Below are 72089 nucleotides of genomic sequence, written 5' to 3' on the forward strand. Positions count from 1 at the left end.
TCTGACCTCTGTGATTGCCAACAAGGGTTTTGCCACCAAGTACTAAGTCATGTTTTGCAGAGGGGTCAAATACTTATTTCCCTCATTAAAATGCAAATAAATGTATAACATTTTTGACATGCGTTTTTCTGGATTTTTTTGTTGTTATTCTGTCTCTCACTGTTCAAATAAAACGACCATTAAAATTATAGACTGATCATGTCTTTGTCAGTGGGCAAACGTACAAAATCAGCAGGGGATCAAATACTTTTTTCCCTCACTGTATCTGCTCTGTGTAGCTGTGTTGGTCCTGGATCGACGGGTTAAGTGCATAAGTGCTGAATATCTCTGTTGTGGTTCCGTCTGTTGAGGTGAAATAGTTGTTCTCTCTATCCTTAACATGAATCCATGCACTCCTACCAACAAACACAAATATGGTGCCAGTGTATGGTGTGTGTGTGGGGCCAAACAGAAGACTCTCTACATTAGATATTTTACATAAAGACACTTTATTATCTTATACATACACTACCGGTCAAAAGTTTTAGAACACCTACTCATTCAAGGGTTTTTCTTTATTTTTTACTATTTTCTACATTGTAGATTAATAGTGAAGACATCAAAACAATGAAATAACACATATGGAATCATGTAGTAACCAAAAAAGTGTTAAACAAATCAAAATATATTTTATACTTGAGATTCTTCAAATAGCCACCCTTTGCCTTAATGACAGCTTTGCACACTCTTGGCATTCTCTCAACCAGCTTCACCTGGAATGATTTCCATCAGTCTTGAAGCAGTTCCCACATATGCTGAGCACTTGTTGGCTGCTTTTCCTTCACTCGGCAGTCCGACTCATCCCAAACCATCAACATTTGGTTGAGGTCGGCGGATTGTGGAGGCCAGGTCATCTGATGCAGCACTCCATCACGCTCCTTCTTGGTAAAATAGCCCTTACACAGCCTGGAGGTGTGTTGGATCATTGTCCTGTTGAAAAACAAATGATAGTCCCACTAAGCCCAAAACAGATGGGATGGCGTATCGCTGCAGAATGCTGTGGTAGCCATGCTGGTTAAGTGTGCCTTGAATTCTAAATAAATCACAGACAGTGTCACCAGCAAAGCACCCCCACACCATAACACCTCCACCTCTATGCTTTACGATGGGAAATACACATGCAGAGATCAACCGTTCACCCACACCGCGTCTCACAAAGACACAGCGGTTGGAACCAAAAAAATCTCAAATTTGGACTCCAGACCAAAGGACACATTTCCACCGGTCTAATGTCCATTGCTCGTGTTTCTTGGCCCAAGCAAGTCTCTTCATCTTATTGGTGAACTAGTAGTGGTTTCTTTGCAGTAATTCGACCATAAAGGCCTGATTGACACATTTTTCTCTGACCAGATGATGTTGAGATGTTTCTGTTACTGTCAATACTTCCTCCGAAGCTGCCTCCTCTCCTTGTTCGGGCAGGCTTCGGCGTTCGTCGTCACCGGCCTTCTAGCCACTGCCGCTCCTCATCTCATCATTCCATTTGTTTTGTCTTGTTTATTACACACACCTGGTTCATATCCCCTCATCAGTACCTGTATAAGTGTTCCCTCTGCCCCCTTGTCTTTGTGTGTGATTGTTTATTGTGAGGTTAGAGAAGCTCGGTTGAGCTCCTAGTATTTTGTATCGCCGGGATATTTCCCTGTGTGCCGTGTTAGTTCCAGTGCGCCTGTTTCGCGCACTGGAGTGTTATTACGCATTACTGCGTAACTCTGTGTTCCGGAATAAATCCTGTTATTCTGTGATTTACCCTCCTGCGCCTGACTCCTTTGAAATGACTCATCACAGTTACTTGAACTCTGTGAAGCATTTATTTGGGCTGCAATATTTGAGGCTGGTAACTCTAATGAATTTATCCTCTGCAGCAGATGTAACTCTGGGTCTTCCATTCCTGTGGCGGTCCTCATGAGAGCCAGTTTCATCATAGCGCTTGATGGTTTTTGCGACTGCACTTGAAGAAACTTTCAAAGTTCTTGAAATTTTCCGTATTGACTGCCCTTCATGTCTTAAAGTAATGATGGACTGTCGTTTCTCTTTGCTTATTTGTGCTGTTCTTGCCATAATATAGACTTGGTCTTTTACCAAATTGGTATACCCCTCCTACCTTGTCACAACACAACTGATTGGCTCAAATGCATTAAGAAGGAAAGAAATTCCACAAATTAACTTTTAAGAAGGCACACCTGTTCATTGAAATGCATTCCAGGTGACTACCTCATGAAGCTGGTTGAGAGAGCGCCAAGAGTGTGCAAAGCTGTCATCAAGGCAAAGGGTGGCTGTTTGAAGAATCTCAAATATAAAATATATTTTGATTTGTTTAACACTTTTTTGGTTACTACATGATTCCATATGTGTTATTTCATAGTTTTGATATCTTCACTATTATTCTACAATGTAGAAAATAGTAAAAATAAAGAAAAACCCTTGAATGAGTAGGTGTTCTAAAACTTTTGACCGGTAGGGTACATCTCTTGATATGATATTTATAGATATAATAATACCAGTACATCAAAAATAATAACTGTCATTGTTATATATAGAAAAATTAGGAGATATACACTACTCTTTACTTATTTATCTTAGTTCTGTCACCAAAAATGTATCAAGTCACAGGGAGGCGAGGTTATCAAGCACAGTCTGTTAGTAAAGATGAAATGTGTGTGTTCGCGCGTGTGTGTGTGTGGCCCCGCACAAATCACATGAATTGAGGATATGATTTTTATATGTTTTCTCCACAGCCATTGTCATATGAGCAGGTGTTTCAACGTTTGTGAATTTCTAAATGTATAATATGGGGCCAATATGATGTAATCTTCTCAGTTCAACTTTGACACAAGGTTTATGTACTGTACTGTAACACTGGTTGGAACTTCACACAAAGCTGAAAGGGGAACAGAGTACTGCACTGTATGATGGGGAGCATGTGTTGGTCTGTAAAGGACCCATGGCCTACAAGTCTTGTTCTTTCATAGGGTTTCTTTATCAAAGGAGGTAGGACTATTCTGTTGGCAACAGAAAGATGATCATATCTCACTGACAGCAATATTCATTTGGCAATCATGGGCTGTTTGGCTTTGCCTCTAAAGCAATCATGTTTCCTCTTTTTGAAGTCAAGAAAGATCATGATGAGGCTGAAGTAGGAGATTCACCCTCATCAAGACTCTCTCTCTCTCTCTCTCTCTCTCTCTCTCTCTCTCTCTCTCTCTCTCTCTCTCTCTCTCTCTCTCTCTCTCTCTCTCTCTCTCTCTCTCTCTCTCTCTCTCTCTCTCTCTCTCTCTCTCTCTCTCCTCTCCTCTCCTCTCCTCTCCTCTCCTCTCCTCTCTCTTTAGGGGCTCTGGTCACAGCAGCATGTATGACTGAGGCTTGTGGTGGTCAGGAGGCATCAAAGCTGAAAGACAAGAGGGGAAAATGGGTATTACCGTTACTGTGTATGCATGTGTGTGTGCCTTTGTGTGTGTGCGTGTGAGCCTGTGCTCAGCAGAATGAGGAGGGCAAACCTCTCTAGGTAACCTGAGGGCTGATATATTCGGCCATTAAAAGTGCTTCATCATTACATATTAACCCAGCCCATCACTCACCCTACAGACAGCACATTAAGACTGAGATCAGAGCAGAGTGATCCCAAATACACACACGTACACACACACACACACACACACACACACACACACACACACACACACACACACACACACACACACACACACATGCAGAGACACACGCAAGCATACAGTATACCACTACACATACACACTCAAGATACATGAATGAGTCCATTGTCATCGATCTCTTTCTGAAAATATTTGTGGTGTATGTTCCCTGTCTGGTGATAAAAGTGATGAAAGTTACTTCTAGCCTACTTTAGGTGAACGTGCCTATGCCTGTGAGCGAGCGTGTGTGCTTGTGTGTGTGCATACCTGTGTATGTATGTCTTACCTGTCCCAAAGCTTCACACTCCTACAGGTGTTGGTGCAGCAGCCAGCAGATATGAGAGCTGCAAACAACATCAATAAATATGATCAATTATTTATATGACCAAGGACAAGCACAACATCCTGACAATAATACCAGCAAATAATAGAATAGAATAGAAAATATTGAAAAGAGTATTGTTGTAATAGTGTGTCAGTTAAATGAGTAAATTGTTACGGTACAAGACAATGGGGAGTCTTGATTCTCACAGTATATCCAGAGCACAGTGTGTGTGTGTGTGTGTGTGTGTGTGTGTGTGTGTGTGTGTGTGTGTGTGTGGCCATAGCAGTGAGTCCTTGTAGTAATGACAGTCATTAGGTGGAAAACAACCCCATAATTCAAGTGTGTTGTAATATAGCAGCATCACTTACACTGAGAGGGTCTGCTGGTTTAATTAGCTTATAATGCCCTCTTAATTATGTTTGATAGACTGAGTCAGAAGAACACACACACAGACACACACACACACATTGCCCTCTGATACACAAAGGTGTGAAGACCCACAGTGAAAGGCTCAGCTGTGTGGTTGGGGCATAAATGAAGTGGATGTATGAGTGATGTTACTCTCATCTCTCTCCCTGTCTGTTACACCATGGATGGCCTCTGAGCGCCACTTCCTGTTACCCATCATCCTCTGCTTTAGTGTTTGTCAACATAGCACTGTCTGACTGTGTATCTGCCTGGGAGTAAGAGAGAGACCTCTCTCTCTCTCTCTCTCTCTCTCTCTCTCTCTCTCTCTCTCTCTCTCTCTCTCTCTCTCTCTCTCTCTCTCTCTCTCTCTCTCTCTCTCTCTCTCTCTCTCTCTCTCTCTCTCTCTCTCTCTCTCTCTCTCTCTCTCTCTCTCTCTCTCTCTCTCTCTCTCTCTGACTGTGATATGTGGTTGTCCCACCTAGCTATTTTAAAATGAATGCACTAAGTCGCTCTGGATAAGACCATCTGCTAAATGACTAAAATGTAAATGTGATGTGTTGTCGATGTTAGGCAGTACATTTGTCCCATTCAGACCCCTCAGCCATCTTGGTTATTCATGCAGGACCAGATAAAACTTCAGTGAGCATGTGGCAGAACAGGTGTTCAGAAGGAAAGGCAGGAAGAAAGAAGAGCTGACTAGTGACCACGGTCATTCATCATCTGTCATACACATGGAGTGTGTGTGTGCGTGCATGAGTCTGCGTTTACTCAATATTTTAATTACAACACCTTACAAGTGTGTATTATACACGTGTGATTTGGAAATGTGTTTTTTTGCATATCCTAACTACCCCTGAGACACCCTCAGAGAGTGGGGTCACGGCCAGGGTCAACCATTAACAACGGCAACCCTGGAGCAATTAGGATTAAGTGCCTTGCTCAAGGGCACACTGGACGTTTTTTCACCTTGTCAGCTTAGAGATTCGAACCAGTGAATTTTTGGTTACTGGCCCAACACTCTAACCGCTAGGTTACTTGCCGCCCCACCTTGGTGCCACATTTGGCCCCACATTTCTCACCTTGACAGCTTTGGGATTCGAGATAGCGACTTTTAGGTTACTGGTCCAACGTTCTTACCGCTAGGCTACCTGCCTCCCAAAGCATCTCCCAACGTGGGGCATGTGTGTGTGCCCGCGTGCATGCGCACACAAATATTTGAGTGCATGCATCTGTTCATATAAGTGTGTATGGGTGGGTTAGCTTCACACGTAAGCAATTAATATGCAAAAAATCCCTCTGCAGAAAAAAATAAACAAATGCTTCAAAGTGGAAATGTAAATGAGAAGCCAGGGAAGCAGCTGTTGGCCTAGTTTAGGAGCTGTCCCCAGTAAAGGACCTATGATCACTATCACACACATACACACTGGATGAGGTGTTGTAGATACACTACATGACCAAAAGTATGTGGACACCTGATCGTCGAACATCTCATTCCATAATCATTGGCATTCATTTAGAGTTGGTCCCCCCTTTAGTGCTATAACAGCCTCTAGTCTTCTGGGAAGGCTTTCCACTAGATGTTGGAACTGCCTTACTTTTCCTGGACCCCAGCAGCTAATGGGGATCCATAATAAATACAAATACAAATGCTTACACACACACACACAAATGATTGCTGGCACTGGCCCTTGCCTCACAGTCCCATGGACCTCCCCTGATCCTCCTCCAACATCCCATAATCCAACATCACCCCAGGTTAACATTTAATTAGTATCCTACCAACTATATGTGGTGGGTTTACCACCTTATTGGTCTACTTCCTTCCTGCTAGCAACCAAAAGAGATAAAAAATACCCAACAGTGGCAGCACACACACATACACACTCTCACACTTCCAAACACACTTTCCAGTAGTTGTTTGTTGTTTCCTAGCGCTCGCAGCGGGCAGTCTAGAGACGGAGCCTAGAGACGGAGTAAATGTAAGTGATTGGAGCACATCAGGGAATCAGTGCTGTTAGGAGCTTAAACTACTATTTAAAAACCCTAAGATCAAACACACTCACACACTTATGCTGTGTGTGTGTTTTCTCTGGAGGCAAATTAGGCTAGTCCTACCCAGAGCATCCACCCACCACAGAGCAATGTTCTCCCTCTTCTCTTCTCTCAGCAGAAACACAGCAGGGGTATTGGGGAACACTCAATACAGTATATAAAGTCCTGGTCTAGCTCCCGTTTGCCTGCCCTGGTACTGAGACGTAGTATGGTAAAAAGCAGGTTTTGGTACTTTAGACTACCACAGAGAATTAATCAGAATTGGTACGAAATGGTACATAGTAGTATTGTTGCTCTACATACACCAGAAACACATTCACACATAAAAACAAATACATAACAGACATAGTCCAAGCATCAATTACAAAAACATCTTCCTTGTCACTATGCTGTTGGTTTGTGCAACCCTATATTGAATTCAGCCCCATTGCTATTCTGAAATGTCTACACAGCTTATCATTGATAGTGAATGCAGCCCAGTTAGCACACCTGTCATTACAACAGGAAGTGTGATTGACAGGGAAAACAGGATGTGGAGCATATGCTGACGTCATATCCTATTTCTCAGCATCTTTATTCACAGCTACAACAGGGCTCAAATCTCAGGCCTAAAAATAGCCCAAGCACCATACACTGTATGAGACCCTAGAGAATAAACAGCCACTGTTTTTCCTCTATTTGCCACTCCAATCTCTCTCTCACTTGAATGCACGCATGCACACACACTGCCATGAGGAGAGGTAGGTGTGGTTAACACCTTTATTGAAGGAGTGGAGAAGCCATGTCATCAGACCTAGTGACAGTCTGCCTCAGGAGCTTCTCTGCTGACTATAGGACTTCCCGTTAGAACTTCATGTTGGTCAGGTGTAGGGCTGTGGCGGTCATGACATTTTGGCAGATGGTGATTGTCAAGCAAATAACTGCAGGTCTCACGGTAATTGACTGTTAATTAATAACCCTTTAGAACCCAAAGCGGCCGTCGACGGCCTTTCTTTAAATTACTATAGCGGCCGTGAACGGCCTTGTTTTTCTAACAATAATTAAATAAAGCAAAATTAAGTAGCTAACAATCTGTTGTCGTATTCACGTGGCTGTTGTCATCAACCAGAAACCGGAAACAGGTTATGCTGTCATTTGACTTTTCATTGTTTATTTTCTTCATTACTGAAAATGACAGCGCCGAAGCGGACATGACTTTTTACTGTGAAATAGGCTGTATCTATGTTGGTTGGTGATACAGACTTGGACACGTCCTTGCACTTTGAAAAGTGATGATGTCGAGTGAAATAAGTAAACAGCAGATATATGTTTGGCGTTGTCGATGTTTGATGCTGTGAAAGTTGGGGAATAGCTCTCAGATTAGAAAGTAATGTCTTGATAACTTGGCTGGTACAGGCAAGCACATCAGCGGTGGTGTCATGCGTCAGTGTGTAGCGGTAGGACGGAGTCAGGCGCAAGACACAGAACTTAGTCAACAACGTACTTTACTTGTCACAAGTAAATAAACATGTCTTCCACAAAGGGAAGAAAATACCGACTCACATATCAATGACAACAAAACAACGAACGATCACGCACAACACCATGAGGGAACCAGAGGGTAAAATAGGGAAACAAATTATCGTAATTGGAACCAGGTGTGTGCAATATAGACAAAACAAGTAGAACACAGAAACATAGATCGGTGGCAACTAGTACTCCGGTGACGACGAACGCCGAAGCCTGCCCGAGCAAGGAGGAGGAGCAGCCTCGGCTGAATTCGTGACAGGTGGAGCTCATGGAAATAGTTGCAGTGTTTAGCTGTATATAGTCAGCTAACTAGTTGGTTGTTTTGTCTTGTTTCTACCGATGTAATTCACTTTCACTAGCTAGCCATACAGACAACCAGCTAACTAGCCACCGAAATGGTTAGAGTAATTCGTTTTTATCTGTTGGGCTTAGGTTATGGTTTGTCATGCTTGCTAGATGCAGATATTCAAAGGCTATACATTGCCTCGTTTTCCTATTATTTGACAGCTTAGCTGTCATGTTAGGGTAGTACATGCCCGCACAGTGAACCTCATATGATGAGCTGGATATTTGTTACATAGCCAGCTAACAAGTTGCTTGTTTTGTCCAGTTTCTACCGATGCAATTCATTTGGAAACTGTCCGAGCTTCGTAACTAATCTGCTAACATTGGCAAACTCTGTAGTTAGTCTGTCAGGCAAGAAAGCAAGAGTTGATTGAGAGAGACAGAGAGAGAGAGTGTGGAATGGGAGGTGTGTCAATTTATCACACAATTTATTATGGAAACCCCTTATTAGGAAGAGAGTATGTGTATGGTTGAGAAAATGAAAGAGGAAGGAAGAGGGAAATAGTGTGAGGGAGAGAGAGATGATGTTCCTGACCACAATTGTATCCAATTTGTTGCTCCTCTCCTCTCCATCTGTTTCTCTGCTCATTTAGGTCAGTGAAAGTGAGGGAAGTGGTATGGAGAGTCAGGGCTCAGCAGCAAAAGGCAGGGAGGAAGAGGAGTTAGAGATGACTGGAGGGACAGAGATGTGGAGCAAGGAGGGAGGAGTGGAGCGAGAGGAGAGTGGAGGGAGAGAGGAAGAGGAGAGTGGAGAGGAGAGTGGAGGGAGAGGAACATGGAGAGGAAGAGGAAGAGAAGGGAGAGAATAAGGAAGAGGAGGACAAAGCAGAGGGAGAGGAGGAAGCAGAGGGAAAGGAGGAGGAAGAGGGTGGGGAAGAGGGAGAGCACACCCGAGAGGGGAGACTACGTTTCCATGGAGTGTGTCTGCCCCAAGTCCCACCATTCACCCTTGTATCACACAGCCTGGGCATAAAGTGACAGTGGCAGGGGTTTTGGAGTTGTTTTTAAAAGTGGTAGGAACTTATATCTGTTCCAGAGTTTGTAATGGATTACAACAAGAAAATGGGCGGGGTTGACCAACTGAGGAGCTATTACAATGTTGGACGAACAGGCAGAAAATGGTGGAAATATGTGTTTTGGGGGATGCTCAACACTACCATCATAAAGGCATACATTGTGTGCGGGACCCTGCAAAGGCCCCTTCCCAGAAACCGCAGGCGCTGGTCCCTGAAGGCATTCAAAATGCAGCTTGTGCATTCACTTTGTGATATGGCTACAGTGGCAGGAAGAGGGGAGCCAAGAGTGTGGCACCAGTATAGTATTTATAAGTATAATATATTAAACTTGGTACATTTTAAGAGAGTAATTTAGTCAATTTTACTACAGTTTAAATACTCTAGTTTTTTTGTTGTTGTGTTGAGTGTTAATAGTTTTTTGATAGTGGGTGTCTTTACACAATGGAAGACAAAATGAGTGTTATTCCTATTGACATGAATGAAGTGTCATATTAAAGAGGAGGTTGTTGTGATGATGTGGTGTTGAAGGAGTCAGGCGCAGGAGGGTAAACCACAGAATAACAGGCTTTAATCCGCAAAATACAGGTTTACGCAGAAATGCGTCAAACACACTCCAGGGCACAAAACAGGCGCACTGGAAAATACAAGGCACACGGGAAAATACTCCCGTCGAAACAAAATACACAAGCTCCACCGAGCTTCACTAACCTCCACAATAAACAATCACCCACACAGACAAGGAAGCAGAGGGAACACTTATACAATGACTAATGAGGGAATAAGGACCAGGTGTGTGTGATTGAAGACAAGACAAATGGAGTGATGATAAATGGATCGGCAGTAGCTAGTAAGCCGGTGACGCCGAACGCCGAAACCTGCCCGAACAAGGAGGGGAGGCAGCCTCGGCGGAAGTCGTGACAGTTGTGCTCTTTAAAACTAAGTTAAATTGTAATTGTCATTTGTTCTTTGTTTTTGAGTTATGTCTGTTTGTTTGAAATGTGTGAGAAAACGAGCTTTATCTTGAAATGTCTCAGTAATCTACAGCAACATACTAGAATTATATTGGGGTCTAAAGGGCAATTAACATAAAGACGTTTAGCATCCCCTGACTTCCACGCATAGCCTAGAAGCCACTGATGCAGACCTTTGGAATATCTACATTTAAAAAAGTCTAATAAATCAATTTAATATAGCCTTCACCATCACAATAAATCCATTATTTTAGAGAGGTTTAAAGAAACATGATATGAAGAAAATGTAGTCTATTTCAGAAGAACGGAATAGCATACTCTGAGTCGTCACTATGTTAGGCCCTGATATGGCTATGACATATGGCTGTGGACTACACTAGTTAATTTAGCAGACAAGATTTACTTAGAATTCCGTGGCATTATTTTTTATTATTTTATAGTATGAAGAATACAATTGAACATAGCTTAATAAAATAGAATGGATATTTTCTCCAAGCGATTTCAAAGGAAGTGCGCACATGAAGCTATTCTGTGTTGAGCGCTTAACCTAGAAACTGGTCCACCTATATGCTTAATTTAGAGTTATTTATGCATCTTTAGTTGTGATTCAAATGTTGGCCTATGTTTGGATTTTTAATACATTCTAAGGCTGCATGATGGGACTCTAATGATGTCACGACTTCCGCCGAGGCTGCTTCCCCTCCTTGTTCGGGCAGGCTTCGGCGTTCGTGGTCACCGGCTTACTAACCACTGCCGCCCCAATTATCATCACATTTGTCTTGTCTTGTCAATCACACACACACCTGGTTCTAATCCCCTCATTAGTTTGTGTATAAGTGTTCCCTCTGCCCCCTTGTCCTTGTGGGTGATTGTTTGTATGTGAGAGTAGTGTAGCTCGGTGGAGCTACTTGTACCATTTTGTTGCCAGGGTAGATATTTCCCCTGTGCCTATGTATTGTTGGAGATACCGTTACAGTGTATTGCCAGGGTAGATAGTTTCCCCTGTGCCTGTTTCGTTTGTCGCTATTCCAGCGTATTTTGTGTAACGAAGAAATAAACTCTGTATTCGGTGATTACCCTCCTGCGCCTGACTCCTTTCATCACACTCATCACAAATTATGATTTGAAAAAAGTCTCATGAAAGGCATGAGCTCTGGTTTCTTGTGCAAGCTGCACACACTTCATCAGTCTCTCATTCACAATTTGACAAGCACTTGATAATATTGTCACTAGGCCTCGAATTTCCCAGCAGCATCCCCCTTGGCCGTAATGCCCCCTAAAAAATATTCTCATATTCTCTGTGACAGACACACACACCACCCACGCACACACTGTCACACACACTGTCACACACACACACACACACACACACACACATATCACATTTCTCGCTCAAGCGAAAGGGGCACAATCAATTGCTGCTCATACCACTTCTAACCCCTACTAGAGGACTTCCGAAATGGACCTGTGGCTTTCCCACCCGGACCTGATATGCATACATTTATTTTTTTAATATATAAAGACCCGTTCCAAATGGACCTGAGGACAACTAGACCCGTTCCTTATAGACGTGATCAGATCAAGACCCAAACCAATCCAATTGAGGGAAGCAGCAAAAACAAGGTAAGCTACTTTATTAACCAGAGCTGAAAAAGTGCGAGGGAGAGGACGTAGAAAGAGGTGACGCTCTAGCAGTGGCCGTGCTGTGTGTGTAGGCTACTGTGAGTGTGAGCAAGTGACATGGGGAGCAGGGAGGAGGGAGGGAGAGACAAGAGACAGCAACAAACCAAGCCAACGTGCTATAGTTGACTGATAGCTGCCATAGCTATGTTATTTATAATCCGATATGATTTCGTAGTACCTGTCTTGACTGCATCAAACCGGGAGAAGCTAGTTAAGCTAGCTAGCTAGGCTTATTGAGGCTGCATGCGCTTTCTCGTCCTACACAGTTCCAACCCACTGAGCACAGACGTCAATTCAACATCTATTCCATGTTGGTTCAACGTAATTTCATTTACATTTCATTGAAATGTCATTGAAATGGAAACAATGTTGATTCAACCAGTGTGTGCCCAGTGGGAAACCACAACTCCATTCAGAATATAAAGTAGCAGCCTACCTGTTGGCTCTTGGTCGTTGTAGCCTATCCTTCTCCTTTAACTTTTAATTCCGTCATTTTAATTCCATCTTCCATTGATTAGATATATCCTAACTTTTGCCACACATGGAGGCTCTATGAATGTAGCCTATTGCCGCTTTGATGACTTATGATTGGCCAACAACAAGCTACATGCGCCATCTCGTGAAAAGAAAGAGCAGCAGCATAAATTATAAAATCTCTCTCTCTCTCTCTCTACTGCAGCAATGCGTCTGGATTTGTACCGGGTCCTTCCGGACAAGTCAGTTAGAATTACACATACCCGAGACCTGTGACAATCATATCAGATCCGACCCAGACCCATGACATTATTTAGAATTCTGGATCCGGACTCGCTCTGGTCCTGGATGGGGTCTCGAGTTTTGGTGTTAACAACACACACACACACACTTCTGCACATCAAATCAGTCATCCCTTTCCCATCCATACTATCATTATCAAACAATATATATTCAACATATATTTTTTTTTATAAACATAATTAAGGAGCTTAATTATGCTATTTGAGGCCTGACAGCATAATCTAAAGCTGTGATTAATTCATTAATTCACACACACACAAACATTAAACAATCGTATAATGGTCTCTGTCTCTGCAGCAGACAACTACCATAGCGTGAGATGAGTATTTGACAGATAGTCATGCACCGTCTCTGATAGACTGACAGATTTATAAGATCACTAATGTCTGTTGAGAGCTACAACACATAGCCTACTTGGGCTGGGATTCAATCCAATCCACGTTAGTACATGCGCAGCACCATACCAGTGTCTACATATGTGAAAACAGCAAATTTCTGTGTTTTTTTTGTTAAACAAATGAAGTTAAAAAGTGCAATTTGATGTTACCATCTAAAGTATTTAGAGACAGTGATTTTCAAACACTATGAGATTTGCAGTGATGCGGGGAGCAGGAAAGTATCCTCCCCCTGCAGGGCTTTACATTAACTTTTTTATCAGTTGTCCTTTGGACAAGTAGGACAGATTTTTTACTTGTCCAAAAGCTTAAGTCACTTGTCCCAAAATAAAAAATTGTCTGTAACACAATTTTTACATCATTGTATGATGCAAGGAACCACTTTACAAAATAAAATGCATTACTATCTTTTTTTTACCATAGAGAATGAGACACAAATGTAGGCTACACAATTGGCTTCTTTGCATATTCAAGCCTGTCTCAAAATACAAAACTGCCCTTTTAAGGCCCCTCATAGAGGATGGTTAGCCACCGTTGGTAGCCTATAACATTTTGCAAAATTACAAATACAACCAAATACTTTTTATGTCTTTATAAAATAATTCCCTACAGGGCTCGATATTAAGAGCGTACCGTCATCCCTGGGAAAAACAGACTCTGGGACAGTTCTGGGATGACCGATCCAAGATTCATACAACCACTGCAAATATATATATTTTTTTAAGCAATGAGGTTGATGAAACAGATCTGACCGTTTAGCTTAAAATGTTGATTAAGTTTTTCTTCATATTATAAGATCAACAATGCCCACATGGCTGTAGGCTACGTGTGATTGTTCCAAAATGTAATTAGCGGAGAAACTCCTTTCTCAAAAGTGCACAGCACGTACAAGCGGTTTCATGTGACAGAGATAATATTGGTTAGAAATGAAGAGAGGGGAGATCTAAAGATGCATCAACTAGCATGGGTTACTAACATGACTAGGATTATGCCTTTGGCTGCTGCACAATGAAATAAAGTTGATTTGAAAACCAATAGAACATGAGAAGAAATGCTGGTTTAATGACACATTAAGTGTTTATATAAGAATTCCCTTAACATTTCTATGCTTGAATTTTGGCTAGGCTAGGCAACTTTGAACAAGGTAAAACATGCGTCATAAAATGACATAAAACGTCCAGGGTTTAAACAATTACATTTATGGTTAAATAGTTTCAAAATGCTGACTGCCGCCGCTCAGATTCAAGGTGGGTGATGTGTGGTGCACAACAGGCACTGTCCTTCACTCTCCGGTCTTGTGACCATTTGATCTGAACGAACCGTGCCTTGAGTATATCGACAGAATCTAGCCTTTAGATGTTAATGTTAATTGTCCTTCATTATATTTGTCAAACATGACTGGCATTTAGTCTATATTTATGTAATTAAAAGTCTCATTAAAGTTTGGCTACATTTTCTGGTGCCTCCCTCATGTAAGCATCGGTTTGGACATGAGGCTGTAGCCAATATGCATATCACCTTGACATGTAGGTTTTTCTATTTACTGTATGTACATAAAACATTTTTTGAATATTATTCCAATGTTGGCCTCTCTGATCCAATTCTGATCAAAGTAATTGTTTGATATTGTGATTCTTGTGTGATTTATTTTAACTTGTCCATTCGGAAAACTTAGGTCTATATTCGTATTCTTATTTTTTTACAGTGCCTTCAGAAAGTATTCACACCCCTTGACTTTTTCCACATTTTGTTGTGTTACAGCCTGAATTGAATTAATGAATTACAAATGAAAAGCTGAAACGTCTTGAGTCAATAAGTATTCAAACCTAAATAAGTTCAGGAGTAAAGATTTGCTTAACAAGTCACAAAACTATCATGTTTCTTAAGACCTGTCAAAAATAAATAATGGATTTTTTGTGAAGGTGTAGGCTATATTACATGGATTTATTTGACTTTTTTTAATGGCTTGTAGGCTATGTGTGGAAGCCAGGAGATGCTAAATGGGTTTATGTTAATTAACGGTCAATTACCATGAGACCGACAGTTATTTGTTTGACAATCACCGGCTGATGAAATTTCATGACTGCCACAGCCCTAGTCCTTCCTAACTCAGTTGCTGGAGAGGAAGGAAACCGCTCAGGGATTTCACCATGAGTTTAATGGCTGTGGTAGGAGAAAACTGAGGATGGATCAACAACAACACCCAACAATACATTTACATTTTAGTCATTTAGCAGACGCTCTTATCCAGAGCGACTTACAGTTAGTGAGTGCATACATTTTTTCATACTGGTCCCCCGTGGGAATCTAACCCACAACCCTGGCATGGCAAACGCCATGCTCTACCAACTGAGCTACACGGGACTACTGACCTAATTGACAGAGTGAAAAGAAGGAAGCCTGTACAGAATGCATCCTGTTTGCAAAAAGGCACTAAAGTAATACTGCAAAAAATGTGGCGATGCAATTTTTGTCCTGAGTACAAAGTGTTATGTTTGGGGCAAATCCAATACAACACATTACTAAGTACCACTCTCCATATTTTCAAGCATAGTTGTAGCTGCATCATGTTATGGGTATGCTTGTAATCGTTAAGGACTGAGGATAAAGGTCTTTTTCAGGATAAAAAAATAATTGAATAGAGCTAAGCACAGGCAAAATCCTAGAGGGAAACCTGGTTCGGTCTGCTTTCCACCAGACACTGGGAAATTAATTCACCTTTAAGCAGGGCAATAACCTAAAACACAAGGCCAAATCTACACTGGAGTTGCTTACCAAGAAGACAGCGAATGTTCCTGAGTGGCCGAGTTACAGTTTTTACTTAAATCTACTTGAAAATCTATGGCAAGACGTGAAAATGGTTGTCTAGCAATGATTAACAACCAATTTGACAGAACTTGAAGAATTTTGAAAATAATAATGGGAAAATGTTGCACAATTCAGGTGTGGAAAGCTCTTAGAGACTTACGCAGAAAGACTCACACCTGTAATCGCTGCCAAAGTTGCTTCTACAAAGTATTGACTCAGGGGTGTGAATCCTTATGTAAATTAGATATTTTCAAAAAATGTGGTTTTACTTTTAATGCAACTCGATGATGTCATCGAGTAGCACTTTCAAAACCATTCTTCTTATCTTTTTAACTACAGAACATAGAAATGTGCAGTTTTCACGTATGTAAACATTGGCAGGGTGCTGGAGATAATGATTATGAGGTTAAAAACTGGTGGAATTACCCTTTAAGAGGGCAGTTAAACATAGAATTAGAATAATACAATTTGGGGCATATTTTACGCTACATTATTCTAATCTGGCAAAAGCCCCTCCTGCCCCTCCACTGGTACTCCCCATGGGCAGCAGCAGTGAAGGGGTAACACTTAAACTCAAAACACATCGCATGCCATTGTTAGGTAACACTATTTTACAGTCGAAGCACAACAACTCTTTCCACTCCCATTGTTTTATGTGGATGTACTGTACTTTTCTCCACAGATGGCAACTGGGGTGGCAGGGGGAAACAGAAAATGGCACAGGGGACTGTTTTACCTCTCTTACACACCTGGGAATTGATAGAGACTCAGTTCTGAATAGAGACTTCAGAATTTCAAAGCAAAAAATGAAGGGCTGTCCTGGCAATGCTTTGTGGGGTGATTAAGCTCATGCTTTTTCACTCTCCCTAGTCCCAATTCCATATTGCATATGAATGCAACTCTGGTAATAATTACAATTGGCCTTTATAAATTAGCCATTATAGGCCTGTCACACTGATGACTCCCTACCGTGATATCAGACATATTCATCCTTATTGGACAACTGCTAACAGCGTTGTATGCATTGGACCACCTTTATTAACATCCCAAGGTATTTTGAGACACTGGTCAGGGTGTTAACAAGCGGAGGAGGAAACACAGAACATGGCCCTACTGCTCAGTGTACCAGACTGATTATTCAGAGAACTGGGCTTCCTCTTACCAACAGCTGGGCACATAAGAGGTTTTCTCAGAAAATTACTTCAGTTTCTGAGAGTGAGGGAGATGGAAGGAAGGGAAAGAAGGAAAGAGAGAGTGAAAGAGAGAGGGAGCGAGAGAGAGATAGAGAAAGAGGCAGAGAAACAGCTTGACGCTAAAGCAGCCGATGTTTACCCTTTTACACCACCACCTCCCTCCCTCCACTACTCATTGAAACCCAGAGAACAATTCAACAGCCCTCTAAATTCAGTTAGGTTCATACTGCAATTTAACTTCCTAAACAGATCAGAACAGACCAGAGCGGTGCTGTGATGTCACATCAGGCCCACAGGTACAGGAGCAGGCTACTGGAGGGGAAACCTATGGCGCATGAAGCAGCCTGAACATACAGCAGGGCCTGTTGGGTGTCACATCTCCAATGCTAATGCCTCTTACCCTGGGCACACAACATGGAGAAAGATGCCCTATTTACACAGCAACCGACACCACGCCTCACTGACTGACTGGCTGACAGACTGAGATCCCTCCACTAAGGCCCACAGAATATTAAGTAAGTGCTCTCAAAAGACATCGACTACACATCTATAGTGTGATTGTGGACTACAGGAAAAGAAGGACCGAGCACGCCCCCATTCTCATCGACAGGGCTGTAGTGGAGCAGGTTGAGAGCTTCAAGTTCCTTGGTGTCCACATCACCAACAAACTATCATGGTTCAAACACACCAAGACAGTCGTGAAGAGGGCACGACAAAGCCTAGTCCCCCTCAGGAGACTGAGAAGATTTGGCATGGGTCCTCAGATCCTCAAAAAGTTATACAGCTGCTCCATCGAGAGCATCCTGACTGGTTGCATCACTGCCTGGTATGGCAACTACTCGGCCTCCAACCGCAAGGCACAACAGAGGGTAGTGCGTATGGCCCAGTACATCACTGGGGCCAAGCTTCCTGCCATCCAGGACCTCTATACCAGGCGGTGTCAGAGGAAGGCCCTAAAAATGGTCAAAGACTCCAGCCACCCTAGTCATAGACTGTTCTCTCTGCTACCGGACGGCAAGCGGTACCGGCGTGTCAAGTCTAGGTCCGGCGTGCCAAGTCACATATGTATGTACAGTGGGGAAATTTTTTATTTAGTCAGCCACCAATTGTGCAAGTTCTCCCACTTAAAAAGATGAGAGAGGCCTGTAATTTTCATCATAGGTACACGTCAACTATGACAGACAAAATGAGGGAAAAAAATCCAGAAAATCACATTGTAGGATTTTTAATGAATTGATTAGCAAATTATGGTGGAAAATAAGTATTTGGTCAATAACAAAAGTTTCTCAATACTTTGTTATATACCCTTTGTTGGCAATGACACAGGTCAAACGTTTTCTGTAAGTCTTCACAAGGTTTTCACACACTGTTGCTGGTATTTTGGTCCATTCCTCCATGCAGATCTCCTCTAGAGCAGTGATGTTTTGGGGCTGTCGCTGGGCAACATGGACTTTCAACTCCCTCCAAAGATTTTCTATGGGGTTGAGATCTGGAGACTGGCTAGGCCACTCCAGGACCTTGAAATGCTTCTTACAAAGCCACTCCTTCGTTGCCCGGGCGGTGTGTTTGGGATCATTGTCATGCTGAAAGACCCAGCCATGTTTCATCTTCAATGCCCTTGCTGACGGAAGGAGGTTTTCACTCAAAATCTCACGATACATGGCCCCATTCATTCTTTCCTTTACACGGATCAGTCGTCCTGGTCCCTTTGCAGAAAAACAGCCCCAAAGCATGATGTTTCCACCCCCATGCTTCACAGTAGGTATGGTGTTCTTTGGATGCAACTCAGCATTCTTTGTCCTCCAAACACGACGAGTTGAGTTTTTACCAAAAAGTTATATTTTGGTTTCATCTGACCATATGACATTCTACCAATCCTCTTCTGGATCATGCAAATGCACTCTAGCAAACTTCAGACGGGCCTGGACATGTACTGGCTTAAGCAGGGGGACACGTCTGGCGGCATAGTGTGTTACTGATGGTAGGCTTTGTTACTTTTGTCCCAGCTCTCTGCAGGTCATTCACTAGGTCCCCCCGTGTGGTTCTGGGATTTTTGCTCACCGTTCTTGTGATCATTTTGACCCCACGGGGTGAGATCTTGCGTGGAGCCCCAGATCGAGGGAGATTATCAGTGGTCTTGTATGTCTTCCATTTCCTAATAATTGCTCCTACAGTTGATTTCTTCAAACCAAGCTGCTTACCTATTGCAGATTCAGTCTTCCCAGCCTGGTGCAGGTCTACAATTTTCTTTCTGGTGTCCTTTGACAGCTCTTTGGTCTTGGCCATAGTGGAGTTTGGAGTGTGACTGTTTGAGGTTGTGGACAGGTGTCTTTTATACTGATAACAAGTTCAAACAGGTGCCATTAATACAGGTAACGAGTGGAGGACAGAGGAGCCTCTTAAAGAAGTTGTTACAGGTCTGTGAGAGCCAGAAATCTTGCTTGTTTGTAGGTGACCAAATACTTATTTTCCACCATAATTTGCAAATAAATTCATTAAAAATCCTACAATGTGATTTTCTGGAGAAAATACATCTCAATTTGTCTGTCATAGTTGACGTGTACCTATGATGAAAATTACAGGCCTCTCTCATCTTTTTAAGTGGGAGAACTTGCACAATTGGTGGCTGACTAAATACTTTTTTTCCCCCACTGTATGTGTATGTATGTGTGTATATATATGTATATATATATATGCGAGCGGGAAAAAAAAAACATATGGGGGATTGGAAGTGATGCAGACAATTACATTGATGGAAGTTACAATATATCTGCAATATTAAAGCTGATCTACCCCCTAAAAAATAAAATAAAATAAATAAATAAAAAAAGTCTAGGTCCAAAAGGCTTCTTAACAGATTCTACCCCCAAGCCATAAGACTCCTGAACAGCTAATCAAATGACTACCCGGAATATTTGCATTGTTCCCCCTCCCCCCCCAAATCGAAGGGGACAATGAAGATACACTTATTAGGATGTTGTGTTTGGAAGTAGGGCTGGGAATTGCCAGGGACCTCACGACACAATATTATCATGATACTTAGGTGCCGATAAGATATGTATTGCGATTCCCACGATTTTCATGATTCTATAAGTATTGCTATTCGATACTGTGATTTTATTGCGATTTGATTTTCCAAACATATTGCCCAATATATAGTATGTCTGCTGCAGAGAGACGAGAGAGCATGAGAAAACTTGTTTTGATCAGTCAGGGAAATAAAAGTATTGAAAACATGTTTGCTCACTATTTAAAAAGAACAAGCTATAGGATGAAAAATACCAAAGTGTTGGCGCAGTTACAGCTGACTAGCGTTAGGTATCGGTGCCTTCATTTAGTACAGTAGCAAAAAATTAATTAATAAATTAAAAGGTATTTTTTGTTGTGTTTTTTGCAAATCGATACTTGGAGTGAAGAGGCGACTCCTGGATGCTGACCTTCTAGGCAGAGTTGCAAAAAAAAAGCCATATCTCAGACTGGGCAATAAAAATAAAATATTAAGATGGGCAGTCTGAGATATGGCTTTTTCTTTGCAACTCTGCCTATAAGGTCAGCATCCCGGAATCGCCTCTTCACTGTTGACGTTGAGACTGGTGTTTTGCAGGAACTATTTAATGAAGCTGCCAGTTGAGGACCTGTGAGGCGCCTGTTTCTCAAACTAGACACTCTAATGTATTTGTCCTCTTGCTCAGTTGTGCACCGGGGCCTCCCACTCCTCTTTCTATTCTGGTTAGAGCCAGTTTGCGCTGTACTGTGAAGGGAGTAGTACACAGCGTTGTACGAGATCTTCAGTTTCTTGGCAATATCTCGCATAGAATAGCCTTCATTTCTCAGAACAAGAATAGACTGAAGAGTTTCAGAAGAAGGTTCTTTGTTTCTGGCCATTTTGAGCCTGTAATCAAACCCACAATTGCTGATGCTCAAGAAGTCTCAAGAAGGCCAGTTTTATTGCGTCTTTAATCAGCACAACAGTTTTCAGCTGTGCTAACATAATTGCAAAAGGGTTTTCTAATGATCAATTAGCCTTTTAAAATGATAAACTTGGATTAGCAAACACAACGTGCCATTGGAACACAGGCCAGATGGTTGCTGATAATGGGCCTACGTACGCCTATGTAGATATTCCATTAAAAATCAGCCGTTTCCAGCTACAATAGCCATTTACAACATTAACAATGTCTACACTGTATTCTGATCAACTTGATGTTATTTTAATGGACAAAAAATTTGCTTTTCTTTCGAAAACGAGGACATTTCTAAGTGAGCCCGAAATGTTGAACGGTAGTGGATATATACACTACCAGTCAAAAATGTGGACACACCTACTCATTCAAGGGTTTTTCTTTATTTTTACTATTTTCTACATTGTAGAATAATAGTGAAGACATCAAAACTATGAAATAGCACATATGGAATCATGTAGTGACCAAGAAAGTGTTAAACAAATATATTGTAAATGTGAGATTCTTCAAAGTAGCCACCCTTTGCCTTGATGACAGCTTTGCACATTCTTGGCATTCTCTCAACCAGCTTAATGAGGTACTCACCTGGAATGTGTTTCAATTAACAGGTGTGCCTTGTTAAAAGTTAATTTATGGAATTTCTTTCCTTCTTAATGCATTTGAGCCAATCAGTTGTGTTGTGATAAGGTATACAGAAGATAGCCATATTTGGTAAAAGACCTAGTCCATATTATGGCAAGAACAGCTCAAATAAGCAAAGAGAAATGACAGTCCATCATTACTTTAAGACATGAAGGTCAGTCAATACGGAAAATGTCAAGAACTACGAGTTTCTTCAACTGCTGTTGCAAAATCCATCAAGCGCTATGATGAAACTGGCTCTCATGAGGACCACCACAGGAAAGGAAGACCCAGAGTTAACTCTGCTGCAGAGGATAAGTTCATTAGAGTTACCAGCCTCAGAATTTGCAGCCCAAATAAATGCTTCACAGTTCAAGTAACAAACACATCTCAACATCAACTGTTCAGAGGAGACTGCATTAATCAGGCCTTCATGGTCAAATTGCTGCAAAGAAACCACTACTAAAGGACACCAATAATAAGAAGAGACTTGCTTGGGCCAAGAAACACGAGCAATGGACATTAGACCAGTGGAAATCTGTCCTTTGGTCTGGATTCCAAATTTGTCTTTGTGAGACGCATGATCTCCGCATGTGTGGTTCCCACTGTGAAGCATGGAGGAGGTGGTGTGATGGTGTGGGGATGATTTATTTAGAATTCAAGGCACACTTAACCAGCATAGCTACCACAGGATTCTGCAGCGATACGCCGTCCCATCTGGTTTGCGCTTAGTGGGACAATAATTTATTTTTCAACAGGACAATGACCCAACACACCTCCAGGCTGTGTAAGGGCTATTTGACCAAGAAGGAGAGTGATGGAGTGCTGCATCAGATGACCTGGCCTCCACAATCACCCGAATTCAACCCAATTGAGATGGTTTGGGATTAGTTGGACTGCAGAGTGAAGGAAAAGCAGCCAACAAGTGCTCAGCATATGTAGGAACTCCTTCAAGACTTTTGGAAAAGCATTCCAGGTGAAGCTGGTTGAGCGAAAGCCAAGAGTGTGCAAAGCTGTCATCAAGGCAAAGGGTCACTACTTTGAAGAATATAAAATAAATGTAATTTGTTTAACACTTTTTTGGTTACTACATGATTCCATATGTGTAATTTCATAGTTTTTATGTTTTCATTATTAATCTACAATGTAGAAAATAGTAAAAAAAAAAAAAAAACTTGAATGAGTAGGTGTGTCCAAACTTTTGACTGGTACTATATATATATATATGTGTGTGTTTAAATTTTTTTACATTAAATATATACTTTATATATTATCTATACATATATATTATATACAGTGCATTCGGAAAGTGTTCAGACCCCTTGACTTTTTCCACATTTACCTTACAGCCTTATTCTAAAATGGATTAAATAAATAAAAATCCTCATCAATCTACACACAATACACAAAAATGACAAAGCGAAAACAGGTTTTTAGAAATGTTAGCAAATGTATTACAAATAAAAAACATAAATACCTTATTTACATAAGTATTCAGACCCTTTGCTATGAGACTCGAAATTGAGCTCAGGTGCATCCGGTTTCCATTGATCAACCTTGAGATGTTTCTACAACTTGATTGGAGTCCACCTGTGGTAAATTCAATTGATTAGATATGATTTGGAAAGGCACACACCTGTCTATATAAGGTCCCATAGTTGACAGTGCATGTCAGAGCAAAAACCAAGCCATGAGTTTGAAGGAATTGTCCGTAGAGCTCCGAGACAAGACTGTATCGAGGCACAGATCTGGGGAAGGGTACCAAAAAATGTCTGCAGCATTGAAGATCCCCAAGAACACAGCGGCCTCCATCATTCTTAAATGGAAGTAGTTTGGAACCACCAAGACTCTTCCTAGAGCTGGCCACCCGGCCAAACTGAGCAATCGGGGGAGAAGGGCATTGGTCAGGGAGGTAATCAAGAACCCAATGGTCACTTTGACAGCGCTCCAGAGTTCCTCTGTGGAGATGGGAGAACCTTCCAGAAGGACAACCATCTCTGCAGCACTCCACCAATATTTACATTTTACATTTTAGTCATTTAGCAGACGCGCTTATCGAGAGTGACTTACAGTTAGTGCATACATTTCTTCTTCTTCTTTTCATACTGGCTACCCGTGGGAATCGAACCCACAACCCTGGCGTTGCAAGCGCCATGCTCTACCAACTGAGCTACACGGGGCCCATATCAATCAGTCCTTTATGGTAGAGTGGCCAGATGGAAGCCACTCCTCAGTAAAAGGCACATGACAGCCCACTTGGAGTTTGCCAAAAGACACCTAAAGACTCTCAGACCATGAGAAACAAGATTCTTTGGTCTGATGAAACCAAGATTGAACTATTTGGCCTGAACGCCAAGCGTCACGTCTGGAGGAAACCTGGCAGCATCATGCTGTGGGGATGTTTTTCAGCGGCAGGGATTGGGAGACTAGTCAGGATCGAGGGAAAAATGAACGGAGCAAAGTACAGAGAGATCGATGAAAACCTGTTCCAGAGCGCTCAAGACTTCAGACTGGGGTGAAGGTTCACCTTCCAACAGGACAACTACCCAAAGCACACAGCCAACACAACGCAGGAGTGGCTTCGGGACAAGTCTCTGAATGTCCTTGAGCCCGCTCTTTAACCCGATCTAACATCTTTGGAGAGACCTGAAAATAGCTGTGCAGCGAGAGGATCTGCAGAGAAGATTGGGAGAAACTCAATACAGGTGTGCCAAGCTTGTAGCGTCATACCCAAGAATACTCCAGGCTGTAATCGCTGCGAAAGGTGCTTCAACAAAGTACTGAGTGAAGTGTCTGAATACTTATGTAAATGTGACATTTCAGTTTTGTTATTTCTTTCTAAATGTGCAAAAATGTCTAAAAACCTGTTTTTACTTTGTCATTATGGGGTATTGTGTGGAGATTGATGAGGTAAAAAAAATAATTCAATCCATTTTAGAATAAGGCTGTAATGTAACAAAATGTGGAAAAAGTGAAGGGACCTGAATACTTTCCGAATGCACTGTATGTAGCATTTTTTTTTTTTTACGGCAACCGTCAATCACAGGAGGACTCAGGAGCCTGTTCTCTGCCTGCTGCCGCTCTGCTAATCATCAGATGGGGGGCAGAGAGGAGGTAGGAGGCCCACGTGGGTAACTGGGGGCCCTGCCTTGATAAAAAAATACAAAATAAATGGCATAATATATATCTATTTTTATTAAGTGCATAATAAATAAATGAAAATCAAACATATAAATGTTCTGCTTTACTGTGCTGTATTGTAGTCTAGGCCCTATTTAATTTGTTTATTTAGAGAATAAACACTCCTATAACCCCGTGCATAGGCTGTGCATTCATAAGGCTAGGGGAAGCTAAGCTTTCCCTAAAGTAAATTTAATTAAATTGCCAAAATTATATAGCCTAATTACCCTACTCCTGTCTATACAGAAATACATAAAACCATTAAAAATAGGCTACTAAAGCATGATTTGTCCACATTGGATCATTCACTTCTTTAAAAAAAATATGTTTTGGATTGTTTTAACTCGCATTGCCTACAGTTGGAAGGAAAGGCAGCGTGCACAATATGGTAAGATTATTGTTGACTTGCGACTGTCAGTGAAAAGTAAAGCCCCAGCCAGGCATATCTGTCACGCCCTGACTTATGGTACTCTAGTATGTTGAGTCAGGGTGTGGAGTTCTATGTTGTATTGTCTATGTTCTCGTTCTAGGTGTTGTATTTCTATGTTTGGCCGGGTGTGATTCCCAATCAGAGACAGCTGTCGCTCGTTGTCTCTGATTGGGGATCATACTTAGGCAGCCTGTTTGTATCATTAGTTGTGGGATCTTGTTCCGTGTGTAGGCTTGTTTTGTGTTTAGCCTGAGGACTTCACGTTACGTTGGTTTGTTGTTTTGTTCGTGTGTTTATCGTTGAAATAAACATGTATGCATTTCACGCTGCGCCTTGGTCTGACCCGTCCTTAAACGAACGTGACAAAAGATCCCACCAAACACGGACCAAGCAGCGTGCCCAGGAGCAGCAGACACCCTGGACACAGGTAGTGGAGCAGAGATCATGGACTTGGGGGGAGATAAGAGAGGATCTGGCCAAGCAGATGGAGGCCCTGAAAGGGATGGACTTGAAGAAGGAGAGAGTAGCCGATAGCGGACCCTGGGCGAAGGAGGAAGCCCAGGCAGGTGAGGAGAAACGTCGACCCAAGAGGACGCGGTCACGACGAAAGCCCGAGAAGCAGCCCCAATAAAGTTTTTTGGGGGGGCTCACGGTGTGGTTGGCGGAGCCTGGGTTCAGAGCAGAGCCAACTCCCCGTACTCACGACAGGAAGCGTGTAACCATGCACTCTCCGTGTTATGGGGAGCTACGCACTGTGTCGCCAGTGCGCCGGCACAGTCCTGTACGTCCTGTGCTAGCAACACGCACGTGTCGTGCGAAAGTCGGCAGCCAGCCAGGAAGGGTTGTGCCGGCTCAACGCTCCTGGTCTCCAGTGCACCTCACCAGTCCTGTACGGCCCGTACCTGCTCCTCGCACCAGGCCAGCGGTGTGTGTCCCCAGTCCGGCCCAGCCCGTTCCTGCTCCTCGCACCAGACCAGTGGTGCGTGTTCCCAGTCCGGCCCGGCCCGTGCCTGCTCCTCGCACCAAGCCAGTGTTGTGTGTTCCCAGTCCGGTACGGCCCGTGTCTGCTCCCCGCACCAAGCCAGTGGTGCATGTCGCCAGCCCGGTACGCCCCGTACCTGCTCCCCGCACCAAGCCAGTGGTGTGTGTCCCCAGTCCGGCCCGGCCCGTTCCTGCTCCTCGCACCAGACTAGTGGTGCGTGTTCCCAGTCCGGCACGGTCCGTTCCTGTTCCTCGCACCAAGCCAGTGGTGCGTGTTCCCAGTCCGGTACGGCCCGTGCCTGCTCCCCGCACCAAGCCAGTGGTGCGTGTCGCCAGCCCGGGATGCCCCGTACCTGCTCCTCGCACCAAGCCAGTGGTGCGTGTTCCCAGTCCAGTACGGCCCGTGCCTGCTCCCCGCACCAAGCCAGTTGTGCGTGTTCCCAGTCCGGCCCGGCCCGTTCCTGCTCCTCGCACCAAGCCTGTGGTGCGTGTTCCCAGTCCGGTACGGCCCGTGCCTGCTCCACGCACCAAGGCAGTGGTGCGTGTCGCCAGTCCAGCCCGGCCCGTTCCTGCTCCTCGCCCCAGACCTGTGGTGCGTGTCTCCAATCCGTCCCTGACCGTGCCTGCTCCACGCACCAAGCCAGTGGTGCGTTTTCCAGTCAGGCCCGGCCCGTTTCTGCTCCTCGCACCAGACCAGTGGTGCGTGTTCCCAGTCCGGCCCGGCCAGTTCCTGCTCCTCGCACCAGACCAGTGGTGCGTGTTCTTAGTCCGATCCGGCCCGTGCCTGCTCCTCGCACCAGACCAGTGGTGCATGTTTCCAGTCCGGCACGGCCCGTGCCCGTTCCACCAGTGCCTGGTCCAGCACCGGTCAGCTGCTCCACTCCGGAGCCAGAGCAGTCCGCTCCACCGGTGCCCAGTCCAGCTCCGGTCAGCAGCTGTCACTCCGGAGCCAGAGCAGTCCGCTCCACCGGTGCCCAGTCCAGCTCCGGTCAATGGTTCCACTCCGGAGCCAAAGCAGTCGGCTACACCGGTGCATAGTCCAGCTCCGGTCAGCAGCTCCACTCCGGAGCCAGAGCAGTCCGCTCCACCGGTGCCCAGTCCAGCTCCGGTCAGCAGCTCCACTCCGGAGCCAGAGCAGTCCGCTCCACCGGTGCCTAGTCCAGCTCCGGTCAGCAGCTCCACTCCGGAGCCAGAGCAGTCCAGTCCACCGGTGCCTAGTCCAGCTCCGGTCAATGGTTCCACTCCGGAGCCAAAGCAGTCGGCTACACCGGTGCATAGTCCAGCCCCGGTCAGCGGATCCACTCCGGAGCCAGAGTAGTCCGCTCCACCGGGGTCCAGTTCAGCTCCGGTCAGCGGCTCCAGTCCAGACCCAGACGTCAGCCCCTCTCCAGGTTCGGGGTCTCCCACACCAGGGTCCAGACAGGGCTTGGTGCATCGTGGGAGGAAGGTGAGGGGAAGCAGCGCGCCGAGGTCCAGACCAGACCAGGGGCGCAACGGGGAGGCTGAGAGAATGAGGTCGTCACGCCCGGAGCCGGATCCGCCTCCGAGGCGGAATGCCCACCCGGACCCTCCCCTTTTAAGTCAGGTTTGTGCGGCCGGAGTCCGCACCTTTGGGGGGGGGGGGGGGGTACCGTCACGCCCTGACCTATATAACTCTAGTTAGTTTGGTCAGGGTGTGCATGTTTAGTTCGATGTTATGGTAGATCTATGTTTAGATCTAGGTCTATGTTTGGCCGGGTGTGATTCCCAATCAGAGGCAGCTGTCGCTCGTTGTCTCTGATTGGGGATCATACTTAGGCAGCCAGTTTTCCTGCCTGTGTTGTGGGATCTTGTTTGTATTCGGTGAGTTTGGGCTTGTGTGTATAGCCTTCCGACGTCACGTTTCGTTGACTTTTGTTGTTTTTGTATGTTTATACGGTTTAATAAACATGGATACATTTCACGCTGCGCGTTGGTCTGACCCGTCCTTCAACGCCCGTGACACAGTGATTGAGTTATATTATTAGCCTAAATTATGACTATCCAATCTACTCATCACATTACGAATAATGGGCTCTTACATACTGTAAGTTTGCAAATGCGATGAGGAATGGAATACTTTATTAAGGTGAATTTTTATAGTGAAAATTAGCTTCCCCAAACTTATATTTTATAGTAAGAATAGGCATATAATGGAATGAAACAGAATGAAAGAGAACATATATTTTCCCCAACTAACCTTGATGACTGTTGCGGGGTGCGCAAAGTGATATTCTGGGCTTATAAAACAAGTGTTACAAGAGCAGTGTGTGGGTTTCTCTTTTCTTGGCCATATATCAAAGAGGTTTAGCCTATGAATGCATTTATAACGGGTAATAGACCAAACAATACAATTATTTGTAAGGTGCTTATTCAAGGTAGTCCAGGTCACAGCCCATGTCCTCATGGTTGAACACCCTAGCACTGGATTGGCTGCCCCCAGGGAGAATGTGTGTGTGTGTGTGTGTGTGTGTGTGTGTGTGTGTGTGTGTGTGTGTGTGTGTGTGTGTGTGTGTGTGTGTGTGTGTGTGTGTGTGTGTGTGTGTACCTACGTGTGTGAATATGTGCATGTGTGTTGCGGTAGAGGGCAGATTCAAGGGGACCTTGTCAGGAGGTATGCGCTGTGCAGTTACACACACACACACACACACACACACACACACACACACTCGCGCGCAAACACAGACAAACACATCCCTGACTCAGGTAGCACTTTTCTAACTATGATAAAGGTTGAAGCTCCCCAGAGGCAGTCCCAGTGAGGTGTGTGTGGAGCTGGTTATATCACCACCCTCTCTGTAGGAAATATAGTGATTGTCTGACCTACACAGGCCCAGCTGATGTCCATAAAGCAACTACAATGCATACAAAAACTGGTTGAAAGAAACTCTTACCATTCGGAAATGTTTACTGATTACCACAAGGCTGGCCTTCTCAATTATTGAACACAGCACAGCCATTCTGTTAATGGCCATCATTTGTTAAGGTGCTGGATCTTGTCGACAAAGCTCTGTTTTATAATGAAGATTTACCCATGCCAGAGACTACAGCACATACTGCTATGCTGAATGTACATGTACAGTTGGCAGGACAGAGGGAGACCAGAGAGAGCACAGACACACAGACATGGCTAGAGCTCATGGAAACCATACAGCATGTTACCTTCAGGCTTTTGAAAAATGTGATAAAGCATTCATTAATTGCTTGTTGTGATTAACCAGGTTATTTAACACTATGGCAACAGTCATGCCAATACAATTGAATTCAATTTGATAGAGCACAACACAAGGCACACACACTGCACACATACATAGGGAACAGGATTGTCACAGACACATACAATGGCAGAACACCAGCCAGGCTAACTGGTGCCTCTATGTGCCTATAACCCGGAGACCAACAGACCAGACCACACATAGTATGCATTAGCCCAATCGCTTCTGTAACATTAAGAAAGGGATGGAGACAGAAAGAGGGGTTTTGAAGACGGGAAGAAAAAATAAGGTGCTGGGAGGAAGAGAGCGAGGTAGGGTGATTTGAGACTGAGAGACTATGGGGTGAGAGGAGAAAGAGAGGGTGAAAGAAGGAAAGGGATAAAAACAGAGGCAGGAGGATATAGAGAGAAGGGGGAGGGAGAGCAGTGTTAAGCGGCGGCAGCTCCTGAAGACTGTTCTCCCTTCGTTCGCTCATGGTGTCAGAGGGTGAGTGAGCACCAGACAGAGACATTCATTTCCCAGTAAACTCAGCTTCCACAGCAGGGAGGGAGGGAGCAGAGAGAATGAGAGGCTGAGAGAAAGAATGAGGTAAAGGAAATTACAGAAAAAGAGAAAGAGAGGAGGATGAGAGTGAGAGTGAGGCTGAGATAGAGAGAGAGATAAATATGAACACACTCCAAGCCCTTCATACTTTACTGTACACCCTGTTCTGACAGTGATGTGCCTTCTAAAGCCCTATATTAAACTCTAGCGTACACAGTAGCACAGGCCCACTTCTCAATTACTCTCTAATCCCTGTTCAATATGCCTCTAAATGATCAATCCTCTCATAAAAAATGGATCTGAATGTTAGACTTAGTTAAATGACATTGCCATGAGCGGCACCGGAGATATTGAGATAAGCGAGATGCAACACTTTGCTTTCACATAATAATAATATGCCACTTAGCAGACGCTTTTATCCAAAGCGACTTACAGTCATGCGTGCATACATTTTTGTGTATGGGTGGTCCCGGGGATCGAACCCACTACCCTGGCGTTACAAGCGCTGTGCTCTACCAGCTGAGCTACAGAGGACCACATTGACCCACTATGCGGTTTACTTTCTCCATCTACGTAATATCGCTGAGTCTACCTTTAAATGGATTATACTTCTTAGATATTTGAATAAGGTAGCAACTACATCACCCAAAAAGGGGAATCACCCCCGTTAATCTATACTGAACCAAAATATAAACGCAACATGTAAAGTGTTGGTCCCATGTTAATAATTGGAAGCTGAAAATGTCCCAGTTCTTCCATGGCCTGAATACTCACCAGACATGACACCCATTGAGCATGTTTGGGATGCTCTGGATCGACGTGTAGGACAACGTGTTCCAGTTTCAGTCAATATCCAGCAACTTCGCACAGCCATTGAAGAAGAGTGGGACAACATTCCACAGGCCACAATCCACAGCCTGATCAACTCTATGCGAAGGAGATGTGTCGTGCTGCATGAGGCAAATGGTGGTCACAGATACTGACTGGTTTTCTGATCCACCAACAGATGCATATCTGAATGCCCAGTCATGTGAAATCCATAGATCAGTGGTGTAAAGTACTTAAGTAAAAATACTTTAAAGTACTACTTAAGTCATTTTTTGAGGTATCTGTACTAAGAAAATAATGTACTTTTTACTCCATACATTTTCCCTGACACCCAAAAGTACTCGTTACATTTTGAATGCTTAGCAGGAAAGGAAAAGGGTCCAATTCATACGCTTATCAAGAGAACATTTACATGTACATTTACATAATTTAGCAGACACTCTTATCCAAAGCGACTTACAAATTGGTCATTCAACTTATGATAGCCAGTGGGACAACCACTTTTTTAAATTATTTTTTTTATGAGGGGGTGGGGGAGGGTGGGGGGGAGAGGATTACTTTTATACTATTCCAGGTATTCCTTAAAGAGGTAGGGTTTCAAGTGTCTCAAGGTGGTCAGTGACGCCGCTGTCCTGGCGTCGTGGGGGAGCTTGTTCCACCATTGGTCATCCCTACTGCCTCTGATCTGGCGGACTCACTAAACACATTCTTTACTTGTAAATGATGTCTGAGTGTTGGTGTGTGCCCCTGGCTATCCGCAAATTAAAAAAAAAAAATACAAGAAAATGGTGCCATCTGGTTTGCTTAATAATATAATAAATGTTTAATGATCTATACTTTTACTTTTGATACTTAAGTATATTTTAGCAATTCAATTTACTTTTGATACTTAAGTATATTAAACACCAAATACTTTTAGACTTTTACTCAAGTAGTATTTTACTGGGTGACTTTCAATTTTACTTAGTGTAGTTCTGTGGTGATAAACGCAGCGTCAGGCTAACTTCTCACCTCCAGGACTCAAACCCCATGGCCTTACACACAGGATCCACTCAGCACTCTACACTAATCTTTACCATCTCAAGGCTTCTCTCTCTCTCTCTCTCTCTCTCTCTCTCTCTCTCTCTCTCTCTCTCTCTCTCTCTCTCTCTCTCTCTCTCTCTATCTCTCTGTCTCTGTCTCACAAACATATAAACATATGCACATACATTCTTAAAAGTAAAGACACACTGACATAATTTAACCCAAAAACATGCATACTTACTGTCCCTCAGTCAATGCAGTCACTGAAATTGATATATTTTTAGGTATAAATGAGGCCTTTACTATGAAAAGACAAAGACTTGTCAAGGTTATTATGAAAATCTGTTTGATTTAATGTTATTTAAATGTCAAATAAAAGCCTCTTATTTAACTAAGTGGACATCCCTACTCACTCTCTCTCTCTGTGTGTGTTTATCCAGGACACACAGTGCCGCAAAATAACTCCCTGAACTCTTAGACACACACACGTGCCCCTGGAACTGTGCGGAAAAATAACTAAAAGATGCTAATAATCAATTTTATAATAATGAAACAAGGAGACAGGACCCTGTTGTGCTTAGTGGCACAACTGCAGGCTGTGTGTGTGTGTGTGTTACCTGAATCACGGCCCTGAACGCACACGGCTGTGTTACCTGTGTTGACTTCAGACACCCTGGGGAGTGTTACATCATATGCCTTCCCCCAATCACACACAAACGAACACACACACGCAAGCACAAACACCACCACAACTCCACAGAGAGAGAATCCCACAGAGCGGTGACATCACTGCTGCTTTGCTAACACCGTAACTACTGCTGAACCACGGTGATACTACTAGGGTTGAGCAGTACCCAGATTTTCATACCGTCATACCATTTCTGTACCATACCAGGGTATACGGTATTACCGGAAGTGCACACAATGGGCGTTACTAAATGTATTATGATATATTATTGTTACGCACAAAACGACACTATATAGTATGTAGACACCCCTTCAAATTAGTGGATTCGGCTACTTCAGCCACACCCGTTGCTAATAGGTGTATAAAATCAAGCACACAGCCATGCAATCTCCATAGACAAACATTTGCAGTAGAATGGCCTTACTGAAGAGCTCAGTGACTTTCAACGTGGCACCGTCATAGGATGTAACCTTTCCAACAAGTCACTTCAACAAATTCCTGCCCTGCTTGAGCTGCCCCGGTCAACTGTAAGTGCTGTTATTGTGAATTGAAAAGTCTATGAGCAACAACTGCTCAGCCGCAAAGTGGTAGGCCACACAAACTCACAGAACGGGACCGCAGAGTGCTGAAGCATGTAGAGCGTAATAATCATCTGTCCTCGGTTGAAACACACATTACCGAACTCCAAACTGCCTCTGGAAGCAACGTCAGCACAATAGCTGTTCGCCGGGAGCTTCATGAAATGGGTTTCCATGGCCGAGCAGCCGCACACAAGCCTAAGATCACCAAGCGTCGGCTGGAGTGGTGTAAAGCTCACCGCCATTGGACTCTGGAGCAGTGGAAACGCGTTCTCTGGAGTGATGAATCACGCTTCACCATCTGGCAGTCTGACAGACGAATCTGGGTTTGGCGGATGCCAGGAGAACGCTACCTGCCCAAATGCATAGTGCCAACTGTAAAGTTTGGTGGAGGAGGAATAATGTTATGGGGCTGTTTTTCATGGTTCGGGCTAGGCCCCTTAGTTCCAGTTCAGGGAAATCTTAACGCTACAGCATACAATGACATTCTAGACGATTCTCTGCTTCCAACTTTGTGCAACAGTTTGGGGAAGGCCCTTTCCTATTTCAGCATGACAATGTCCCCGTGCACAAAGCGAGGTCCATACAGAAATGGTTTGTCGAGATCGTTGTGGAAGAACTTGACTGGCCTGCACATAGCCCTGACCTCAACCCCATCGAACACCTTTGGGATGAATTGGAACACTGACTGCGAGCCAGGCCTAATCGCCCAACATCAATGCCCGACCTAATGCTCTGGTGGTTGAATGGAAGCAAGCTTGATCTTGACATCTAGCCACTTAGCTAGCAAGTTAAAGTATATACCTTTTGTATTCAGTGCATGTGACAAATACAATTGTATTTGATTTATACGGTTGACCTAGCCATATACAGTGGTCACCAACCCTAGTCCTGGAGGGCTACAGGGTGTGCTAACCCAGATTGCCTGCACACCAAAAGACTGTAAGCCCACTCAGCTAAAGCCTAGGCGTGAGTGTTATGTCTCAGATGGGGTTAATGTCTCAGACATCACACAAGCATAGTTCCTTGAACCACCTCAGCTACATATTGTCCCTGTTAAATAATTAAATAAAGCATTAGTACAATTCTGGATAAAAACTCACCATTCATGCCATTGTAGATGCTGCCGTGGTGAGGGGACAACTCGTCTCCAGTGGTCCTCCTCTGTCCCCACTCCCTGCCTGCTGGGGGGCTGCTGCCGTACCTCCCCTTTCCGTGCTCTGAACTGGGGCTGTGGTTGTGGTGTCGTAACACTTCATGGCTCCCCACAATCACCCGACCCTTCCTCAGGTGCTCTGGCATCCCTGTTAGTGCCTGTTTGGGCTCAGTGGTCCCACATCCAGCCCCAACCCCGACCGCATTAACCCTGTGTCTCCGTGAGAGGTCAGGACTTGACTGGCCCGAACCTTGGTTTGGCCCTAACCCTTGCCCGGACCCCAAAAGCTGTTTCTGGGCCAGCATGTCAGCACTGCTGGGTTTGGAGTGGGCCTCAGCCGCCAGTTGTGTAGGGAATATGCCGTGTTTCTCTGGGCTGCAGGGCCCCCGGAGGCCCCTGGGATCAGGGCTGGTGAGGGACCCCCCGCGGGGCCTGCAGGCCTGGGGGAAGGTGTGGTAATCTGGGGTGGAGCTGTGGCGGCGGCCTGTAGACTCGAGGCCCGGGCCCTCTGGTTTGTCATGGTGGGAGCCAGGGTTGGAGCCCAGGCCGGAGCCCTGGTGAAGGGGCTTGCGGTGGTGGTGGTCGGGGCTGTCCGTGCTTCCCGCACTCGAGGTGCTGCTCCCATCCCCCACGTCACGGAGCAAGCCCAGTGTAGCCCCCCCAGTTTGAGACAGACTACTCTGGCTGTCAATCGAGCTTCTGCACCCTGCACTCTGCCCTGCTCCTCCCCCTCCTCCCCCTTTCTCCTCATCCAGTAGGATACACAGCTCTTTGAGCTCCAGATTCTCTCTGATCACTTCTCCCTGGCGCTGCTCCAGCTCCTTGAGTTTCTGCAGGTAGAGGGCCACCTCTTTCCTCATGAGGCCGGCACTGTAGCGGCCCAGACGCTGCCACTCCCGGGACACACGCTTGCCCTTCTGACGGTCGTCATCCAGGAAACAGCACAGGTCCCGCAGCTCCTGGTTATCCTCCTGCAGCTTCTGGTTCACATCCTGGATACACACACATACACACACACACAAATAGGAGAAAGCACATAGGAGGTGATATATAATTTATCATATGGGACTTCTGATAACAAATGTTGAGCACGCAATTGTGTATGGAGGGGGAGCGTGTGTGTGTTGATGGTGATGTATTTTATTGATGATTCATTTACTGTGATTTTGAAACAAATCATAGGCCTTCCAAAATTTACTTTTGTGGTTGTGTTTAAATATCCTCAGCAGTTCCAGATGTAATAGGAAAAGCATAAAAGCAACAAGTGGATCATTGGGTTGGATTATGATGTAGGCTACTTGAAGACTACATTGCTACCTTCAAACCACCTACCTTCATTATTTTCAAGGAGTTTGCAGAGGTAGGACTATAGGCTACAGCTTTTTTAACGCATGATTAGACCATGGCTTTTTTGCATTAGGAAACATGCCTAGAAAGGCTACACAACATAAGACTGTCAGACATCCATAGAGCAGTGCGCAAAGTTGCGCGCCCGACATTACCACACCTGCCTCACCTTCAAACCCCGGATCTCGGTCAGGTGCTGCTGGAGTCGCCGGTTCACCTCCCGAATCAAATTCCCGTGGTCAAGCATAACGCCCATCTTCTCGGCTTCTGCCCTCCGTAGCCGCCGCACCAACTCCTCTTTGCTCCACTTGAGCAGCTCCTGGTCGCTTATCTTGGAGAGCTCCTCCGCTGGACTCTCTGCGCTCTTGACCATCAGCTGGGGCTGCGTCGCATTCTCCATCATTGAACTAGGCTACTCCAATGGGAGGATAAAAGTATCTATCCTACGACGGTCAGTAACCTACGAATTCAGTGCACAAGCCAACCAATCCTAACTTCACACATGGACCCAAATATACACTCTTTATCTAACGTCCATATAGTTATACCAAATTCATGTTTGTTCTATTTCTCAGAAGCCCATTTTGAATCTCTGCGAAAAGAGCGGTGCTCTCCTATATTCCCGCCTTTCTCAAAGTAGTCCGCACGCGGTCTCTTCTGCAGAGCCCCTCGCCGGCTAGACCGCGGCTTCTGGGCATGGTCATTGGGCATGCCTGCTGCCTCGCGCATACAGCTGTTGCCTAGGGCACTCCCGGGTTTCGGCCAAAAGGGAGAATAAGGAGTGGCTGCTGCATAGCAGCTCGCGCTGGGGAGTCGAGAAGCAAGGGTGCGTGACTGCAGATCTGAGAAAAATGTGGCTGACTGGAAAACTCGTGCCACTCTCTCTCACTCCCTCTCCAGAGTGGCGAGGACGCGTTGTCCTCTTCCGCCATCTGCTGTATGATTCCCTTCAATTTTAGCAGGATAATTCTGTTTTTGTGACGACAGATGGCAGGACTTCGTCAAGGGGTGTCATGCACCCCCAAAATCGGAGGGAGCACAAATTCCGTGAGGATGGCTGAGGGGTGGAAAAATGTGCCTTTTTAATAAATATGCTTAATTCTATGTAAACGAAAATAGATGTTTATTTTTCTGCATATCCTAAACACCTCTTGAAATGACTACTAACCTTGAAAAAATTAAAACGTTAATTCTTCTGCATTTTTAAGCACTGCTTGAGATGTCTACCAAACTTGCCAGCAGGCATACCAGCTAAGATAGTTAGCTTTTTTGTAGTTGTTTATCTCTAACACTACTAGTCACCTAGCAATTTTATGAAGTTGGCTTTAGTTAGCCCAGATAGGTTCCCAATCTCCCAACCTCATAACTACACTGTATATACAAAAGTATGTGGACACATTTAACATTTAACATTTAAGCCATTTATTAGACGCTCTTATCCAGAGCGACTTACAAATTGGTGCATTCAACTTTTCAAATTAGTGGATTCAGCTATTTCAGTCACACCAGCTGCTGACAGGTGTATAGAATCGAGCACACAGCCATGCAATCTCCATAGACAAACATTGGCAGTAGAATGACCTTACTGAAGAGCTCAGTGACTTTCAACGTGGCACCGTAATAGGATGCCACCTTTCCAACAAGTCACTTCAACACATTTCTGCCCTGCTAGAGCTGCCCCGGTCAACTGTAAGTGCTGTTATTGTGAAGTGGAAACATCTAGGAGCAACAACGGCAAAGTGGTAGGCCACACAAGCTCACAGAACGAGACCGGCGAGCGCTGAAGCGTGTAGCGCGTAAAAATCGTCTGTTCTCGGTTGCAACACTCACTACCGAGTTTGAAACTTCCTCTGGAAGCAAAGTCAGCACAATAACTGTTTGTCGGGAGCATCATGAAATGGGTTTCCATGGCCGAGCAGCCATACACAAGCCTAAGATCACCATACGCAATGCCAAGCGTCGGCTGGAGTTGTGTAAAGCTCGCTGCCATTGGACTCTGGAGCAGTGGAAACGCGTTCTCTGGAGTGATGAATCACGCTTCACCATCTGGCAGTCCGACAGATGAATCTGGGTTTGGCAGATGCCAGGAGAACGCTACCTGCCCGAATGCATAGTGCCAACTGTAAAGTTAGGTGGAGGAGGAATAATGGTCTGGGACTGTTTTTCATGGCCCCTTAGTTCCAGTGAAGGGATATCTTAACGCTACAGCATACAATTCTGTGCTTCCAACTTTGTGGCAACAGTTTGGGGAAGGCCCTTTCCTATTTCAGCATGACAATGACCCCTTGCACAAAACGAGGTCCATACAGAAATGGTTTGTCGAGATCGGTGTGGAAGAACTTGACTGGCCTGCACATAGCCCTGACCTCAACCCCATCGAACACCTTTGAGATGAATTGGAACGCTGACTGCGAGCCAGGCTTAATCTTCCAACTTCGGTGCCCGACCTCACTAATGCTCTTGTGGCTGAATGGAAGCAAGTCCCCGCAGCAATGTTCCAACATCTAGTGGAAAGCCTTTCCAGAAGAGTGAAGGCTGTTATAGCAGCAAAGGGGGACCAACTCCATATCCAGGTTGGTAGCAATTACTAAATGTACTGAATAAGACTCACATTCCTTTTAATATTTTACCCAGATTTTAACAGAGATGCAGGAAACATATTTAGTTCTTTAAAAAAATATCCACCAGTAAGGAGGATACAGACAGCTCAAGAGGTATACTTAGACATGTAGAAAAAGTACGATATTTTTGACATAGATTTAAGCATAATGATTGTGGCTCTAGATTGCAGGAAAAAGGTTTCAGCTGTTTGAAAAATGCAATCCAGACCACCCCCCCCCCCCCCCCCCCCCCCCCCCCCCCCCCCCATCCTCACGTACTTTGTGCCTCTCAGATTATAAATACATGACATTACCACTTGATTTCCCCTGGCCAGAGGGGATCAGACCGCATAGGCTTTTCTAGGCTACCTACAGCTGTGGTTGTTATCAGTAGGCTACAGTTCAGACTGAAGCACAGATTAATTATGCACAAATTGACAAATCATGAGGCAAATCAGTCTAAACATTTCCAACACTTTTGTGTCAATATTTTTTATTAAACTAAATCGCCTAAAAGTGCTGGGGCAAATGCCAGCTCGCCATACTTTTGCCGGCAGCCCTGCTGTGCTGATCTCTGTAACATGTATACTGTAGATGGAAATCGCCACACAATGCTACAAAAGAAGAAACATATCCTATATACAGCTGTGGAAAAAATGAAGAGACCACTGTACATTTTTCTTAAATCAGCATCTCTACATGTATGACAGCCATTCCATTTCAGTGTCTGTTGAATTCCAACACAGGCACACCTCATTCTACTGAATTAGGTACTGATTAGGTGATCACATGAACCAAATTATATTTAATGAGGAAAAGTATAAAAACCACGGCTGTGGGCATCACTATCCTCTTGCAATAGGACCAGCTGGATGGCAAAAACAGTGCTAATAGTACCTCAAAAGTAATATTAATTAAAAAATAACTATTGACCATGCCAAAAGAGTTGAAAAGGAAAGTTTTGAGTGAGGAAAAGGAGGGTTCAATTCTGGCTTTACTGGCAGAGGGATACAGTGAGCGTCAGGTTGCTTCCATCCTTAAAATGTCAAAGACGGCGGTTCATAAGAACAAGGTCAAGCAGCAGACATTGGGGACAACAAAGCTACAGACTGGCAGAGGGTGAAATGACTCTCTACTGACCGGGATGACCGCCAACTCATTCGAATGTCACTCAACAACCGTAGGATGTCATCAATTGACCTACAAAAATAATGACAAACAGCAGCTGGGGTGAAGTGCACGGCGAGGACGGTTCGAAACAGGCTCCTAGGGGCAGGGCTGAAGTCGTGCAAAGCTAGAAAAAAGCCCTTCATCAATGAGAAGCAAAGAAGAGCCAGGCTGAGGTTTGCAAAAGACCATAAGGATTGGACCGTAGAGGACTGGAGTAAGGTAATCTTCTCTGATGAGTCCAATTTTCAGCTTTGCCCAACACCTGGTCGTCTAATGGTTAGACGGAGACCTGGAGAGGCCTACAAGCCACAGTGTCTCGCACCCACTGTGAAATTTGGTGGAGGATCGGTGATGATCTGGGGGTGCTTCAGCAAGGCTGGAATCGGGCAGATTTGTCTTTGTGAAGGACGCATGAATCAAGCCACATACAAGGTTGTCCTGGAAGAAAACTTGCTTCCTTTTGCTCTGACATTGTTCCCCAACTCTGAGGATTGTTTTTCCCAGCAGGACAATGCACCATGCCACACAGCCAGGTCAATCAAGGTGTAGATGGAGGACCACCAGATCAAGACCCTGTCATGGCCAGCCCAATCTCCAGACCTGAACCCCATTGAAAACTTGTGAAAAAAATGTGATCAAGAGCAAGATGGATGGTCACAAGCCATCAAACAAAGCCGACCTGCTTGAATTTTTGTGCCAGGAGTGGCATAAAGTCACCCAACATCAATGTGAAAGACTGGTGGAGAGCATGCCAAGACGCATGAAAGCTGTGTTTGAAAATCAGGGTTATTCCACCAAATATTGATCTGAACTCTTCCTAAGTTAAAACATTATTATTGTGTTGTTTAAAAATGAACATGAACTTATTTTCTTTGCATTATTCGAGGTCTAACAACACTGCATCTTTTTTGTTATTTTGACCAGTTGTCATTTTCTGCAATAAATGCTCTAAATAACAATATTTTTATTTGGAATTTGGGAGAAATGTTGTCAGTAGTTTATAGAATAAAACAAAAATGTTATTTTTACACAAACACATACCTATAAATAGTGAAACCAGAGAAACTGATAATTTTGCAGTGGTCTCTTAATTTTTTCCGCAGCTGTATATTTGATCTACTATTTTTAGATTGTATCTACAACATTTTTGTTACATATCTCAACATTTTGAGATAGTATCAACATAAAAAATATATATATATTGTGTCGGGAATGAGCTTCCATAGTTTGGAGGCTTATGATATTCATGGCGCCTTGACATTAAAAGTTTGGGAATCCCTGTGCCATAGAAGAAGATACTTAGTTGCTCTATTGACCACTGAGGGGAGCTCTCTTACCATGGTTGGGCAGAATTCTATCACTCATCATGATGACTATGTGGGCCTTATGTAACTCACTAATGAATGCTACAACATAGTGTTGGGGGCCAGATAGATGGTCTTCATGGCAAGACAAAGCAGGAGTAGGGTGTTGAGGAGTGGATGATTGTATTTACTGCTGTTGTCAGTGGTTCAAAAGTGCATGTGCAAAATGTAAACAAACAAAAGGAACAGGTAGATTTACAAATGTATACAAAGGCCTACAAGCAGGCTTACTACAGGCCTACTACCAACACTTACCTAGTCATCCACGTGACAGGCATAGGCTACAGTTCAGATGAACTAACAATGAAAAGGAGAATGAAAAAGGAGAATATAGAATGAATAGCTATTGTTGAAGCTATATTGAACAACATGCAACACTTTCAAAGAATTTGCTGAGTTACAGTTCAAATAAGGAAATCACTCAATTGAAATAAATAAATTAGGCCCTAATCTATGGATTTCACATGACTGGGCAGGGGTGCAGCCATGGGTGAGTCTGGGAGGGCATAGGCCCACCCACTTGGGAGCCAGGTCCACCCACTGGGGAACCAGGCCCAGCCAATCAGAATGAGTTGTTCCCCACAAAAGGGCTTTATTACAGGCAGAGATGCTTCTCAGCACCCCGACCCCTCTGATGATCCCGCAGGTGAAGAAGCCGGATGTGGAGGTCCTGGGCTGGCGTGGTTGCACGTGGTTTGCGGTTGTGATGCCAGTTGGACGTACTGCCAAATTCTCTAAAACGACGTTGGAGGCGGCTTATGGTAGAGAAATTAACATTAAATTATCTGAAAACAGCTCTGGTGGACATTCCTGCAGTCAGCATGCCAATTGCACGCTCCCTCAAAACTTGAGATATTAGTGGCATTGTGTTGCGTGACAAAACTGCACATTTTAGAGTGGCCTTTTATTGCCACACCTGTCAGGTGGATCGATTATCTTGACAATGGATAAAATGCTCACTAACAGGGATGTAAACAAATTTGTACACAACATTTCAGAGAAATAAGCTTGTGCGAATTGAACATTTCTGGAATCTTTTATTCAGCTCATGAAACATGGGACCAGCATTTTACATGTTGCATTTGTATTTTTGTTCAGTGTATATACTGTAGGTCAGGATCTGAGTGAGTAATACATTTATGAGAAATTGAGCATCACAGTGGAATGTGTGCAGTGACTTGGATTATGTCTCTGCATAGGGAGTTTTATCACAATATAATAATAGTTTGAATAAAATATAATCTACCTCCATTTAAATGTAATATATTTTTTTAACACCATCACTATTCTTTTACATACCACATTTAGACATTTACCATTTTACATGCTACATGGTATTAGACAGTTTGTCATGTGGTCATCTCCGTCATGATATTTGAACTGGTAATTACATCAAGGATGGAGGCTCAAATCGCTGCTGAATGCAGTCAGACATGCCTGATTTTTTTTTTGTCCTTTACCCCTTGGCTCCATCCATCAAGGGCAAGCCAGGGGCAATAATGGCCCAAACAAAGTCATGTACATCCACAGACACCTAGAGCAAAAAATGGTTATCAATTCTCCTCTGATTAGCAACCATGGACTTCATACCTTGTCTCACCATCAATTCAGCCAGCCCATAGCACTGCTTGTCTGTTGAGAATAAGTCACCCCAGTCAAAGTCATACCAGTAGACATATAACAGTCCACCTAGCAACATTTTGTTGAAAAGATGTTGAAAAGACGACTATGCCCGACGTCCAATCCACATTAGGTTTTGGTTGAAAGTGAAAGTTGAAAATACTTATTTTTCAGGTCGTTAAAAATACGTTCTTTTTCAGGTTATTGTTTTACCTGCTAGAAAACAACTTAATTTCAGCCTATACACATGGACACAGTATAAAAAAATGCAATAATTTGCATTTTATTGCATGACATAAGTATTTGATCACCTACCAACCAGTAAGAATTCTGGCTCTCACAGACCTGTTAGTTTTTCTTTAAGAAGCCCTCCTGTTCTCCACTCATTACCTGTATTAACTGCACCTGTTTGAACTTGTTACCTGTATAAAAGACACCTGTCCACACACTCAATCAAACAGACTCCAACCTCTCCACAATGGCCAAGACCAGATGGCTGTGTAAGGACATCAGGGATAAAATTGTAGACCTGCACAAGGCTGGGATGGGCTACAGGACAATAGTCCCCAAGCCGACTAGGAGAAAAATCTGTCGATGTGCCCTTGAGCAAGGCACTTAACCCTAATTGCTCCTGTAAGTCGCTCTGGATAAGAGTGTCTGCTAAATGACAAAAAATTGTTAAAAACAATTGGCAAGCAGCTTGGTGAGAAGGCAACAACTGTTGCCGCAATTATTAGAAAATTGAAGAAGTTCAAGATGACGGTCAATCACCCTCGGTCTGGGGCTCCATGCAAGATCTCACCTCGTGGGGCATCAATGATCATGAGGAAGGTGAGGACCTGGCAAGGACCTGGTCAATGACCTGAAGAGAGCTGGGACCACAGTCTCAAAGAAAACCATTAGTAACACACTACGCCGTCATGGATTAAAATCCTGCAGCGCACACAAGGTCCCCCTGCTCAAGCCAGCGCATGTCCAGGCCCGTCTGAAGTTTGCCAATGACCATCTGGATGATCCAGAGGAGGAATGGGAGAAGGTCATGTGGTCTGATGAGACAAAAATAGAGCTTTTTGGTCTAAACTCCACTCGCCGTGTTTGGAAGAAGAAGAAGGATTAGTACAATCCCAAGAACACCATCCCAACCGTGAAGCATGGAGGTGGAAACATCATTCTTTGGGGATGCTTTTCTGCAAAGGGGACAGGACGACTGCACCGTATTGAGGGGAGGATGGATGGGGCCATGTATCGCGAGATCTTTGCCAACAACCTCCTTCCCTCAGTAAGAGCATTGAAGATGGGTCGTGGCTGGGTCTTCCAGCATGACAACAAACCGAAACACACAGCCAGGGCAACTAAGGAGTGGCTCCGTAAGAAGCATCTCAAGGTCCAGGAGTGGCCTAGACAGTCTCCAGACCTGAACCCAATAGAAAATCTTTGGAGGGAGCTGAAAGTCCGTATTGCCCAGCGACAGCCCCGAAACCTGAAGGATCTGGAGAAGGTCTGTATGGAGGAGTGGGCAAAAATCCCTGCTGCAGTGTGTGCAAACCTGGTCAAGACCTACAGGAAACGTATGATCTCTGTAATTGCAAACAAAGGTTTCTGTACCAAATATTAAGTTCTGCTTTTCTGATGTATCAAATACTTTTGTCATGCAATAAAATGCAAATTCATTACTTAAAAATCATACAATGTGTTTTTCTGGACTTTTGTTTTAGATTCCGTCTCTCACAGTTGAGTGTACCTATGATAAAAATTACAGACCTCTACATGCTTTGTAAGTAGGAAAACCTGCAAAATCGGCAGTGTATCAAATACTTGTTCTCCCCACTGTATCTCACTTTCATTTATCTGCATGTCCAGCCCTTATATTTAGCCTCACAATTAAGTGTTTCACCATTTTCTTTTCAGGACAACCAGGGCTACAAGTACAACACAAAACAATTTGACATAAACATTTGCATTCATGAGTTTTATTGACAAAAAAAGAGAAGGTCCACCAAATAAAAAACGTGCTAAAAATGAATTTAGAGTGCATCGGAAAGTATTCAGACCCCTTCACTTTTTCCACATTTTGTTACGTTACAGCCTTATTCTGAAATTGATTAAAAAAAAATTTTCCCCTCATCAATCTACACACAATACCCCATAATGACAAAGCAAAAACACGTTTTTATAAATTTTTGCACCTTAATAATAAAAAAAAAAAAAGGAAATATCCAATTTACATAAGTAAAGTTAAAGCACCTTTGGCAGCGATTACAGCCTCGAGTCTTCTTAGGTATGATGCTACAAGCTTGGGACACCTGTATTTGGGGAGTTTCTCCCATTCTTCTCTGCAGATCCTCTCAAGCTCTGTCAGGTTGAATGGGGAGCGTCGCTGCACAGCTATTTTCAGGTCTCTCCAGAGATGTTCGATCGGGTTCAAGTCCGGGCTCTGGCTGGGCCACTCAAGGACATTCAGAGACTTGTCCCGAAGCCACTCCTGCGTTGTCTTGGCTGTGTGCTTAGGGTCTTTGTCATCAGTCTGAGGTCCTGAGAGCTCTGGAGCAGGTTTTCATCAAGGATCTCTCTGTACTTTGCTCCGTTCATCTTTCCCTCAAACCTTACTAGTCTCCCAGTCCCTTCCGCTGAAAAACATCCCCCCCCCCCCCCCCACAGCATGATGCTGCCACCACCATGCTTCATAGTAGGGATGGTGTTAGGTTTCCTCCAGACTTGACACTTGGCATTCAGGCCAAAGAGTTCAATCTTGGTTTTTTCAGACCAGAGAATCTTGCTTCTCATTGTCTGAGTCCTTTAGGTGCCTTTTGGCAAACTCCAAGCGGGCTGTCATGTGCCTTTTACTGAGGAGTGGCTTCCGTCTGGCCACTCTACCATAAAGGCCTGATTGGTGGAGTGCCTCAGAGATGGTTGTCCTTCTGGAAGGTTCTCCCATCTCAACGGAGGAACTCTGAAGCTCTGTCAGAGTGACCATCAGGTTTTTGGTAATCTCCCTGACCAAGGCCCTTCTCCCCCGATTGCTCAGTTTGGACGGGCGGCCAGCTCTAGGAAGAGTCTCGGTGGTTCCAAACGTTTTCCATTTAAGAATTATGGAGGCCACTGTGTTCTTGGGGACCTTCAATGCTGCAGAAATAGTTTGGTACTTTTCCCCAGATCTGTGCCTCGACACAATCCTGTCTCGGAGCTCCACGGGCAATTCCTTCGACCTCATGGCTTCGTTTTTGCTCTGACATGCACTGTCAACTGTGGGACCTTATATAGACAGGTGTGTGCCTTTCCAAATAATGTCCAACCAATTGAATTTACCACAGGTGGACTCCAATCAAGTTGTAGAAACATCTCAAGGATGATCAATGGAAACAGGATGCACCTGAGCTCAATTTCGAGTCTCATAGCAAAGGGTCTGAATACTTATGTAAATATGGTATTTCTGTTATTAAGATTTTATAAATGTGCAACATTTTCTAAAAACCTATTTTCGCTTTGGCTGATTCTTGATTTTGCTTGCTTAACATTTCACTGCAGTGGGCTAAATCAGGGTCACACAGAGTGTTTCTTGGTAGTCTTAAATAAATCTACCTTGAAACAAAAGTATACACTTCACACACATGGTTATGGGCATAAAATAAAATAAAAGACGGCACCTGTACCATGTCAGATATAGAGTTGAACAGTATAACATTTTTGCATCCCAATATTACACTTTATATACATCACAGAAGAATGAATTATAACAAAACTGTTTGACATAGAAACACAGGATTTTCGGTGTTTTCTTTTTTAATAATGTTGATTCATTAGGAAATTAGGAAAAATATAAAAAACATTCCACCCCATTACGCCACTAGGTCATTTGACTGCAGGAAAGGGTTCTAAACATGTTTGACTAGCTAGCTAGCTAAAAATGGTGCAGTTATCAAATGTATCAAGGCAGTTGGTAAATTTGGCCAACACATTGTCTTCATTCCCCCTTCTTAGCGGCATATTAACGCCCCTCTCTTATGAGCTAACTAGCTATCTATGATAGTTGGATAGCTACAGCAAGCTAGTTAGTTAGCAAACCAGCTAGCTATGCGTTCCCGCCTTGCTAACTAGCTAGCTAGCATCTGGCTGCAGGTAACGTTACACAGAGTAGGTAACATTAGCTAACGTTAACGTTAGCTCCTAGAGAAAAAAAAAAGTTTGCTAATGTTAGCTAGCTAGCTACATACCTAACGTTAGTTAGCTATACACGCATACACCAATGACTAAACACCAGAAGTAGCTAGCTAGGTAGCTACATTTGACCAACTCATTGTCCTCATCCCCATTTCTTAGTGACTTATTAATGCCCCTCTCTCATGAGCTATGATAGCTAGTTAGATAGCTAGTTAACCCATACAGCAAGCTAGTTAGTTAGCCAATCAGTTACCTATGCTTTCCCACCTTGTAACGTTAGCAAGCTAGCTAGCTAGCTAGCTAGCTAGCTAGCATCTGCAGGTATCCAGTGTAGCTAATGTTAGCCTAGAGTCTAGAGAAATAATAGTTTGCGTCCTGAACAGATTACAAATTACAAAGTGTTTAGAAAAGTATTCTGACAAAAATGTGTACTGACAGTCCCCACTCTCGCTTGTCCTCAACTTTTTGAAAGTCGTCGCTGTGTGGCTTCTGTGTGGTCGTGAGAGGAGCAAATGGCGTAAATGACTTGCTCACTCACGTCTTTTGTCCTTCTAGCACTTGTGCAGCAAGTGTTTGTATGTTTGGCTCCCGAGTGGCGCAGCGGTCTAAGGCACTGCATCTCAGTGCTTGAGGCATCACTACAGACCCCCTGGTTCGATTCCAGGCTGTATCACAACCGGCCGTGATTGGGAGTCCCATAGCGCGGCGCACAATTGGCCCAGCGTTGTCCGGGTTTGGCCGGTGTAGGCTGTCATTGTAAATAAGAATTTGTTCTTAACTGACTTGCCTAGTTAAATAAAGGTTAAATCAAAATAAATGTCAGAACATCTGACAACTTCACAAGCTAGATTTGCCTAATTTTTTAAATATTTTATTAATATTTTATTGTGGATATTCCCAGGGAGCCACCATAAATTAATCAATATAGGCTATGCAATATCTGATTATTTTTGTGGATCTCATGTTTTCAATGAGTACAGCAATCTAGTGGTCAGGCAGATCTTTGACTAAATTTGGACCAAAACGGATGGACTAAACGACTATTTTTGGGGCAAAATAAGGACCTGATATTGCCCATAATTCAACGTCACTGGATGTTGCGTGCTGAGTGGGAGAGGTCTATGTCCAATTTGTACACGTAATTTTTTCAGTTTTTATTGCATTGTACAGCTGAAACCAGCTAGACCAGCTTATGATACTAGGTAAAGGAGTCTGTCAGAATTTGATGTTTGATCTGGCATCCCTGCCCTTAGCCAACTGCTTACTATTACTGTACTGATATAAGTAGGACACGTGACATTCCAGTAACTTTGAGAAAAACACTTTATATTGGAGTTGTCTCGAGATGGCTATGCATATTCATGAATGAGGCTAGTAGCATAGAATCTCTCTCCATTGAATACAGGCGGTTGATGTCAAGAACCCTCATCGAATATTTAAAAAAAGATTACAATAATGAGATGTATACACAAAGCCAAAAAAAGGACAGGCATGAGCTAGACAACCGGCAGTGCTGCTTTGTAGACAAAGACTCCCATTGTTCGGGCAGAGAGACATGTAGGCCTATCTTGTCAGTACAGTGGCTTGCGAAAGTATTCACCCCCCTTCGTACTTTTCCTATTTTGTTGTCTTACAACCTGGAATTAAAATGGATTTTTGGGGGGTTTGTATCATTTGATTTACACAACATGCCTACCACTTTGAAGATGCAAAATATTTTTTATTGTGAAACAAAAAACAGAAAACTTGAGCGTGCATAACTATTCACCCCCCCCCCCCCCGCCCCCCCCCAAAGTCAATACTTTGTAGAGCCACCTTTTGCAGCAACTACAGCTGCAAATCACTTGGGGTATGTCTCTATAAGCTTGGCACATCTAGCCACTGGGATGTTTGCCCATTCTTCAAGGCAAAACTGCTCCAGCTCCTTCAAGTTGGATGGGTTCCGCTGGTGTATAGCAATCTTTAAGTCATACCACAGATTCTCAATTGGATCGAGGTCTGGGCTTTGACTAGCCATTCCAAGACATTTAAATGTTTCCCCTTAAACCACTCAAGAGTTGCTTTAGCAGTATGCTTAGGGTCATTGTCCTGCTGGAAGGTGAACCTCCGTCCCAGTCTCAAATCTCTGGAAGACTGAAACAGGTTTCCCTTAAGAATTTCCCTGTTTTTAGCGCCATCCATCATTCCTTCAATTCTGACCAGTTTCCCAGTCCCTGCCGATGAAAAACATCCCCACAGCATGATGCTGCCACCACCATGCTTTACTGTGGGGATGGTGTTCTCGGGGTGATGACAGGTGTTGCGTTTGAGCCAGACATAGCGTTTTCCTTGATGGCCAAAAAGCTCAATTTTAGTCTCATCTGACCAGAGTACCTTCTTCCATATGTTTGGGGAGTCTCCCACATGCCTTTTGGCGAACACCAAACGTGTTTGCTTATTTTTTTCTTTAAGCAATGGCTTTTTTCTGGCCACTCTTCCGTAAAGCCCAGCTCTGTGGAGTGTATGGCTTAAAGTGGTCCTATGGACAGATACTCCAATCTCCGCTGTGGAGCTTTGCAGCTCCTTCAGGGTTATCTTTGGTCTCTTTGTTGCCTCCCTGATTAATGCCCTCCTTGCCTGGTCCGTGAGTTTTGCTGGGCGGCCCTCTCTTGGCAGGTTTGTTGTGGTGCCATATTCTTTCAATTTTTTTGCTCCGTGGGATGTTCAAAGTTTCTGATATTGTTTTATAACCCAACCCTGATCTGCACTTCTCCACAACTTTGTCTCTGACCTGTTTGGAGAGCTCCTTGGTCTTCATGGTGCCGCTTGCTTGGTGGTGCCCCTTGCTTAGTGGTGTTGCAGACTCTGGGGCCTTTCAGAACAGGTATATATATACTAAGATCATGTGACATATCATGTGACACTTAGATTGCACACAGGTGGACTTTATTTAACTAATTATGTTACTTCTGAAGGTAATTGGTTGCACCAGATCTTATTTAAGGGGCTTCATAGCAAAGGGGGTGAATACATATGCATGCACCACTTTTCCGTTATTTATTTTTTAGAATTTTTTGAAACAAGTTATGTTTTTCATTTCACTTCACCAATTTGGACAATTATAGGCCCAGTGCACTACTTTTGTGAAAAATGAGCCTACGCACATGAGCCTACGCACAATGCTCTTGACTTGGTTTCGATGGCAATATGTGCGCAATTGGATAGGGAGTATGCCTCTGTAGTGCACCTGCTCTCTCATCTTATTCAGGTATTCAATTCCAAGGGGAGGGGCTGGGGTGTTGTCTGGTTACGATCTCATTGCATGGTTTTGTTTGTTTGGCTCTTTCCCATCGTTCACATGCGGGAAATTATTATTATTATTATCAGTTTCCATGTCAGGCGTAGTGACCAGGAAGGAAGAAGAAAATAGCAGGCAGCACCTGTCTTCTCGGAAAGGTATTGTAGGGTTGTCACTAGTTACCACAGCCACAAGGTCATAATTATGGCTAAACACCACCTTTTTCTACCATTTCTCTTCTTAAAATCTGATTTTTAACCCTAACCACACTGATAACCTTATGCCTAACCCTAACCTTAAATTAAAACAAAAAAGCTCATTGTTGTTTTCATAAATTTTTATGATATAGCCAATTTAGACCTTGTGGCTGTGGTAACTAGTGACAAACGTACAGTAGGTGTGACCTGTTAAACATTTGAGCTCAGACGTGAATAAACGTGAATGAGCCGCTGGATAACCGTAGACAGTGTCTCTGACCATGACGTGAAGGCTGGATTTAGAGGTCTGCACACACAAACACACACACAGGCTGGCACAATTAAATATGAACAGTTAGTTCTTATATTCATTCTCGGTAATACCAATACCACTGAATAAAATAAATAAAAAACAGTACACTCAGTCATAACTTACTTTAAATGGGCAAATAAAACTCATAGAATAAAAAGGAAAGTTTTAAGTCTTCCAAGACTTATAAATTACTGATATTGGCACAAGATGGAGGGAATGTTGGAACATCACTAACGAAATTACAGTTAACAAAAATGTACACTGAATCTAGTATAAACTAATGTATATAATTTATTATACAAGAGAAAAATCACAAATTCTATAGCACAACAGCAGTTATGTCTTAAGTGCCTCGACACAATGCTGTCTCGGTGCTCTACGGACAATTCCTTCGACCTCATGGCTTGGTTTTTGCTCTGACATGCACTCCCAACTGTGGGACCTTATATAGACAGGTGTGTGCCTATCCAAATCATGTCCAATCAATTGAATTGACCACAGGTGGACTCCAGTTAAGTTGTAGAAACATCTCAAGGATGATCAATGGAAACAGGATGCACCTGAGCTCAATTTCAAGTCTCATAGCAAAGGGTCTGAATACTTATGTAAATACATTTTTTATTTTTAATACATTTGCAAAAATGTCTAAAAACCTGTTTTCACTTTGTCATTATGGGGTATTGTGTGTAGATTGATGAGGAAAACAATTAATTTTATCAATTTTAGAATAAGGCTGTAATGTAACAAAATGTGGAAAAAGTAAAGGGGTCTGAATACTTCCCGAATACCACTATTTCATAAAAAATCTCAAAACATCTTATAACTCTTCTGCAGTAAAATCTCGTACACCCAGGTACTTCTCTGCAGCTGCCACCTACACTCATTAAAAAACCCACTACCCCATTCCACTACTTTGACCCTATTTGCTCCTGCACCATGCCAACGTCCTGGGAGGATGGGACACCCCCACTCAACACACCCTGTAACTCTTCTGAAATAAAATCTTGTATAGCCAAATACTTCTCTTCAGCTGCCACCACAACATCTATTTTCTCCAATTTACATTCCATTTCTGTGGTACAGTTGAAAACCATTGCTATTAACGCTAAGAAGCCAACCTTACTGAAGCTCAAAACACTTGATGGCCTATCCCTCTGTGCTGAAACAAATACCACTCACTGGGATCCTCTCAGGATTCCTCACCCTTGACCCATCCTCCTCCACTTTCTTCACTGCCTCAGCATATGACACCTTCTGCACTACTCTGACTCTGGCCACTTCAACCTGCCTCTCTTGCACCGGACACTTACGATCCCCAGCAGCATGAGCACCCCTACAGTTGACACACACAACTTTATCCACCGAAATTACACAATCCTCTGTCCCATGCCCTCCTGTACACTTCCCACATCTTGTAATCTCCCTCCTACACATGACCATAAACGTTGCACCTGAAACAGTGCAGTGGATTCTGCACAAAAGCTCTAACAGGAAAAATGATATATCCTAACATGACTTTGTCTGGTAGAGTTTCTGACAGTGACTCCTCTGTTTCACCACGCTCCCCAACGGGTCTGTGTCACACCAAAGGGCGGGCTTCACAAACACCAGGAATCTTCAACTTCAATTGCCCCACCTCCACACTTAACACTACCCCAGAAATCACTCCTTTCAATGGTGCCCTGTTCCTAAGAGCAAAGCACGAAACAGATCTAGACATAAGTTGCGTGACACGGTGTGCCTGCTCCCTCTGTTCAGAAGAAACACAAACAAATAAGTCCACTACAGGTTACCTTCACTGATTCAACTGCACCCATCTCTTTTTCCACCCACCCTGAAACCAAAAGGCAAGGGTCCACTTTCTCCAAATATTTCACTCCTATTGGACCAGATAATTTCTTATCATGTCCAACAATGCCAAGCTCGGGTTCCAAGCTCTTCACCACACCTTCCACCTCACTTAACTCGCCCTCATTCACTTCCATTTCTCCTCCAGAACTCAATCTGGCGCACGGCTCACTCTGTTTGCAATTGACACCAATCTTCTTCGACACCCCATCTCCATTTTTATCACCATCTTCCTCAGATTCAAATCCAACCTCTTCTTTCCTCATTCTCTTCAACATCGTCTTCATCTTTTTCCGCCTCCCTTCCTCCTCAGAAATCCAAGTTTTTGTGTCCCTGTCCCAATATTCATTTTCTTGTTCCATGATTCCTCTTCAGAACCATATCGTCAAGACCCAGAGCCATCTATGTGAAGCTAGCCATAATAACGTTTAGCCACAATAGTGGAATTTGCAGTTCGCCTTCGAAATAAAAGACCTGCATTGAAATTGATGCAAACGGCTACAAATAGTGGAATCATGCAATATTTCGACTAGATGCTTAACAAGTTTGGAATATTGTTATATAAATTCAACAAAATACAATAATTTGTTTATTTGCCAAAAAATGACAAATCAGTTGAAATCGCACTGTGGATGTAGACTTCATAATTGTATTGGAGGCATACTGATATTTCACTGTACAGCCTTACCTATGGATTGTGGATCAATGAAATGGGGTATCAGCCTATTCAGTGACACCAACAGAACACAACTGTGAAGAATGTACACAAATATTAGCATTGTAGCTCATATTGCAGGACTTTGACACCACTGTGAAATGAGCCACATTAGCTCACCATCAACCTATTGAACATTCATATTGCAATGTACAGTCTTACTTAGGGATGTTGGGTCCATGAAATGGGGTATCAGACTATCAGCTTACTTGTTGCATTTATATAACAACATTCCAAATTTGTTAAGCATTATGTAGTCCAAATATTGCATGATTTCCACTATTTGGTATCTGTTTGCATCAGTTTCAATATGGCACTTTTATTTTGAAGGCAATCTTCAAATTCCACTCTTGTGGCTAATCATTATTGTGGCTGGCTTCACATAGGGGGTGCAAAAGCAGGCAAAAGCAATCGAGCAACGCGTCGTGACATTGATCAACCAATTGATCACATATGTTTTGATTGACACCCCTCATTATCATATTGGAGGAAGAAATACAGAAATAAATAAATATATAAATGAATAAAATGCATTAAAGTTTGAATAATTAGATAATACATAGATAAATAATAAAATACATACAGATATGTTGACAACATGAATTTAAAACAAATGTATTCCCTTGCTCATTTATTTAATTATGTGTGGATTTATTTATTCATGTATTTATCTATTTATGTGTGCATTTATTTATTTATTTATATCTAATTATGACATGTTTAATCTTCCATACCGTAGGTCTCAGCAGGCATCCCCTGGGAATACAGCCCTCTAGCTGGATTCAGGAATCTGTGGGACAATCAAGCAGGTGGGTGTCTCAATATTGTTTCAACTGCAATAATGACTGTATTCATTTATTGCATGTTATAGCATTCAGTATATTGTATTTTACTGAAATGTACATCAAATACATTTAATTGTGGCTATTCGATACCACTGTATAGCCTTCAAGTGTCCAATACCTATGTATTAAAGAAAAAAAGCCCTATTATTTACATGGTAGCCTAGTTACATAGGCAAGTACAGTGTAATTACAGCAGCCCACATGACTGGAAGGCTACCTGTTGGAATGGACAATTTAAAGATTTTAAATTCTTGAAATTAACTTAATCTGAGGGGAGAATGATTTGAATTAATCTCTTTCTTTCAATCAGCCCTTTTTATCTGCTCTTTGGTTGTTGAATATAACATTTATTGTTTTTTATCATTCTTTCTCAGGAGAACATGTCAATACTCATACCTGGCCTGAACTCTATTCTACGACTGAGGTAGAGGATGGTGGAGAGAAGTATGTATCTCTCTCTTTCTATGTGGCTGCAAAACATACAGTCCTCCCCGTTCCCAATGATGCCTCAATCAGGGAGGAGACTATGCCTGCTGACACCATAAATGTCAGTTGAGGAACCACCATCGCCATCTTGTTTCACTAACTAGGGGCTAAATCCTGCTTTATGTGTTTTCTTTACCATCTCCCTTTCTCTCTCTCTCTCAGAACTTTCAGCAGTTTTGCATCAGAGTACAACTTGCAGGACAACTTGAAGAAGCTACGCGATGCCCTAACACAGGCTAGGAAAGCCTTTCACTCCCACCGGTGCATCGCAGCAGGGTACGAAGGTCTATGGACTCTGTTTGGCCGACACAATGAGGTCTGGATCACGCTGTCTGAGGAAAAGAGATTAAACTAATAAACATAGAGAATTAAAATTATTCTAAACAAATGTTCCATGGTGGGTACTTGCCCATGCATATTGAGTGTGTAATTTAGAATGTTAAATTAATATGCTAAAAAAGTTATGTCAACTACAAAATGACATTGAATCATGGCCTAAAGCTAAATAGTTTCCCACCTCAGAATTCTGTAGCTACTTTTACCTCAGTGTTTTAGCCATGTAACAATTGCAATTTCTATTTGGGTTGAGGGACAGTTCTACACTATAAAAAAAATACTTCAAATGGTTACAAGTAAATAAGTTAGGTTTCTCAATTTAGTTTAAACCAAATATATGATTTATTGTCTACTCTTATATTTGATTATTAACAAACCTATTTCAAGTTGCAACCTATTTCTTTCAACACTCAATTTACTTTCCCCTTTGGTTAAACCTAATAACATAAATAGCATAAATACGTCTTGTTCCAAGTCAATTCTTTCCCTTTGGAATTACCTATTGAAATCTTTTCAATTGGGCTACATTTACATCGTTTAGCAGATAATCTTATCCAGAGCGACTTACAATAGTGAGTGGATACATTTTCATACTGGTCCCCCCTGGGAATTGAACCCACAACACTGGCATTATAAGAGCCATGCTCTACCAACTGAGCAACACAGGACAAGCAATTAAAGAAATTCCCTGTAAATCAAGAATGTAAGTTGGTTCAATAACAGGAAATAATTACTTTAAAAACATTTACTCTTTCACATTTATTGGCCACATAGTGACCATCTTAACAATGGAAACCTTACCAGGCTCTTTAGTATCACATTAACTTACACAAGTATCTTTATGTTGGCAATGTAAAAGGTTAACCCTAAATAACGAATACAACAGAACACATTAACTGGAAAGACATTCACTCTCACGGGTGGCCAAAAATATCAAACTGAAAGCCACGCTCCCAATAAGCAGTGCCACTAACTCTTCTGATAGGCAGGCCACCGCTACATTCCCCATCCGCAATTTAGCAATGTGTTGATGCAATTTAGAAGCTTTCATTCAATAAAAATTAAAATAATAATCTGTTAAATTTGATTTCAGACAAATTAAATAGTTTGAATGAACCAAAGTGTTATTTTAGATCATACCAATTAGTAAAAGCACTTCAGATGAACAACAGCGCCGTCCCACTATTTATAGTGTCCTAAATCTAATTATATAATTGTGAAGCCATTACTGTGCCTGTTAGAAAAACATTGTAACAATTCGAGAAGCAGGTGCAGGTGAAACGTTTAATAAAACAACAAACATGAAACGTGACAGAGGACTGGGCAGCTGTAACCTATACGTCACCTCGTAGACCCTTCCGAGAACCTTGAATGGCCCCACAAACTGGGGGCTCAGTTTCTTGCAGGGCAGGTGGAGTGGGAGGTTCCTGGTAGAAAGCCAGACGCGATCCCCAGGGTGGAACACAGGGGTCTCACTGCGGTGGCGGTCCGCCTGTTCCTATTGATGATGGACGGCGCGCTGGTCTCACGTGAGCGTGACTTCACACCTCTTCTGTGCGCCGGAACCACTCATCAACTGCAGGAGCTTTGGTCTGGCCCGGGGTCCACGGGGCCATGGCCGGCTGAAAACCCAGAACACACTGGAAGGGGGTCAACCCAGTGGAGGAGTGACGTAGCGAGTTCTGGGCGTACTCTGCCCATGGAAGGAATCGTGCCCACTCACCCTGCCGGTCCTGACAGTGACTACTCAGGAACCTCCCCAGCTCCTGGTTCATCCTCTCCACTTGCCCGTTGGACTGAGGCCGGTACACGGAAGTGAGGCTGACCGTGACCCCGAGCTTCTCCATGAAGGCCCTCCATACTCGTGATGTGAATTGGGGCCAACGGTCAGAGACGATGTCCTCCGGAAGGCCATAATGCCGGAAGACCTGCTGGAAGAGTGCCTCAGCGACCTGGAGAGCAGTGGGGAGACCAGGAAGAGGGATTAAACAACAGGACCACAGGAGCTACGACTCGGGAGGATGGAATTATGGGCGCATTCTGGACAGGACCCTCCCCCGAATCGTAGAGATTTGACAGAGCATCGGCCTTGGTGTTCTTAGAACTGGGCGATAGGTCAGCGTGAAGTCGAACCTTGTGAAGAACAGGACCCACCATGCTTGGCGCGGATTCAGCCTCCTCGCTGTCCGTATGTACTCCAGGTTCCGATGGTCAGTGAGAATGATGAATGGTTCCTTGGCGCCCTCCAGATAGTGTCTCCACTCCTCTAATGCCAACTTCACCGCCAGCAGCTCACAATCACCGACGTCGTAATTTCTCTCTCCAGGGGACAGTTTCTTAGAGTAAAACGCACATGGGTACAACTTCTGTGGGTTACCCTGTCGTTGAGACAGAACTGCCCCCATGCCTACCTCTGAAGCGTACACCTCCACCACAAAGGATGTCGTGGGATCTGGGTGTTTGAGCACTGAGGCAGAGGTGAAACGACCTTTGAATAGACAGAAGGCCTCATTGGCTGCTGGGTTCCACACCAACCTACGGGGTCCTCCTTTAAGTAGAGAGGTGAGAGGAGCGGCGACAGAGCTGAAGTTCCTGATGAAGCGGCGGTAGAAGTTGGCAAACCCCAAAAGCCGTTGTAACCCCTTTAAGGTGGTTGGAACTGGATGCGGATGAGATTGTATGCACTGCGCAGGTCCAGTTTGGTAAAGAACCGGGACCCACGGAGCTACTCGATGGCTGACGGCACCAATGGGAGAGGGTACCGATACTTTGAGGTGATTTAGTTGAGTCCTTTGTAGTCAATGCAGGGACGTACCCCTCTATCCTTATTGGTCACGATGAAAAAACCAGCCGACGCAGGTGAAGTGGACATGCGGATGAAACCTTGTTGGAGCGCCTCTTGGATGTAATCCTCCATGGCCTGGGTCTCAGCCACCGACAGAAGGTAGATGCATCTGCGCGGAGGCGCAGAACCTGAAAGCAGGTCAATGGCACAGTCCCAGGGGCGATGAGGAGGAAGACAGGTGGTGCAGGTCCTGGTATACCTCCGGGATGTTCGGCTGAAGGGCAACCACAGGACTCTCAACCGACGTGGAACCACAGGGGACAGGGAAGCAGGTCCTCCGGCATTCGAGTGACCAGTCTGTAATTCTCATTCTCGACCATGAGATGGTAGGGTTGAGGCATTGAAGCCAACGGAGGCCGAGGATGATCTTGTGGACTGGTGCACTGGTAATGAAGAAGGGAATGTTCTCCTGATGAATGGACTCCACAATGAGGGTGAATGGTTGAGTGATGTGGTGACTGTTCTGGATCCTAAAGGCTGACTATCCAGGGCTTGAACCGGAAAAGGAGAGGAGAGCGGGTATGAGTTGATGTTAAGAGAGGAGGCAAGGGTCTGGTCAATAAAGTTCCCGGCGCTCCCGAAGTAGGTTATCCAGACGGATGGCCATCACAATGAGTGCGTCCAAGCTGAGGTTGTCGTCTCGACAGGCCAGTTCCGTTTCGACCTCTTCACACAAACCTCTTCTAAATAGAGTACGAAGTGCCGGCTCATTCCATCCACTGGATGCTGCTACTGTCCGAAAGGTGAGCGCGTACTCAGCAGCCGTATGGTTACCCTGCCGTAATTGCAGTAGCCGCTCACCTCCCTCTCTGCCTTCCGGGGGATGATCAAAAATACATTTAACAGAGCCATGAACCCCTCATAAGAATCAATCTCCTCCTCTCCTCTCTCCCAGACGGCCGTAGCCCACTCCAATGCCCGCCCAGTCAGCAGAGAAATCACAGCGGCAACCTTGGACCTCTTGGTGGTGGGAGCTCCCCTCTGATGCGTAAAATAGAGAGAGCACTGAAGTAGGAAGACACGGCTTGTACCATCATATTTATCCGGGAGGGATAAATGGGCATCGCTGACCTGAACGGGTTGCTGAATGGGCTGATGTGCTGGCTCGTTGGGTCAACTGGTTGTAGAGTATCCTCCGCTGGATGAAGACAACGCCTCCTGGGTGTGTTTGAGACGTTGCACACTGTGAAGAACCTCCTCCATAACCGATCCCAGTTGTGCCAGCTGGTCATGGTGTTGACGTAGAGGATAACCTTGTTCATCGACCGTCTGAGAGATATTCGAATTTCCTGCTGCTTCCATGGTTTGAGTCAGTATTCTGTAACAATGACACTGTGAGTCGAGAAGCAGGTGCAGGCGAAGCGTTTAATAAAACAACAAACGATACAGTGTAACAGTGGCGATATAGCATAAACACAGGAAACAATACCGACTGAGGACTAAATGTAAGGGAGGGACATATAAAGGGGAGGTAATGAGGAAGGTAATGGAGTCCAGGTGTGAATCATAATGATCTGCAGGTGCACGTAATGATGGTGCCAGGTGTGCGTAATGATGAATCCCAGGACCGGTGGTTAGTACTCCGGCGACGTCGCACGCCGGAGGGGAGGAGCAGGAGTAGACGTGACAAACATACATACATACATACATACAGAGTTTCCTCACTTTGGATATATGGATTTCGATACTTTTATTAGCAAAATATACTCCTGCTAGTGGATATCTATGAACTGTTAGTTTTCAACGTTTTGGCCAACCGTTCTGTTGAAATGATAATCTTTCAACCATCTGCCGCAAGTCAAACAGAGCAGGTTTTGGACAATATAGATTCAGTATTGAAATCTACAAACACAAGTTGCACTTTTTCAACATTGATATATAGCATCATATCAGTAGTGTTCTTTTTTGCACTATAAATGATTGTTCTTTCTACTTCCACTTTAATGCATAGTCTCTCTTGTAAAATATATTTTGCAATCTCAATGGCCTTCTCCTGGGTAAATAAAGTACAGATGAGAATGTGAACGATAACATAATGCTGTATTTGGAAGTCAAGTCAGTCCACAGTCTCAGGTTAATCCTCTGCCAGAGTGATTAGAAGGCAGCTGGTTTTAGGAATGCAGTACAGCAACCTCAAAGGTATCCAGCCATGTTCTCAGAATACCATTCTCAACTTCGGCAAGAGAAGTAAAGACACATGAGGTTCCATATTATATCAACTCAAAGTAATGATACTTACAGATAGATGTACTTTTGTACCTGCAAATTACTTTACATATACAGTATATTCATGTAAATCAATATAAAAATATCAATATACTCAGCTTTGCTTTCAGAATCTTTTGTTGTGTTGACAAGGAACAAGGAAGTGGATGGATTAATGTCAAACATGACCATTATGTTGTGCTGTTTTGCATTTTCCAACAAAGTGATTGACATTTACCCTGAAGTACCCCACCATACCAGATCAACTACTTCTGTTCTGACCATCTAACCCCCACCCTCAAAATAGCCTATCTGGAGAATGTGAATTTTCTTATGCATTACAGTAAAACGTTTTTTGAATGTGTTATGTTTATGTTTTATAATTGGACATTCCTTTTACTGACCCTTTTCAATGTTATTGACTGTCTTGTACTAAGAGCTGAATGCTAACTTGAGATTCACACTGCCATGTACAAACCTAATCTAACTTTCACTGAAACTGTACATCATCTGCATATTAAATTTACATTTTAGTCATTTAGCAGACGCTCCAGAGCGACTTACAGTTAGTGAGTGCATACATTATTTTATTTTTTTATTTTAATACTGGCCCCCTGTGGGAATCGAATGCACAACCCTTGCATTGCAAACACCATGCTCTACCAACCGAGCTACATCCCTGCCAGCCATTCCCTCCCCTACCCTGGACGACGCTGGGCCAATTGTGCGCCGCCCCATGGGTCTCCCGGTCGCGGCCGGCTACGACAGAGCCTGGATGAGCTAAATTAGCTTATATGGACAGGAACACTGGCTGTTCATGTTGAAGTTGCTCATTACAGAAATGGCACCCTGCCTGTACACAATTCACCTGACTTGCCCCTTAAACGGAATTCATGAATGGCCTATTGTATCTGTAGTGAGGTTGAGAACAAATGACCCATGTGCAGAACCTGCTCATCGATTCAGATTATACAGAAATGTTTGTAATTTATAGACAGCAATAGTTGTGGCGTCTTTTTATAGGCACTAACTCCGCCGTGGCTTGTTGGCCAAAGCCTATGGGGATAAGAATTGGTTTTTGGATAAATGCCGAAAATAAGGTCTGTGGTAAACAAAGACATAGATCTTATACTGTACGTTTTGTTCTATGAGATAATCTTCATCATCTAATGTCACTTTTTGAAGCATTTATGTAATCAAAACAAGCACATAAAGGTAATGTTAACTGACTGATATTATCTCCTAAGCCTGTGTTAACTTCAGACCTTATTTTTGGAGTTCATCCCAAAACCCCATTCTTTCCCTATTCATTTTCCCCATAGGAATGTCTGAACGAACCAGAGGTATCTCTTTTCCGTTTTTTAGGACTACAAGCTGGCGAGCTCTATAGCATGGCCATCTAGGGATTGCCCTCTACAGGTGAGCAAGAGCGTTTTTCATGCTCTAGGTGAACTGTTGATATTGCATTAATTGTAATGCTCTTATAGGTGAGCCAATGTTTCCGTGTGTTGCCAAAGTAAGCTACATGGCTGTGCGTTGTCAGGGGGGGGTAATCTGGGAGCCAGCCATCACCTGAGCACTGCGGTGTCACAGACAAACAGAACAGAGGGAGAGAAGAGGAGAGACACACCTACCATCTCACAGATTATTGGGGTTATTTGTTAAAGACAACTCTTCAAGTAGGCATTAGTAGTGAGTATAAAGAGGCATTATGGTACTACGCAGCCATCCTTTCATTTACCTGCTCTAGTGTACAACTATGTCCTGTAGATGGTGGTGTTTCAACTGACAGCAGTGGAAACACGGGTTTCTGCATCATCTCATTAGAGATACAAAGTTATTTGTACAATTGAAGAGTTGTTGGAAATAGTAATGAAATGAAGATGATTGATTATAGCAACAATATTTTCATGTTGTGTGTGTGTGCGGCAGGACTAGGAGTGTGCAGTGTCCCACTGGGCACAGACGTCAGTTCAACATCTAGTTTTGATTTACATTGGCATTTGACTGGAGGACAAGGCACACTACTCCTTTCCCAGCATTCCACTGCCCATTCCACCACAAAGATAGAGATGTGTGTTTTGCATGGGCTGCGTCTCAATCCACCGCATCTGCTGATATCGCCCTTCCGCATCTGCGGTGAAAGGTGGCAGAGCGAGAGCGGTGTTTGTCAGACCATGAGACATCCCGAAATTCGGTCTTCTCACGAAAACGTCTGTAGCGTCCGAACGGGCTACACACTAATATGACCCCTCTGTGTTGAGACTCTCACGAACACGATGGTGTTCTTCGTTTTGCCCTAGGACACCCACAAGCCCCACAAGACTCATCTGAAGGTCCCCCCGTACCAGCTAAAAAAGTTAATGGAAATTGAGATAGTTTAGTGCCTAGGATAAACACATGTTAAAAATGTGTCCTGATCTTTCTTATATCTCTCAGATATTGGACAGACACTTCAGAACAAACTTCATTTAGATTTGTTTTTGGGACTATCTGTTTTTCCATGTAGTGAATCTGTTATTCAATGCTTTTCTATTGTCTAATAGCAGTAATGCCAAATTCAATGATTCATCCAATATATATATATATTTTTTTTTTGATACCTTAAGGGGTCTTAAAATTCAAAATCAAATAGCTAAATTATCCTTGGTATGACCATCTTAAAACAATTCCATATGTTAGCTTAGAACCCCCACATCTTAAACAGGGCTTTGACTCCAAAGGGTTAATCTGCTTCATTTTGTATGGTGTTCCGTTCTCCATCGCTGTGTCAGCACAGAGAGCTTGTTGGCTGAGGCTCATGAGGGATTTTTTGTATCAGGGGCCGGTTTACTGAGAAATGGCCTGAGCATCCTTTTCACAGTGATAACGGCTGGTGAGAGGAGCAGCTATTGCACGCTGTATTTCTCTCAATGCTCGACCGCCCTATCTCAACTCTGCCATGTAATCCTAAATGGTCCAGAAAGCAGGAAGTTTAAGACCAAAAGCTATATTTAGACAGGCTCAGACCATGGTGTCAAGGCAATGTCTCCTCCAGACCAGATATAACTGAGGACGAAGCCATGCAAAACCATTGAGACCTGGGTAAGGATGTTTTGTTGTTTTGTAGTAACTGTATGGGAAGTTCTCTCTCTTCTTTCACTTTAAGTGTCTATCATTGTTTTTTGCGCTGGTGTTGTAAGTGTTGAGTGGATTTCTTTCTGTCTCCCTCGTTATCCCTATATTTCTCTTTTCCTCTTGATTTCTGTGTGTTTATCTGTATCCCTGTGTCCATTTCAATCTCTCAACCATCTCTCTTCCCCCAGGCACTGTCTCCCTGTCAGCTCCTCCTCTCTCTCTCTATCTCTCTCTCTCTCTATCTCTCTCTCTCTCTCTCTCTCTCTCTCTCTCTCTCTCTCTCTCTCTCTCTGTCTCTCTCAACTCCTGTCACTCTGGACTTGGTAATATGGTTCTACCTCTAACCCAGAATGACTTGCAAAAACCACCATATGAAAGTAGGTCAACACTGAACAGAGCTCCAACTTCCTGCACATACAATGCTGCAGCTTAACATATATCAGGGTTCCATGTCCAAAACCAAAAGCAGAATACCTCTTCCTGCTTATTATTTATGAATTCCTTGTATTTGTTTCCATCAAAACCAAGAAGTAATACCACTAAAACAGCAACAAAAGAAAAAGAAGTCAAATGAGGCAAGCCTGCTTCTACCAGAAGAGTATTCTGATATTGGAAATGCTATCTGTTTTTTTTAACACAACTGCACTCATCTCAAATCAAATCAAATCAAATTGTATTGGCCACATGCGCCGAATACAACAGGTGCAGACATTACAGTGAAATGCTTACTTACAGCCCTTAACCAACAGTGCATTTATTTTTAATAAAAAAGTAAAATAAAACAACAACAAAAAAGTGTTGAGAAAAAAAGAGCAGAAGTAAAATAAAATAACAGTAGGGAGGCTATATATACAGGGGGGTACCGGTGCAGAGTCAATGTGCGGGGGCACCGGCTAGTTGAGGTAGTTTAAGTAATATGTACATGTGGGTAGAGTTAAAGTGACTATGCATAAATAATTAACAGAGTAGCAGCAGCGTAAATAGATGGGGTGGGGGGGCAGTGCAAATAGTCCGGGTAGCAATGATTAGCTGTTCAGGAGTCTTATGGCTTGGGGGTAGAAGCTGTTGAGAAGTCTTTTGGACCTAGACTTGGCACTCCGGTACCACTTGCCGTGCGGTAGCAGAGAGAACAGTCTATGACTAGGGTGGCTGGAGTCTTTGACAATTTTGAGGGCCTTCCTCTGACACCGCCTGGTATAGAGGTCCTGGATGGCAGGAAGCTTGGCCCCAGTGATGTACTGGGCCGTACGCACTACCCTCTGTAGTGCCTTGCGGTCGGAGGCAAAGCAGTTGCCATACCAGGCGGTGATGCAACCAGTCAGGATGCTCTCGATGGTGCAGCTGTAGAATTTTTTGAGGATCTGAGGACCCATGCCGAATCTTTTCAGTCTCCTGAGGGGGAATAGGCTTTGTCATGCCCTCTTCACGACTGTGTGTTTGGACCATGATAGTTCATTGGTGATGTGGACACCAAGGAAATTGAAGCTCTCAACCTGTTCCACTACAGCCCCGTCGATGAGAATGCGGGCGTGCTCAGTCCTCTTTTTTTTCCTGTAGTCCACAATCATCACCTTTGTCTTGGTCACGTTGAGGGAGAGGTTGTTATCCTGGCACCACACGGCCAGGTCTCTGACCTCCTCCCTATAGACTGTCTCATCGTTGTCGGTGATCAGGCCTACCACAGTTGTGTCGTCGGCAAACTTAATGATGGTGTTGGAGTCGTGCCTGGCCATGCAGTCATGGGTGAACAGGGAGTACAGGAGGGGACTGAGCACGCACCCCTGAGGGGCCCCCGTGTTGAGGATCAGTGTGGCAGATGTGTTGTTACCTACCCTTACCACCTGGGGGAGGCCCGTCAGGAAGTCCAGGATCCAGTTGGAGAGGGAGGTGTTTAGTCCCAGGATCCTTAGATTAGTGATGAGCTTTGAGGGCACTATGGTGTTGAATGCTGAGCTGTAGTCAATGAATAGCATTCTCACGTAGGTGTCCCTCTTGTCCAGGTGGGAAAGGGCAGTTTGGAGTGCAATAGAGATTGCATCATCTGTGGATCTGTTGGGGCGGTATGCAAATTGGAGTGGGTCTAGGGTTTCTGGGACAATGATGTTGATGTGAGCCATGACCAGCCTTTCAAAGCACTTCATGGCTACAGACGTCAGTGCTACGGGTCGGTAGTCTTTAGGCAGGTTATCTTAGTGTCCTTGGGCACGGGGACTATGGTGGTCTGCTTGAAACATGTTGGTATTACAGACTCAGTCAGGGACATGTTGAAAATGTCAGTGAAGACACTTGCCAGTTGGTCAGCACATGCTCGGAGTACACGTCCTGGTAATCCGTCTGGCCCTGCGGCCTTGTGAATGTTGACCTGCTTAAAAGTCTTACTCACATTGGCTACGGAGAGCGTGATCACATAGTCATCCAGAACAGCTGGTGCTCTCATGCATGCTTCAGTGTTGCTTGCCTCGAAGCGAGCATAGAAGTGGTTTAGCTCGTCTGGTAGGCTTGTGTCACTGGGAAGCTCGCGGCTGTGCTTCCCTTTTTAGTCTGTAATAGTTTTCAAGCCCTGCCACATCCGACGAGCGTCAGAGCCGATGTAGTATGATTCAACACACAGACCCTGAGTTTGGCTTATTTTCTGCTGCTTATTCTGTCCTTACAGTTTGCCTTGTCTGACTATAGTCTGGGTCCCTCACTATGCATCCCAGGCTTCAGATTCAGTGGACACATACACTTGAACAGAACCCTCCTGGCTCCAGACACAGAACATGAAGAGTTGAAGTGGGGCCTGGTCTTTATTGTGTCAATCCCTAACAGTTGGTACTGTGCCCCAGTTTTACTCCATGTACTGTATGCATTATGGATGCTTGGTTGTCGAGCAGAGGCTCATAGCAACAGCCAGGTGTTAATCTAGCTTTAGCTAATGCTCTCTTACATGGATCTGTCCTCTCCACTGTACTTTTCTCTCAATTTCCCTTAATCTCTATCCATATTTGGAATAATTTCCCATATTAAATCTCAGAATTTAGGGTAATTAATAATAAATATGTGTTTCTTCAAAGGGATGTTCAACATGACATTTCAGTTATAAATATTTCTGCTGCTCTCATAAAAGTTTAAGTGTAATTTCTCCAAGCATTTGGTTTGGATTGAGGTTAGCAATGTTATGCTTCACTGGTAGTCTGGGGAATGCTGCAACGTTTCCACATAGAGATTGTGTGTTTGTGTGTTGTTGTATTCCTGCATATACAGTGCCTTCAGAAAGTATTCATACCCCTTGACTTATTCCACATTGTGTTATGTTACAGCCTGAATTCAAAATGGATAAAAAGATAATTGTTCTTTCCCATCTACACACAATAACCCCATAATGACAAAGTGAAAACATGTTCATAGAATTTTTATTGAAAATGAAATACAGAAATATCTCACCCCTGAGTCAATACTTTGTAGAAGCACCTGTGGTGGCCGAACAACGATGCTGATATGCTGCGTTGACAAGGAATCCGCTGACACTGTACTTTGATTATAAAGGTTTATTATATCAAAAGATTTCAGCGTCAATTTACAGATTTCTGCAGAATCTGGAGAACAACTAACCCAATCTCAAATATGATTATTCTCTCCGTCCTTTGTTAAAAACCTGGTATACATCCTATGTAACATAAGATGGGTGTTTTGAATAGACCAATCCCTGGCTTCCACATATCCCCATGTCCACTGTTTCAGGGGGCCCCTATAGTAATGCTTTCCAGATGTTTCAGCAAAGCAGAGTAAAGTTAATCTAACACACCATTTGCAAACGTCAGCCAAAATTATAAACTGTTCAGATACTACATATTTCCCCCCTTCGAGACTAATTAAGTCTAGAAAACAAAAATAATAGGATTATGACAAATATTGTTTTTTATTACATCAGGCTTCTTGAGTAACTTTAGCAATAAAACAACATTTATGAAGTGTGAACAAATTTTTATGTAGACAAATGTTAATAGGGTGAACAAATTTTTATGGAGTGTGAGAGCGAAAAACCTGTCTGGCAGCTTTCATTCCAAATATCCATCAATTAATCAAGACAGGAAAATTCTCTCACGGCCCCTCTGCCCCAGGCGGCCACCTAAGTACTCCAGATCAATTTATACATCTTTATCAATGCATTTTAAGCTATGATGCAATTGAATACACATGAAAACCTCAGAAAACAAAATACAATCAAAAATGTCCACATTCAGGCTGGTCGACCCATCGGACCCTCCTGTGGATTCTCTCTGTCCCTGCCTAGACCCAATATCCCTAAGCATCCATGAAAAAAACAAAAACATCTGAGGTCCCCACATGTACCCAACCACAAAAACATCATTCTTCAATAAATTAATACAGAAAGAATATGACACAAATTATGTTCAGTGGGGGAAAAAAGTATTTAGTCAGCCACCAATTGTGCAAGTTTTCCCACTTAAAAAGATGAGAGAGGCCTGTAATTTTCATCATAGGTACACGTCAACTATGACAGACAAATTGAAAGAAAAAAATCCAGAAAATCACATTGTAGGATTTTTTATGAATTTATTTGCAAATTATGGTGGAAAATAAGTATTTGGTCACCTACAAACAAGCAAGATTTCTGGCTCTCACAGACCTGTAACTTCTTCTTTAAGAGGCTCCTCTGTCCTCCACTCGTTACCTGTATTAATGGCACCTGTTTGAACTTGTTATCAGTATAAAAGACACCTGTCCACAACCTCAAACAGTCACACTCCAAACTCCACTATGGCCAAGACCAAAGAGCTGTCAAAGGACACCAGAAACAAAATTGTAGACCTGCACCAGGCTGGGAAGACTGAATCTGCAATAGGTAAGCAGCTTGGTTTGAAGAAATCAACTGTGGGAGCAATTATTAGGAAATGGAAGACATACAAGACCACTGATAATCTCCCTCGATCTGGGGCTCCACGCAAGATCTCACCCCGTGGGGTCAAAATGATCACAAGAACTGTGAGCAAAAATCCCAGAACCACACGGGGGGACCTAGTGAATGACCTGCAGAGAGCTGGGACCAAAGTAACAAAGCCTACCATCAGTAACACACTACGCCGCCAGGGACTCAAATCCTGCAGTGCCAGACGTGTCCCCCTGCTTAAGCCAGTACATGTCCAGGCCCATCTGAAGTTTGCTAGAGTGCATTTGGATGATCCAGAAGAGGATTGGGAGAATGTCATATGGTCAGTTGAAACCAAAATAGAACTTTTTGGTAAAAACTCAACTCGTCGTGTTTGGAGGACAAAGAATGCTGAGTTGCATCCAAAGAACACCATACCTACTGTGAAGCATGGGGGTGGAAACATCATGCTTTGGGGCTGTTTTTCTGCAAAGGGACCAGGACGACTGATCCGTGTAAAGGAAAGAATGAATGGGGCCATGTATCGTGAGATATTGAGTGAAAACCTCCTTCCATCAGCAAGGGCATTGAAGATGAAACGTGGCTGGGTCTTTCAGCATGACAATGATCCCAAACACACCGCCCGGGCAACGAAGGAGTGGCTTTGCAAGAAGCATTTCAAGGTCCTGGAGTGGCCTACCCAGTCTCCAGATCTCAACCCCATAGAAAATCTTTGGAGGGAGTTGAAAGTCCGTGTTGCCCAGCAACAGCCCCAAAACATCACTGCTCTAGAGGAGATCTGCATGGAGGAATGGGCCAAAATACCAGCAACAGTGTGTGAAAACCTTGTGAAGACTTACAGAAAACGTTTGACCTGTGTCATTGCCAACAAAGGGTATATAACAAAGTATTGAGAAACTTTTGTTATTGACCAAATACTTATTTTCCACCATAATTTGCAAATAAATTCATAAAAAATCCTACAATGTGATTTTCTGGATATTTTTTTCTCATTTTGTCTGTCATAGTTGACGTGTACCTATGATGAAAATTACAGGCCTCTCTCATCTTTTTAAGTGGGAGAACTTGCACAATTGGTGGCTGACTAAATACTTTTTTTCCCCACTGTATGTGGTAACACGTTCCATGCCAATAAAGCCATTTGAATTAGAGAGAGAGAGCGAGAGAGAGAGAGAGAGAGAGAGAGAGAGAGAGAGAGAGAGAGAGAGAGAGAGAGAGAGAGAGAGAGAGAGAGAGAGAGAGAGAGAGAGAGAGAGAGAGAGAGAGAGAGAGAGAGAGAGAGAGAGAGAGAGAGAGAGTGAGAGAGAGAGTGAGAGAGAGAGAAAGAAAGATTTGCTCTGGCACACACACCTGGGATTGTTATGCTGTGCAGTCATGGATTACTTTTTCACTGAACCCATTGGCTGTGGAAGTGGATCGACTTATCGGGACCTATCATAGGGAGCGTGCTTAGAACGTATACCTTCTGAAAGCCAACTCAACTCAGCTTTTCATTGTCTGAATGCCAGGTCTAAGGTCGGGATTCAATCTGATCGCAGGTTATAGGCATTGTGGCTTTTAAAGATAATGTTCCCACATTCACAGAGATCCCATTCACGGTAAATGCTGCATATGTAGGTCAATCAGAAATTGCTTTTAAAGCTAGAATCCTTAATGGTGAAACTGCCATGTCTGCTTGGGATCTTACAGCAACAAAGAAGCTACTGCAAACAACAAACACTGTTTTTTCCCCCTCAGACATCATTGCACGTGTGATAGAACAGCAGAATATGTACTGCAAAATTTCACGCTCCTCCCCTCCATTTAGTCAACAAAACAAAAACAAAAACAATAACAAAGGGGCTGGGGCGAACAGCAGCGCTGTTTCCCCTAATGCTGATTCCATCTTTAAAAGCCGCAATGCCCATAACCCGCAATCAGATTGAATCCGGGCCTAAATCTTTATCTTTAGGATTGTATTTTTGTTTGTGTTGCCCAATTTCAACACACAGTTTGCAAGGAGTATCTATGTGAATACTAGGTAATGACCAGCTAAAACATACCTGTTAGTAAATGGCTCACATACTCTCCCACTGCTGTCCTTGCGTTTTTCGATGTGCATGTTTGTGTATATCAGAGAAAGGGAGAGACAGAGAGAGAGATAGACAGAGAGAGAGATAGATAAAGAGAGCGAGAGAGAGAGGTTATGTGTGCAGGTGCAGGTGCATGTGTGTGTGTGTTTATGAAGCGTTATTCAGAGGACAGTGGTATATCTGAAAAGATAAGTCACAGTCAGCCCGAGGAAAGCAGATGCATACAAAGTTTGGTCTGTGAAGGAGAGCTGTGGGAGCACATTATCAAGGTATTTACTGTGTGTGTGTGTGTGTATGTACAGTTGAAGTCGGAGGTTTTTCAAACAGAAATTTGCATCCTGTAGCACTAACTCAAAAAGGTTTTGGGACACTGTAAAGTCCATGGAGAATAAGAGCACCTCCTCCCAGCTGCCCACTGCACTGAGGCTAGGAAACACTGTCACTACCGATAAATGTACGATAATCGAGAATTTCAACAAGCATTTTGCTACGGCTGGCCATGCTTTCCACCTGGCTACCACTACCCCGGCCACCAGCTCTGCACCCTCTGCTGCAACTTGCCCATACCCCCCCCCCCACCCCCCCTTGCTTTTCCTTCACCCAAATTCAGATAGCTGATGTTCTGAAAGAGCTGCAAAATCTGGACCCCTACAAATCAGCTGGGCTAGACAATCTGGACCATATCTTTCTAAAATTTGTAGCCGAAATTGTCGCAAGCCCTATTACTAGCCTGTTCAACCTCTCTTTCGTATTGTCTGAGATCCCCAGAGATCGGAAAGCTGCCACGGTCATCCCCCTCTTCAAAGGAAGTGACACTCTAGATCCAAACTGTTAAAGACCTATATCCATCCTGCCCTGCCTCTCGAAAGTATTTGAAAGCCAAGTTAACAAACAGATCACCGACCATTTCGAATCCCACCGTACCTTCTCCGCTATGCAATCTGGTTTCCGAGCTTGTCATGGGTGCACCTCAGCCACGCTCAAGGTCCTAAACGATATTATAACCGTGATCGATAAAAGACAGTACTGTGCAGCCGTCTTCATCGACCTGGCCAAGGCTTTCGACTCTGTCAATCACCGCATTCTTATTGGCAGACTAAATAGCCTTGGTTTCTCAAATGACTGCCTCGCCTGGTTCACCAGCTACTTCTCAGATAGAGTTCAATGTGTCAAATCGGAGGGCCTGTTGTCTGGACCTCTGGCAGTCTCTATGGGGATACCACAGCGTTCAATTCTCGGGTCGACTCTATTCTCTGTGTATATCAATGATGTCGCTCTTGCTGCTGGTGACTCTCAGATCCATCTCTACGCGGACGACACAATTTTGTATACATCTGGCCCTTCATTGGACACTGTGTTAACAAACCTCCAAACGAGCTTCAATGCCATACAACACTCCTTCCGTAGCCTCCAATTGCTCTTAAATGCTAGTAAAACTAAATGCATGCTCTTCAATCGAACGATGTTTGCACCCGCCCGCCCGACTCGAATCACTGCTCTCGGCGGGTCTGACTTAGAATATGTGGACAACTACAAATACCTAAGTGTCTGGTTAGACCTTAAACTGTCCTTCCAGACTCACATTAAGCATCTCCAATCCAAAGTTAAATCTAGAATCAGCTTCTTATTTTGCAACAAAGCCTCCTTCACTCATGCTGCCAAACATGCCCTCGTAAAACTGACTATCCTACCGATCCTTGACTTCGGCGATGTCATTTACAAAATAGCCTCCAACACTCTACTCAGCAAATTGGATGTAGTCTATCACAGTGCCATCCGTTTTGTCACCAAAGCCCCATATACTACCCACCATTGTGACCTGTACGCTCTCGTTGGCTGGCCCTCACTACATATTCGTCGCCAAACCCACTGGCTCCAGGTCATCTATAAATCACTGCTAGGCAAATCCCTGCCTTATCTTAGCTCATTGGTCACCATAGCAACAACCACCCATAGTATGCACTCCAGCAGGTACAGTGGGGAAAAAAAGTATTTAGTCAGCCACCAATTGTGCAAGTTCTCCCACTTAAAAAGATGAGAGAGGCCTGTAATTTTCATCATAGGTACACGTCAACTATGACAGACAAAATGAGAAAAGAAAATCCAGAAAATCACATTGTAGGATTTTTTATGAATTTATTTGCAAATTATGGTGGAAAATAAGTATTTGGTCAATAACAAAAGTTTCTCAATACTTTGTTATATACCCTTTGTTGGCAATGACACAGGTCAAACGTTTTCTGTAAGTCTTCACAAGGTTTTCACACACTGTTGCTGGTATTTTGGCCC

General features: G+C 43.7%; 1 protein-coding gene across 1 annotated transcript; it reads right to left on the reverse strand.

Annotated features, from left to right (window-relative positions):
* Nucleotides 1-3968: 3968 nt before the first annotated feature.
* Nucleotides 3969-36138, reverse strand: LOC311102429 (uncharacterized protein; the record flags this gene model as incomplete). The annotated part of the gene is made up of 3 exons (XM_084143782.1): nt 3969-4030; nt 34339-35383; nt 35908-36138. 3 exons carry the CDS (start codon nt 36136-36138, stop codon nt 3969-3971), a joined length of 1338 nt encoding a protein of 445 aa, XP_083999908.1.
* Nucleotides 36139-72089: the final 35951 nt, after the last annotated feature.

This window comes from Coregonus lavaretus (genome assembly GCF_964263955.1).
Source record: "Coregonus lavaretus genome assembly, chromosome: 1".
NCBI lineage: Eukaryota > Metazoa > Chordata > Actinopteri > Salmoniformes > Salmonidae > Coregonus > Coregonus lavaretus.